This window comes from Rattus norvegicus, assembly GCF_036323735.1.
Source record: "Rattus norvegicus strain BN/NHsdMcwi chromosome Y unlocalized genomic scaffold, GRCr8 chrY_unlocalized_16, whole genome shotgun sequence".
NCBI classification, from domain to species: Eukaryota; Metazoa; Chordata; class Mammalia; order Rodentia; family Muridae; genus Rattus; species Rattus norvegicus.
Genome location: NW_026947374.1, coordinates 611,222 through 683,310, shown reverse-complemented (window position 1 = coordinate 683,310; position 72,089 = coordinate 611,222).

Sequence of the window (72,089 nt, the reverse complement as noted above, 5' to 3'; positions counted from 1 at the left end):
GCGGGCTGGGAGCACAAGCACAGGTAAAACACTATGCTGCAAAAATTAACTTTGGCTATCAACCAAGACACTGCCATTAGAGCAGGGTCCATAAAATTAAGTTTCCTACTCACTACATTTATCTGGAGAACTTTTATTTAAGAGCGGTTTCTTCCTCAAGGTTGTCTCTTTTCCTTTTGATTTTAAGCTTATGCTGACCAAGAAGCTCCTGAAGAGCTGGCAGGAGCGGGGTCGAGTGTGAGTTTCCCGTGCTTTTACGACCTTATTTACGATTGATTTACGAACAGGGCGAGCTGGCGTGATTATTTCCACATGATCTTGTGGCTCATCATTAGTCGGCTCTTCCCAGCAAATGCATTTGGGCCCTGGATGGTGGCACTTGAAACAGTAGCAACTCCACAACACAAAAGAGTATAAGGCAAAAGTGCTAGTCCAACCCATGAAGGATCAAATGGGAAAGACAACATTGCCGTGTTCCACAAACCTCTTTGCCTCTAAACCAAGGCTTTCATCATCTCTGCTTACTCCAGAGAATATTATTGTCCCATTAGGGAAATTTTGTAATCCCTATTATACAGGAGCCTTATCCACCCAATTCCGGGAGCCTTATCATCCCAATTCCGGGAACCTTATCGTCCCTTCTCCGGGAAACTTATTGTCCCTTATCCAGGAACTTACTGACATCATTGCAGTCCTAAGGCTGGAAAGTCCTGAATCCAAGTCAGAACAGAGAATTTTCTCGGGTCTCCATACACGTCCACAAATTGAAGCGCCCACCTTGAACAGCAAGGAAGACACAACACCGTTGGACTCCTTCTCAACGGCCTTTATTGCAGGAACACCTCATTCTTGATACGGGAGGACCCGGGGAACAAAGGAACTTGCCTTAAATACAAGACAGACAGTGGCTGTAAACTTATCCTCCAGGGATTGGTGGAATATGAGATACCTTATTAGCATGCATATCACTCTGGATTTGTAAATGCCAAAGAAGACTGAAGACATGGCTATAATGGTTCTAATACCACAAATGACCACTAGCGCCATCTTTAGCCGCTCCCAACACTGAAGCTCAAAGAACATATTGAACAGAAAATAATAATAGAGGAGATTTCAACACCCTACTCTCATCACTAGACAGATCACAGAAACAGAAATTAAACAGAGACATAGACAGAATAACAGAAGTTATAAACCAAATGGACTTAGTAGATATTTTAGAACATTCTATAATAAAACAAAAGGATATAACTTCTTCTCACCACTTCATGGGACTTACTCCAAAATTGATCATATAATCAGTCAAAAACCAGGCCTCAAAGGATACAGAAAGATAGAAATAATCAAATAGAACCTATCAGACCACCATGGGATAAGGCTGTTCTTCAATAAAAATTAAGAAAAAACACTCACATATACATGGAAGTTGAACAATAATCTACTCAATGATAAATTGGTCAAGGAACAAATGAAGAAAGAAATTAAAGACTTCTTAGAATTTAATGAAAATTAAGGTACAATATACCCAAACTTTTGGGACACAATGAAAGCTAAGAGGAAAACTCATATCTCTGAGTGCCTGCAGAAAGAAATAGGAGAGAGCATAAATCAGCAACTTGACAGCATACCTAAAAGCTCTAGAACAAAAAGAAGCAAATATGCGCAAGAGTAGTAGAAGGCAGGAAATAATCAAACTCAGAGCTGAAAACAACAAAGTAGAAAAAAAGGGACTATACAAAGAATCAACACAACCAATACCTTTTTCTCTAAGAAAATCAACAGGATACATTGACCCATAGCCAGACTAACCAGATGATGCAGAGAGAGTGTTCAAATTAATAAAATCAAATATTAAAAAGACATAACAGTAGAATCAGAAGAAATTATAAAAAATTGTACTACAAAAGCCTATGTTCAAAAAACTTGAAAATCTGGAGAAAAGGGACAATTTTCTAGACAAATACAAGGTACCAAAAATAAATCTGGAAAAGATAAACCATTTAAACAAAACATAACTCCCAAAGAAATAAAAGCAATCATCAAAACTCTCCCAACCAAAAAGAGTCCAGGAACAGATAGGTTTAGCGCAGATATCCATCCAAAATTCATTGAAAATTTCATAACAATACTGTCCAAACTAATCCATAAATTTGAAACAGATGGAGTACTACCAAATTGCTTTCATGAAGGCACAATTACTCTTATCACTAAAACACAGAAAGACCAAACAAAGTAAGAGAACTTCAGACCAATTTCTCTTATCAATATCGACTCAAAAATACTCAATGAAATTCTTTCAAACCTAATCCTACAACACATTAAACAGTCATCCATTATGATTAAGTAGGATTCATCCCAGGCTTGCAGGGATGCTTTAATATACAGAAAACCAACAATGTGATCTACTATACAAACAAACTCAAAGATAAAAAAACACATGATCCTTTCATTTGATGCTGAGAAAGCTTTTGACAAAATTCAACATCACTTCATGATAAAAGTCACGGAAAGTACAGGAATTTAAGGCCCACACCTAAACATATACAGCAAATTCATTGCTAACATGAAACTAACTGGAGAAAACCTTAAAGCAATCACACTGAAATCAGGGACTAGTCAAGGCTGCTCACTCTCTCACAACTTATTCAATTTAGTTCTAGACATCTTACCAGAGGAAGCAGACACAGAAGGAGGTCAAAGGAATATAGATTGGAAAGGAAGAAGTCAAAATAGCACTGTTTGTAGAGGATATGAGAGTATACTTAGTGATCTCAAAAGTACCACAAGATAATTACTAAGGCTGAAAAACAATTTCAGCAAAGTGGATGTGTATAAAAATAACCCTGCACAAAAACTAAACAAGCAGAGAAAGAAACTAGGAATATGAGACCCTTCAAAATAGCCCCAAATAATATAAAATATCTCAGAGTGACTTTATCCAAGCAAGTAAAAGATATAAGCATATGAACAGAACATCAAGTCTCTGAAGAAACTGAAGGAGATTTCAGAAGATGGATAGATCTCCCATTTCCATGGACTGGCAAGATTAATATAGTAAAAATGACCATTATACCAAAAGCAATCTACAAATTCATCCCAATCCCCATCAAAATTCCAATCCAATTCTTCATAGAGTTAGACAGAACAATTCACAAATTCGTGTGGTATAACAAAAAACACAGAATAGCTAAAACTGTCCTCAACAATAAAAGGACTTCCTTTGGAATCACTATCCCTGAACTCAAGCAGTATTACAGAGCAACAGTGATAAAAACTGTATGGCATTGAGACAGATCCAGCCAAATAGACACATGGAATAGAATTGAAGACTCAAAAATGAACGCACACACCCATGGTCACTTAATTTTTGAGAAAGGAGCCAAAACCATCCAATGGAGAAAAAGATAGCATTTTCAGCAAATGTGCTGGTTCAATTGGAGGTCAGCATGTAGAAGAAGGCAAATGGATCCATTCTTACTGCCCTGTAGAAACCTTAAGTCCAACTGGATCAAGGACCTCCACATCAAACGAGATACAACTAATAGAAAAAAAGTGGAGAAGCATCATAAACACACGGGCACTGGAGAAAATTTCCTTAACAAAACACCAATGGCTCATGCTCTAAGATCAAGAATCAACAAATGTGATATCAAAAACTACAAATCTTCTGTACAGCAGAGGACACTGTTGTTAGGACAAAATGACAACCACCAGATTGGAAAAAGATCTTTACCAATCCTACAGCAGATAGAGGGCTAATATCCAAAATATACAAAGAAATCATGAAGTTAGACTAAAGGGGGGCAAATAACCCTATTGAAATATGGGGTTCAGAGCAAAATAAAGAATTCACAGCTGAAGAATATCAAATGGCAGAGATACACCTAAAGAAATGTTCAACATCTTTAGTCTTAAGGGAAATGCAAATCAAAACAACACTGTGATTCCACCGCACACCAGTCAGAATGTCTTAGATGTAAACTCAGATGATAAAAGATGCTGGCAAGGATGTGGAGAAAGAGGAACAGGCCTCCATTGTTGGTGGGATTGCAGACTGGTACAACCACTCTGGAAATCAGTGTGGAGCTTCCTCAGAAAATTGGACATTTAACTACCTGAGGAACCAGCTATACCTCTCTTGGGCATATTCCCCAAATATGCCCCAACATGTAACAAAGACACATGCTCCACTATGTTCATAGCAGCCTGAATTATAATAGCCAGGAACTGGAAAGAACACAGATGCCTTCAACAGAGGAATGGATACAGATAATGTGGTACATCTACACAATGGAATATTACTCAGCTATCAAAAACAATGACTTTATGAAATTCATAGGCAAATGGATGGAAGTAGAAAATATCGTCCTGAGTGAGTAACCCAATCACAGAAAATCACACATGGTATGCCCTTATTGTTAAGTGGGTATTAGACCAATTACCCTAGATGCACAGAACATGTGAAACTTAAGTAGGTTGACCAAAATGTGAATGCTTCGCTCCTTCTTTAAATGGGGAACAATAATACACTTAGGAGAGGATGGGGAGGTAAAGTTTATAACAGAGACAGAAGGAACACCCATTCACAGTCTCCCACACATCTGGCCCATACATATATAGAAACCTAACGAGATAAGATGGATGATGCAAAAAAGTGAAGGCTGACAGGATCCAGATGTAGATCTCTCCTGAGAGACACAGCCAGAATACAGCAAATACACAGGCAAATGTCAGCAACAAACCACTGAACTGAGAACGGGACACTTGTTGAAGGAATCAGGAATCAGTTGAGCTTGAAGGGGTTCGAGACCCCATCTGAACAACAATGTCAACCAAGCAGAGCTTCCATAGACTAAGCCACTACCAAAAAACTCTACATGGACTGACCCTGGGCTCGAACTTCATAGGTAGCAATGAATATCCTAGTAAGAGCACGAGTGGAAGGGGAAGACCTTGGTCCTGCCAAGACTGAATTCCCCATTAAATGGGATCGTTTTGGGGAGGCACTAATGAAGGAGGAAGGGGTGCTAGCACCCATATAGAAGGGGATGTGTATGGGATACGGGGATGTTGGTCCAGAAACTGGGAAAGGGAGTAACAATTGAAATGTTAAAAAACAAAATAACCAAGTTAATAAATATGGAGAAAAAAAGTAATTTTCAACATGTTTAATCATAAGGAAAATGAAAATCAAAACAACCCTGACATTCCACGTCACACCAGTCTGAATGGCTACAAAAAAAAAAAAATCAGGTGACAGCATATTCTGGCAAGGATGTAGAGAAAAAAAAGAGCACTCCTCCATTTTTGGTGGGATTGCAGACTGGTAAAAATCATTCTGGGAGCTTCTTTAGAAAACTGGGCATTGCACTATCTATGTACCCAAGTATATCTCCCCTGAGCATATACCCAAAACATTCTCCAACATACAACAAAGACTCATGCTCCATTATAATCACAGAAGAAGATGGAAATTACCCAGATGCCCTTCAAGAGAGGAATGGATACAGAAAATGTGATAAATCTACACAAAGGAATACTACTCAACTCTCAAAAAATGACATCATATAATTCATAGGCAAGTGGATGGAACTAGAAAATATCACCCTGAGTGAGGTAACCCAATCACAGAAAAAACACTCATGGTATGTAGTCAATGATAAGCGGATATTAACCCAAATGCTCTAATTTCCCAAGATGCACAGACCACAGGAATTTCAAGAAGGATGACTGAAATGTGGATGCTTCATTCCTTCTTTAATAGGGCAACAAGAATACCCATAGTAGGGCACGGGGTGTCAATGTTTAGAGAAGAGAATGAAGGAACAGTCATTGGGGCCCATACATATACAGCCACCAAACTAAATAAATGGATGAAGCAGCAATGAGGGGCAGGCTGACAGGAACTGGATGTAGATGTCTCCTGAGACACAAAGCCAGATAATGGTAAATACTTAGGCAAATGCCAGCAGCAAACCTCTGAACTGAGAAACGGATCCCCGTTGAAGGAATCAGAGAAAGGCCTAAAAGAACTGAAGGGGCATGAGACCCCATGTGAAATAAAATGCCCACCAACCAGAGCTTCCAGGGACTAAGCTACTTCTCAAAGACTTTACATGAACTGACCCTGGTCTCCAAAATCATAGGAATCACTGAATGCCTAGTAGGGGCACCAGTGGAAGGGGAAGTCTTTGGTCCTCCCAAGACTGAACCCCCAGTGAATGGCATTGTTGGGAGAAGGGCAGTAATTTGGGGGAGAATCGGACAGTAACACCCCTGTAGAAGGGGAGTGGGAGGGGCTAGGAAAATGTTAACATGGAAACCTGGAAAGCAAATAACATTTGAAATGTCAATAAGAAATTCCCAAGTTAATAAAGATTGAAGAAAAAAAAAACACTCCTTCTGGAAGAGGAGAATGTATCATTTTCCGTTCAGTATCTGTGGGAAGAATTTTGGACACTTGGGCAAATGTGGAATAACCCTATAGAACATTGGAAACATTTGGTTATTTCCGCAAAGTCTTGGGTGGGTAGTAACATCTTGGGGTAAAATGGGAGATCGAAGTTCTCCATGTCTAGATAGGGAAGGATGTTGGGAACCTGGAAAGTGTGGGGAAATTACCTGTCCAAGTTTGTCAGTAGAAGAGTCAGCAGAAGGTGGCCCAGGCACGGTGTGATCTACTTTGAATCTTTCAGTGTTTTCTCCAGTACTGTGTTTTGTAGATGTTGCAGGCACTCTGGCTACCAACTCGTCAAAGTCCATATTTTCTTCAAACCCAGTAGAAATAACCCACTTTTTTTTTTTTCATCTTCCCAAGAATGAGCACTAAAGATGCGGCCACTCTCTTTCTGGTAGCAGGATGTAAGCACATGTTCTGGTATCCCTGGTCAGTGGGTTACTCAGTGATCTGCTATCCTTGGTCAGTGAATTACTCATGCCCTCAGGAACCCTCAGAGGAAGTGGAACTGTCCATTTCTTCTTCTCTGTCAGTTCCGGTCTGTGGTCTAGGACCCCCTTACTGACTGAAGCCTTCATATGATCTTCGAGTTTCCGTAGCTTTTCTGTAGCACGAATATCAGGTTTTTTTGAATCTCTGGTCTTCATAGGGTTTTGTGCATCTGAACTTGTACCGAGTGCGTCTAAGTAGTCCGGGAGGTACAAAGTCGCTCGGGTCTCTGCTGTTCAATTGCTTCCCACACTGGTGTAGGAAGTTATAATCCGGTTGGGGGACACTGAAGGCGGTCTCAGGTGGCGAACACTGGGAACCCTTAAAGTGCTTCCCCCATTGGAGTCCGGTGTTATAATCATCTTGGGGGACTCTAAAGACGTTCCAAGGCCGAGGAGGCTGGGAAATCGGCGGTGCATGGTCAGAGGGTAAAGTCCGGGATGAAGCTCACTGGCCTCTCTCCACACATCTGGCCTTTTAGTCGTTAGGAAATTGAACAAGAAATGGCAAATGGGCTACTACTCGTGAAGTGGCAGTGAATGTACTTCCCAGTGGTGAGGAACATCAGTTGAGCTGTATCATTTGAGTATTGCTCTCTCTCCCGAGAACTTTGGACAAGTCCGGAAGGCAAAGCAGGGAAATCTCGAGTGACCATTGATCTCAGGAAACAACCAAAGCTCGAGAGGGCCTGTCCTCGAGTTAGCACGGGGCAGTAGCGAGGACTGCATGGTGCAGTCGCGAGGTCTGCACGGGGGACGTGAGGTCTGCACCGGGAAGTCGCGAGGTCTGCAGGAGGCAGTCGCGAGGTCTTCATGGCCCAGTCAGGAGCTGCCTCACTTGTCAATTCTGCTTGTAGTAGCGGGCGATCATCCAAGCTTCCTGAATGGGGAGGATCCCTGTCGACTCTCCTCCTTTGAATCCAGAGTGCTATCTGATCTTGTGCACACTGTCAGGGGCCAAGACAAGGGATTCTGGAAGGATCAACATGAACGGAAAGGGCAAGGAGTGCTTAAGACACTGTGCAGTCAAGCGACTCTTAAAACAGGGTAGTTTCCTGTAAACTGAAGGCCATCAGTGGTGCAGTCATGTGTCTTGGAGCCTCAAAACCGAATGTGAAAAGCTGATCCAGACCCTTGCTCCTCAGAGACTGCAGGGACTAGAAAATCACTGGTGGACTGTGTTAGGGAATGAACATGTAATAGGATATGAATAGAGCATAGAATGCATGTGATTGATATTAGAATTCCATGTGACTTCCAGGTGTTTCTGTGATGCTTGTGACTTGGTGTTCATTATTTTTTCTTGTCCTAAAGCTCTTAATATTATTTCCATGATGATATTTTTGAAATATTGAGTATGCTACTCAATGGAATGTATTTTCTCTAGTCACATATATTGAAATTCTAAATGTCTCTTGTTATCGTACACAGTTGCCTGGCTAGAAATCCTGGGATGCATTCAATACTAGTAAGTTTATTGAACACATAATGTTCGTGTTACAAATTTTGCTTGTAATTAATTCTTTTGGTGACCCCCAATTAGATTGTAGAAATGGCTACTGCCTTTTACAGACATATCTACAATCACCTTTGCTTGGAGAATGGAGTTAAGTGTTATGTCTTCTTTGAATGAAGAGAAAGACCTAAGGCTACACTCCTCAGGAAACAAGAAATCAGAAACTGTAGGAAGAAATATGCATCTAGGCAACAATAAATGTTCCAAGCTAATCTGTGCAGTAAAATAATGTATGGAAAATGCAACTCCTTTATTATTAGTATTATTAATCATTGTTTTTCTTTTCATTGCAAATATTAACCACTTTCCAGTCCCCATTAATAAACCACCCCACAGTATACTCCTCCACTTTGTCTCTAAGAGGGTGCCTCCCCAAATCTCCCACTCATTCTTGCCTCACCCCTCTAGAATCACTCTTCTCTGGGACATCAAGCATCTAAAGGCCAAGTGCTTCCCCTTCCACTGATGTGAGATGAGGCAGTCCTCAGCTACATATGTAGGGTACCAGACCATATACATTCTATGGTTGGTTGTTAGGGCCATGGGAGCTCTGAGGTGTCTGCTTAATTGATATCGTTATTCTACCTCTAATTACAATCCCCTTCAGCTCCTTCAGCCCTTCCCCTACATCTTCCATTGGGATCTCTAGGCTAGTTCAATGGTTGGCTGTGCTGGCAGAGCCTCTCAGAGGATAGGCATATCAGACTCCAGTTTGCAAGCAGATCTCAAGATCAGCAACAGTGTCCAGTTTGGTGTCTGCAGATCTCTGGATGGCCTTTCCTTCAGCCTCTGCTGCATTTTTGCCCTGCATTTCCACTAGACAGGGATAACTGTGATTTAATAAGAGATGGGTGATTTGTCCCATTCTTGCACTGTGGACCGTGTCTATCTACTGCAGGTGGTGTCTTCAGGTTCAGTATCACTGTTGTTGTGTATGTTGTCTAATGTCATCAATGTTGTGTCCAGGGAACCTGTCGCATGCTTAGTATCTGGGACATTCGAGAGATTACCCCCTTACCAGTGAGTGCATGCCATGTGCCTTTATTTGTGTTAGGGTTACTTCACTCAGGATGATATTTTCTAGTTTCATCCATTTGCCTATGAATTGCCTGAAGTCATTCTATTTAATACCTCAGTACCACACCACTGTGTAAATGTACCACCTTATCTGTTTCTCTTTTGAGGGACATGTGGGCTCTTTCCAGCTTCTGTCATTTATAAATAAGGCTGTTATAAACATAGTGGTGTATGTGAACTTTTTGTAGGTTGGAGCAAGTTTTGGATATATGCCATTGAATGGTACAGCTGGGTCCTCAAGTAGTAAATACTATGTTCAATTTTCTGAGGAACCTCCAGCCTGGTTTCCAGAGTGGTTTTAAGAGCTTGCAATTTCAACAGTGACAGAGTGTTCCTTTCTCTCCACATCCTTGTCAGACTCTTTTGTCACCTGACTTTTTTATCTTAGCCATTCTGAGTGGTATGAGGTAGAATCTCAGGATTGTTTTGATTTGCTTTTCCCCAAGGACTAAGGATGTTGAACATATCTTTAGGTGCTTCTCAGCCATTCAATATTCATCAGTTGAGAATTTTTGTGTTTAGAACTGTAGTCCACTATTAAATAGTGTTATTTGGTTCTCTGAAGGATAGCTTATTGAATTTTTTGTATATATTGTAGATTAGTGCTCCATCGGATATAGGATTTTTAAATATCTTTTCCCAAGATGTTAGTTGCTGTATGGAAGTAATGACAGTGTCCTTTGCCTTACAGAAACTTTGAAATTTTATGAAGTTTCATTTTTTAATTTTTGATCTTAGAACAAAAGACGTTGGTGTTGTATTCAGGAAATTTTCCCCAATTCTATAGTGTTCAAGGCTTTTCCCTGCTTTTTCATCAGTTAGTTTCAGTGTATCTGGTTTTATTTGGAGGTCTTATTTTTAAATTTTTTTATTAACTTGAGTATTTCTTATTTACATTACCAGTGTTATTCCCTTTCCAGTTTTCCAGGCAAACATCCCACTAATCCCTCCCCCTCCCCTTTATGGGTGTTCCCATCCCCACCCTCCCTCCATTGACACCCTCCCCCAACAATCACATTCACTGGGGTTTCAGTCTTACCAGGACCAAGTGCTTCCTGTTCCACTGGTGATCTTTATGTGGAGGACTTTAATCCACATTTACTTAAACTTTGTACAAGGAGATAAGAATGGATTGATTTGCATTCTTCTACATTCTGCCCTTCAGGTGAAACAGCACATTTTTTTAAAAAAAATGCTATCGTTTTTTTCCACTGAATGGTTTTAGATCTTTTATCAATTTCCAAGTGGCCATAGCTGTGTGGGTTCATTTCTCCATCTTCAGTTCTATTCCATTTATTTACCTGCCTGTCTCAATACCAATACAATAGAGTTTTTCATCACCATTGCTCTGTAACACAACTTGAGCTCAGGGATGGTGATTTCCCCAAAATGCTTTTATTTTTGAAAATAGTTTTCTCTATCCTGGGATTTATTTTATTCCAAATAAATTGGCAAACTGTCATTTTTATGTCTGTGAAGAATTCACTTGTAATATTGATGGGGATTGAATTGAATCTGTAAATTGGTTTTGACAAAATGGACATTTTTACAACATTTGTCCTGTCAATACACAAGCATGGGAGATCTTTCTAATTTCTGAGACCTTTAATTTAATTCTTCAGAGACATGTGTTCTTGTCATATATATCTTTCACTTGCTTGGTTAGAGTCACACTGAAGTATTTCATATGCTTTTTGACTATTGTCAAGTGTGTCATTTCTGTAATTTCTTTCTCAGTCTATTTCTCTTTTGAGTAGAGTACTGATTTGTTTGAATCAATTTTTTACCCTGCCACTTTGCTAAAGTTGTTTATTAGGCTTATAAATTCACTGGTGGAAATTTTGGGGCCAATTAAATATACTACCACATCATCTGCACATAGTGACATTTTGAATACTTCATTTGCAATATTAGTCTGTTTACCTACATTTGTTGTCTAATTACTCTGGCTAGGACTTCGAATACTATATTGAAAAGGTAGGGAAAGAGTGGGTGTCCTTGTCTAGTTCCTGATTTTAGTGGGATTGCATTAAATTTCTCTCCATTTAGTTTGATGCTGGCTACTGGTTTGCTGTATATTGCTTTTACTGTGCTTCAGTATGGTCCTTGAATTTAAGATATTTCCAAGACTTTTAACTGTAAAATGCTTTCTCAGCATCTAATGAGATAATTAATTGTTTTCTTTTCTTTGAATTTGTTTTTATAGTGGGATTAGTTTGATTAGTGATCAGGTTCTGTATATTAAACAATCCCAGTATCTCCAGGATGAAGCCTACTTGATCATGATGGATGATTGTTTTGATGTGTTCTTGGATTTGGTTTGAAAGAAATTTACTGAGAATATTTGCAGGGATATTCATGAATAAATTGGTCTGAAATTCTCTTTTTTTGATGGGTCTTTGTTTGCTTTAGTTATAAGCATAACTATGGCATCAGAGAAATAATTGTATAGTGTTTCTTCTATTTCTAGTTTGTTGAATAGTTTGGAGAATATTGGTATTAGGTATTCTGTGAAGGTCTGAGAGAATTCTGTACTAAACCTTTCCAGTCCTGGGATCTTTGGTTGGGAGATATTTAATGACTGCTTCTACTACTTTATGAGTTATGGGAGTATTTAGATGGTTTATCTGATCCTGATTCAACTTTGGTAACTTGTATCTGAATAGAAAATTATCCATTTATTCCTTACTTTCCCGTTTTTTTAAGCATAGGCTTTTATAGTAGGATCTGATAATTTTTCGAGTTTTCTCATTTTCTATGGTTATATCTCTATTTCAATTCTGATTTTGTTATTTTTAATTTGAATACTAAGGATTTACCTATTTCTGGATTTTTCAAAGAACCAGCTCCTGGTTTTGTTGATTCTTTATATAATTCCTTTTGTTTCTACTTGGTTGATTTCAGTCTGGAGTTTGATTATTTCCTGCTGTATAGTCCTCTTGGTGTATTTGGATTTGTATTGGTTCTGAGATTTCAGGTGTTCTGTCAAACTACTAGTGGATCATAGCAATTGTTTCTTTGTGGAGGCTCTCAGAGCTATGAGTTTTCCTCTTAGAATTTCTTTTTTGTGTTCCCAAGTTATGCCTTCATTTTCATTAAATTCAAAAGTGTCTTTAATTTTTTCTTTATTTCTTCCTTGAACAAGTTCTCCTCGAGTAAATCATTCCTGAGCTACCATGTATATGTGGGTCTTTAGTTGTTCTTGTTGTTATTGAAGACCATTCTTAGTGTTTAGTGATCTCATAGGATGCAAGGGATTAATTCAGTCTTCTTGTATTTGTTGAGGCCTGTTTTGTGATGGATCATATTGTCAGTTTTGGAGAAGGTACTATGTGGGACTGAGAAGAAAGTGTCAGGAGCCATGACTGGACAAGCTAATAACTGGCAGGTGATCATCCTCAGATGAACAGCATCGGATTACTTTATAATCCACAACTGGTACACCCTTATTAAGCAAGGCTGTAATGGATTCATTTTGGGAAAGTTTCCTGCTATTAAAATGCTATTCCTGTTGTTATTATTAGACATATATAACAATAATTGAGTTATAGCACCTTTGGAGCACATCTCTGCAGGCCTATGAAGTTGTACTGTCCCGTAGTGTTAGTATACAGACAAGTAGATGAATTCTTTAGTCTTAATAACGATCCTACAATAATTCTTAAAATTATATCAATGGTTATTAAGCTCTTTTATAGTGGGACTGCTATAAGTCTCTTTCTATTAGTCAAAATTCCAGTGACAACTCTGCCAGTCTCCCAGGTGTCACGATTTAATTGTTCTGAGAGAGTAAACAGACTTAATCCTACTCAGAACACATTCCAAGAGGTTCCAAAACAGTTATCAAGAGTCAAACAAAGAGATCAAACGATTTGGTACAGGTGAAAGGACACAAGATAAGATATTGACTGGGTTTTTCAATATATAACTTCACTAACAACTATGGTTTAGGATCTTCAGTGAGCCTGTGGAGCTGACACTCGTGATGAATGTTTAGCCAGATAATTACTTCTGATGGATAATCGTGATGTCATGCCCCACCACCATGATGTCATGTCCCACACCCATGATGTCCCGCCCCCTTCCCAGTGATGTCATGCCTGAGTCCCTTGCTAGAATGGTTGCATCTATTCACCAGGTAGCATTCTGAATGCTGCCCTGGAACCACACTCCTCCAGGCTCCTACCATTTATACTCCCTCCTTCTATCCTCTCCCCTTCTTATCTGAGAGAGTGGAGGACCCCTCTGGGTTCACCCTCTCCCCTGGCACATCAAGTCTCTACTCAACTAGATTCATCGTCTCCCACCAGGTCCTGAAAACGCAGCCCGGGTAGGAGAACAGGATCCACAGACAAGCGACTGGTTTAGTGACCCCACCTGAAGATCATTTTGCTCCTCTGTCTCTGTCTGCCCTTCCCTCAGCCCTTCAGTGAGACTCACTGAGCTCCATTCGATATTTGGCCGTATGTCTGTGCACCTGTGTCAGTCGGCTGCTCCGTTGAGTCTTGCAGAGGACAATAATGCTACCCTCCTGTCTGCAAACATATGAAAGGACCATTAATAATGTCAGGGTTTGCCGTTTGCCCATAGGATAAGTCTCACATCCGGCCACTTACCTTGTCGCCATTCCCTCATTTCCTCTTCCATCTCTGTACTTGTGTTTCTTATAGAGAGGACAAATTCTGGGTCAAAATTTTGGGAGTGTGTTTGGGTTATTATCCTTCCACCTTGGGTCCTCTGTGGCTATGGAAAGTGACCATTTCAGTACCCGTATCCCCACTGCTACGAATCTCAGCTAAAGTCACCCTCATGGATGCTGGGGTAGCCTCACACATCCCAGATTGCAGGCAAATAATACAGATATCACCCACCCTGGACAGTCACTGATTTCAGTTTATTCTCTTGGCCCTCTGTCCCTCTTGCCCGTCTCTCCCAAGAAATGATTCTCAAACCCCATATCCCTTCCCATCCTCTCACCACCCAATCCTTTCCTTCCATCTGCCTACTCTCATTATTTTATTCATCTTTCTGAGTGAAATTTAAGCATTTTCTTAGGCCTTTCTTCTTGTTTAGCTTCTTTGGTTCCGTAGATCGTAGCTTGTGAATTCTGTACTTTATGGCTAATACCTTCTTTTAAGTGAATATGTACATGTTATTTTGTGTCTCAATTACCTCATTCAGAACAATACTTTCTCATTCCATCTACTTGACTACATCCTCACAATGTACTTATTTTCATAGCTGCATAGTATTCCATACTATAAATGAACCACATTTTATGTAGCCATTCTTTGGTTGAGGGGCATCTGGGTTATTTCTATTTCCTTCTTATTATGAAGAAAGCAGTAAGGAAACTTATGGAGCACATGTCCTTGAGGTATGGCAGAGGTCTTTTCAGTTATAAGGCCAGGAGTAGTATAGCTAGGTATATATATATATATATATATATATATATATATATATATATATATATTGGTTTATATGCAACTTAAACAAAGTTTAACTCCATGTGTAGCTCACAAGTTAATGTGAAATGCTGAGGGCAGAATTTTTTACACTTCAGTTTGCTTATATGGTGAATCACTTTGATCGATTTTCATAGACTGAACCACTCCTGCAGCTACAGGAGGAAGCCTACTAGACGGCACTGGATGGAATATTCATGTGTCCTTGGATTTTGTTTTCTATAATTTTACCTAGTATTTTTTCCACCTATGTTCTTAAGGGAAGTTCGTCTGAAATTCTTGCTGTGTTAAGTCCTTTTGTGATTTAGGTGTCAGGGTGACTGTGCTGTCAAGGAATAAGTTTGGCAATTTTCCTCCTGTTTCTGTTTTTTGGAGTATGTTGAGAATTCTTTGAAAATCTGGTAGGACTCTGTGCTCAAACAATCTGGCCTTGTGGCTCTTTCAGTGGGGAAACTTTTAATTACTCTTTTGTCTCTTTAGGTGTTGTAGAGCTATTTACATAGTTTATCTTACCTCAGTTTACATGTGGTCAGTGTTATCCATCTACAAAATCATCCATTTCATTCAGAGCTTCAAATTGTGTAACCACCAGGTTTCTGAAGTGAGACCTAAGGATTTTGTGACTTTAATCAGTGTCCATCGATGTGGCTCCCTGATCATTTCTGATTTGGATGCTATTTCTCCTCCTAGTACATTATCTGTCTTAGGGTTTGTCTGTCTTGTTGATGTTCCCAAGGAACCAGCTATTTTTTTTTGTTGATCTTTGTATTCTTTGTTTCTGATGTACCACTTTCACCCCGAGTCTGATTATTTCTTGCTGTCTCCTCCTTTAATATGTATTTGCTTCTTTTTATTTTAGAGACTTAGGGTGTGCTGGGAAGTTGCTAGTGTTGGTTCTCTCTGGTTTCTTTATGAAAGCGCCTTGTGCTGCATATGCATGTTCCTCTTAGCAATGCTTTCCTTATTTCCCTTAAGTTTGGAGAAGCTGTGCCTTCATTTTCTTTGAATTCTAGGAATGCTTTTTTTTATGTCTTCTCTGAACTGATGGTTCTTCAGTTGCGAGTTATTGAATTTCAATGAGTTTATACACTTTTTCTTATTGTTGAAGTCCAGTTTTAATCCATTGTCATCTGAGAAAATACAATGGTTAGCACAGTCTTTCTGTATCCCTTGTGGCTTTTTTAGAGTGTGAGAACATGGTCAGTTTAGGATAAGGTTCCATGAGGTACTGAAAGGAGAGTGTTTACTTTTGTATTCAGGTGAATTATTATGTAGATATCAGTGAGGTCAACTTAATTGAACCCCGTGTTAGTTACATCATTTTTTTTTTAATTTCTGTCTCAATGGCCTGCCCTTGGTAAGAGTAGGACATTGATATTCCCTACTACTCATTTGTGAGGTTCGATTTGATATTTAAGCTTCAGCAATATTGCTGCCTTTGTCTTTGGCATATAGACATCTAGAATCGAGATGGCATTTTGGTGGATTTTTCTTCTGATGCATATGAATTGTCCTTCCCCAACTCTATTGATTACTTTTGGTTGCATGTCTGATTTGCTGGATGTTAGAATATCTACGCCATTTGTTTCTTGTGTCTATTTGCTTGGAAAAGCTTTTCAAACACCTTTGTATGAGGTTGTGTCTATCTCAGTTGCTGGATTGTGTTTCTTGAGTGCAACAGAAGGATAGATCCTGTTTTTAAATCCATTGTGATAGCCTGTGTTCTTTTACTATTGAGTAGAGGCCATTAATGCTTAAAGGCATTAATGATAAGTGATATTTAGTTCATTCTATTTTGATGTTGTCGAAGCATGGTTTTTTTTTTTTTTTTTTTGATTGCATGTTTTTTGTTTTTCGTTTTTTCGATTGGGATGTTTGAGTGTGTATGTGAGTATTAGATATGTTCTGTAGGGTGCATGGCTTTTTTTGTTAACATGTTTCGTTTTTGTTTTTTGGAGGAGCTGTTAGAGTATGTGTGTGAATATGAGAACACTTCTGTAGGTTATGCTGTGCAATTATTAATTTCTAGTGGGAGGCAGGGATGGTTCAATTTCTGAAAATCCATCAATATAATGCACTACCTAATGAAAATAAAAGAAAAAAATCACATGATAATCTGATTAGATGCTGAAAAGGCTTGCAAAAATATTCGAAACCCTTTTCATGTTAAAAGGATAAGAGCGAGCAGGGATACCAGTCCTATGCAGAAACATAATAGAAGCAATGAGCTGCAAGTCGGTACCCAACATCAACCTAAATGGAGAGAAACATAAAGCAATTCCATTAAAGTCAAGGACAATGTAAGGATGCCCACTATCAGTAGAGTATTTGAAATTCTATCCATGGTAAAAGAATGGTTCAAATTTGGTTTTGACATGGAGTATGGCCAAGGCCTGAGAAGGAGAAATGGCATAGAGATTTAGAACTCCTGGGTTATGGCCCACTCTTCAGCACAGTCTCATTGGGCATTGGTGAGTCATGAACCCAACGAGGACTTCATGCAGAGTGTTGCTCGGTTATACCACTCATATCTCTCTTAATCTAAGAAGTGCATGAAAATCCTCATGGAGATTCCCACCACTCAAAAGGCAGCACCATTGGTATTGGCAATAACAGTGGTCAAGGTCATTCAGGGATTGCCTCTGGGGCAGATCAGTGCTTCCATCATTGCCTGAAGAAATGTACAATGGTCAGAGACGACCACAACCCTTAAAAAGCTTTTGGGAAAATAAAAGTGTTCGTGAAGCTGGCTAAGATGTTTTGACTACTGTCTCTGATGTAAAATATATATATATATATATATATATATATATATATATATATATATATATATATGGAACAATTTGAAGTTCGGAAAGGCTGGGACCTTTTAAGGTCAGGGATCAAGAACAATGGTGGTACAGGTAATGGTGTGACTGTCACAGAAGCTGGACTGTTGATGACTGATTTCTGACCCAGTTTTACCCTCAGCTTCCTGATAAGATTTAATAAGGATTTCCAATCACAGACGTATATTCTGATCATTTAAAGCAGATATGACGTTTTTATACAGATGTTTAGATTTCTTTTTTTTTTTTTTTAAGATTCTTATGAGGGTACTTTTAAAGATAAATAATACAATACTTAACCATTGCTCTAGAAATTCAAATTGCTGCCTACAGTGAAGGGAAACCAACTGAAAAAAGTACTTTGTTTGTTCTTTGATACTTTATAACAAATTGCTTACTTATGAAGTTACGTTGGCCTTGGGAGTAATTTGTTTTCTCTACGTGTATTATGTAATACTAGGTCTCATACAGTGTTGGGTACCACTTTTTTCACCATCAAGCAGGAGAAGAAAATTAGTACATGTTCACATTTGCAATTTTTAATGGCTTGAAAGATTTCACTAGGATATCAAAGCTACTTGTTGTGGTTTGCCCTGAAGTTATCTGTATTTTGATGCTAAATCCACTGGCCCAAGGATAGTTGCCTAGTCTTGTACTCAGAACTCAGGTGACTTCACAAGAACCACCTCCCATTGAATTTGTAAAGTACATGTGAGGGGCAGGAACAGGATAGAAGGAATCCTGTCATTGGAGGAGAAGGAAGGATGGGCGGGAGAGATGTTTGAAAGGAGAGGAGGAGACTAGAGGAAAAGGGAGAGACAGCAAGAGGAGAGGGTGAGAAGCCATTGAAGGTGAAGTCAAGATTCTGCTCTCTGTATTTACAGGTTGGTATTAATGTTCCTAAGGGATAGATGGTAAAGTGCTTTGTTTGTTTAAGTGGGCAATTATATCTTATTAATTGGGTCAAAATTATTGTGTTGTGTGTTCTTTTACATGAGGATTTGAGGATAGGAAAGTGTGTGGCAGCAAGAGACACTGGGCAGCCAAGGAGTGGGTATGTGTTTTCCCAAAGATATCTACCAGATATCATGGGACAATATGGTGCCAGTGCTAGCGGTGTAAAAGGCAACATTACTTTTTTCTTTTCTCTTTTTACAACAGATCATGAACCAAGGTGATGATCAAGAATCCAATAGCAATCCTTAGAGTTTACTGAAAAGTTTTATTTTCTAAGTAAGAGGATACAGGCTCTATGTTAAGGCATGTGATAACTTAAGGCCAGGAATTCAAACAATGAAAAAGCGAAGCAGCCTGTACTGACAGGCTGTAGGTCCGCTGCTCTGTGATAAGTAAGGGCAGCTCAGAGAGTTAAGAGATTAAAGCTGCTTTTTAAAGAAAGTTGTTTAGAAAGTTTTTCAGGATACTCATATTCTTTTTAAGGTGGGCTCCAAGTGAATTTTGGGATTAAATCCTAGCTACACAAGGTACTTCATTATTAAAGGTATTATTAAAAAGTGATAAAATTTGGTTTTAGAAAGAAGAGTGTAGGGACATTTCCTGAAACAGGGGGGATTTTCATAAAAGCTTCAGAACTTAGATAAGGAAAAATTAGTCACTACCACCAAGTTGAGAGTTGTGATAAATGTCTGTAACAGCAGGCAGAGTGAATGCAGACATATATTGTAGAAGTTATTAAGGTTAAAGAAAAATCTGTGGCTCCGGGTAGAGAGCTTAAGTGATGGATATATTTTGGGCTAAAGCCCTGAGTTTTAAGTTGCATATTGATTTTAGAATTGATAGAATGTTGTGGTTTGCCTTGAAATTTTCTCTGAATTTGTTAAATAAAGGCAAGAGCGTGAGATTTGGACAGAGGGAAATGTCAGGAGCAAGAGGGGGATTAGATTCAGAGAATAGGGTTAGAGAGAACAGTTGCTGACAGTTGAGCCAGTGGAACCTGAGCAGGAGGGGGAGAGGATGGCACAGTTGGGAGTGTGAAGGGAGGAGAAGGAAGCAAGGAGGAGAAGGGAATGGTTTAGAGATAGGATGGGGAACTGAGAAGTGTTAGAAGAGACAGGAGATGGAGATAGGGGAGGAGAAGGAAGCTAGGAGGAGAAGGGAACGGTTTAGAGACAGGATGGGGAACTGAGAAGAGTTAGAATTGACAGGAGATGGAGAGAGGGGAGAAGCTAGGAGTCTTTGTAAGAGAAAGAGAAACTAAAGCATGAAAGGGTTGATATATTTGGGAGAGTGAGTAAAGAAAGAGAGAGAGAGAGGAGAAGCAAGGAGTCGTTGTGGGAGAAGCTGGAGACTTGGTAAATATAAGGTGCAAGGGATAGATGGTACCGGGCTTTGTATGTTTAAGTGGGCAATTATATCTTACCAATTGGAAATAAGATTATTGTGTGGTGTGTTTTTATATGTAAGAGTCTCACTGTAAGAAAGTGTGTGGCTGGGCTGTGTTTCTGCCAAGATATCCAGCAGATATCTGGGGCACTGAGGTGTGGAACCCAAGCAGGGTAAACCAACCAGAGAAAAACATTTACTGTTTCATTTTTATTTTTTATTTTTTATTTTTATTAATTTTTACAACAACAATAGAAGGTGCTTAAGTTTGTTTTAAGGAGAGTAAAGAGACTACCTGAATCACGTGGTGATTTTCATCTGTGGTTTGAAACTTAGGGAAAAATTGGTCTTATTTTGCAGTTTGTGTCTGACACTGATATCTGGGAGATAGAATTGTTTCTAGTTGAGACTTCATCATCTCAGTCTTTTCACTAGTAATAATCTGAGTTCCATTCCTTGACAGTGACCTTTTAGATTTCTGAATCAGTAGGTGTGATTAGGTGGCAGATTTCTTTACTTTAATTTCTTTTATTTTTTTTAGCAAATTTTATTCCTTTTTTCAATTGGATAATTCTATATTTACAATTCAAATGTTATTTCCTCCCCAATTTCCGGCCCATAAGATCCCTAAACTGTCCCTCTCCCCATTTCTACAATGTCCCTTACTGCTCCTTGACATTCCCTTGAACTGGGAGTCAAACCCAGGGAGGATGAAGGGCTTCTCCTGTTGAAGCACAAAAAAGCCATCCTTTGCTACATATCCAGTTGGAGCCATAGGTCTGTCCATTTAGTCTTTGAATATTGGTTTAGACCCAGAAAGCTCTGGTTCATTGGCATTGTTGTTCTTATGGGGTTGAAAACCACTTCAGCTCCTTTAATTCTTTCTCAAAATATACCAACAAGAGGTCTGTTTTCAGTTCACTGGTTTGCCACTTGCATTCACTTCTCTGCTTGACAGTTTCTTCCTGTGTCTCTCAGGGAAGATCTAAATCAGCTTCCTTGCAGAATGCATTGCTTAGCTTTATCAACATTATCTAGTTTTCGTGGCTAGTAAATATACATTTGTTGGCTCGTACAGCTGGTTAGGTGCAATTTTAAAATGGATTCTGCACAACTAGGTCAAGATTTTATAATCCACAAATGAATATGACCAATAGACTCCCTCCTTTTCATATGAACATATTGGTATTGAGGTTTTAGTGGACCTAAAGCCATTCCTCTCACTGCCGATCCTTCTGAATATTGTTTGGCCTGTAGAAATAATCATGGTAGAACATCCATAACCCTCAAGTCTGGGACTGGGAACACAGGAAGGTAGATATGTGAGAACTGATATCTAATGGGACTAGAGAACTGCATTCTATACTCCATGGTGTTTTTTGCATTACTGATTTCTGGTAATTTTTGGATAAATTAAGGTTTAGGGAGTTTATTCTTTGAAGTAGGTACATAATATTTAAATTATTATACTGTATAGCTGAGTCCCCTTTGTTGAAAAAATCATTTAAAAAATTGGAATTGGAAAACAGAAGTTTTGAGTACACATTCAGGAATATATTTATAAAGTCCCCTATCAAGGAATGTAAAATAAGAAAATGTAATGTGAAATTCATTCAATTAAGGTCTGTAGAAAAAATACTGGCTTGTGGAAAACATAGAAAACCTAGGAAATTGAATTGTATGTCAGAGGAATGGAATTGGGAATAAAATGATTGTCCAGAAGAATCTACTTCACCCCATGTTCCTAGATCTTTTCTCTGTATGCCCAGTGCCTGACCTTCTACATTTACAGCATGTATACACTAATGAAGCAAGAAGTAGTTTCTAACTTTAGGGAGATGTAGTATGTAAAGGTGTCCATTGTATAACCAATTCTATATGGGTGATCCCCTTCCCATCCTCCCCCCATTACCTCCAGCCCCCCAAAAATCACGTTCACTGGGGATTCAGTCTTAGAAGGACAAAGGGCTTCCCCTTCCACTGGTGCTCTTACTAGGATATTCATAGATGCCTATGAGGTCAGAGTCCAGGGTCAGTCAATGTATAGTCTTTGGGTAGTGGCTTACTCCCTGGAAGCTCTGGTTGGTTGGTATTGTTGTTCATATGGCGTCTCGAGCCCCTTCAAGGTCATCCAGTCCTTTTTTTGATTCTTACAACGCAGTTCCCTTTCTCAGATCATTGGTTTGCTGCTGGCATTCACCTATGTATTTGCTGTATTCTGACTGTGACTCTCAGGAGAGATTTACATGTGGTAACTGTCAGTCTGCATTTCTTTGCTTCATCGATCTTTTCTAATTGGGTGACTGTATATGTATAGGCCCCATGTGGGGCAGTCTCTGAATGGGTGTTCCTTCTGCCACTCATTTGATCTTTGCCTTCCTATTCCATGCCAAGTGTATTCTGGTTCCACTTTTAAAGAAGGAGTGAAGCATTCGCATTTTGATCATCCGTCTTGAGTATCACGTGTTCTGTGCATCTAGGATATTTCATGCATTTGGGTTAATAGACACTTATCAATGAGTGCATACCATGTGTGTTTTTCTGTGATTGGGTTACGTCACTCAGGATATTTTGCAGTTCGATCAATTTGCCTATGAATTTCATGAAGGCATTGTTTTTGATAGCTGTGTAATATTCCATTGTGTAGATGTACCACATTTTCTGTATCCATTCCTCTGTTAAAGGGCATCTGGGTTCTTTCCAGCTTCTGGAAAGTATAAATAAGGCTGCTATGAAAATAGTAGAACACGTGTCTTTTTATATGTTTGGGCATCTTTTGAGTATATCCCCAAGAGAGGTATAGCTGGATCCTCAGGTAGTTCAATGTCCAATTTTCTGAGGAACCTCCAGACTGATTTCCAGAAGGGTTGTACAAGTCTGCAATCCCACCAACAATGGAGGAGTGTTCTTCTTTCTCCACATCCTTGCCAGCACTTGCTGTCCCCTGAGATTTTGATCTTAGCCATTCACACTGGTGTGAGGTGAAATCTCAGGGTTGCTTTGATTTTTATTTCCCTTATGACTAAAGATGTTGAACATTTCTTTCGGTGTTTCTCTGCCATTCCGTGTTCATCAGCTGTGAATTCTTTGTTTAGATCTGAACCCCATTTTTTAACAGGATATTTGACTCCCTGCGACGGTCTAACTTCTTGAGTTCTTTGTATAATTTGGATATATATATATATATATATATATATATATATATATATATATATATATATATATACCGTCTATCTGTTGTAGGATCGGTCAAAATCTTTTCCCAATATGTTGGTTGCTGTTTTTTCCTAACCACAGTATCCTTTGCCTTCAAAAGCTTTTCAGTTTTATGAGATCCCATTTGTTGATTCTTGATCTTAGATCATAGGCCATGGTTTCTTCAGGAAGTTTTCTCCAGTGCCCTTGTTTTCCAGACAGCATGCACTTCTTAGCATCATCAATCTTATCTAATTTTGGTGTCTGAAATATATATATATATATATATATATATATATATATATATATATATATATATAAAATATATAGAAAATGTATGCACACACACACACACATATTTTGGTGGCTCCTACAGCTAGGATGTTAGGTGGAATTTTAACATGGTTTCTGGGAAACTAGGTCATGAATGTAGAATCCCCAAATGACAATGTCAAATAGACTCCCTCCTGTTCTTAAGAAACTATTGAAGTTGAGGTTTATCTTGACCTCAAGTGATTTTTCTCCCTGCCCATCCTCCTGAATCTCATGTTTTACCAGAAGAAAGAATCGGGGTAATTTATTTAAAACCCTCAAGTCTGTCCCTGAGAACTCAGGAATTCAGATATTAGAGTACTGATATCTAATGGGACTACAAGAAACATAATCTGTAGTTCATTTTGTCCTTTGCTTTACTGATGTCTGGTAATATTGGGATAAAATAAGGATTTGGGAGTTTATCATTTGAATTAGGTACACTATATTTAAAGTCTTAGATTTACTCTATAGCTCGACCCTCTTTGTTGCCAAAATCAGTGCAAAAAATGAATTGGAAAATACAGTTTTTTAGTACACAAATATATATACAAAGGAATATATACAAAGTCTCCAATAAATGAAGTACAATAAGAAAATGTAATACAATATTCAGTCAAAATACTGTAGGGCAAATTCTGTCCTTTAGGAAACAGAAAACCTAGGAAATTGCACTGTATGTCACAGGAATTGATCTGGGATTAAAATTATTATCCAGAAGTATCTCCTCTACTCTGTGTGTCTAGATCATTTCTACCCCTGCCAAGACTAACTTTGTCCATTCAGTACATGTAAACAGTAATGAAGCAAAGAGAAGTCTCTAGCTTTAGAGAGACGGAGTACATAAAGGATTCCCCTGTGTTACAGGGCACATACCTGGAAACGGCACTCTCGAAACTGCTCAATGTAAAGAAAGCTGTTTAGAGGTAGGCCATGGAAATTCTCAGTTACATCATCATTAGGCCCTCCATGAAAAAATCTCTTGTATCCTGGAGATCCCTAGTTTCTCCTGTGATATCATGTTGTCATGTCTGCAATGCCTCTCGTATATTCCTTCAGTACCTATAGGTTTTACTAATTGGCCTCTATTTCAGAGGAAACATCAATTTGGGAGTAAGAATAAAGAGGATGAAAAGCTCAGAGATGGGGAGAATGAAGATGGACTTCTGTCTTGGTATAAAAAAAAAGGAAGAAATATGTCCACCCAGAGAAATCTCACTGAGTCCTTGGTAGGAGTTGAGTAGTTACCTTGAAGAGATAGAATTGATCTGAGCCTTCCACACATGGGATCAGGAGCTCGGAGCTTGGAGCGTGTCAGAAGCATCTGGACTTCCCTGCTTCTAGTGGTTCCTGTTAGTCAGAGAGTTTATATCATTAATATCTTTATCCCAAAAACCAGGCGTTGTGAAGGGCACTGTTCTTTTCCTTAGAGCTGATGGCTTTTATTTTTTTTTTTTTTGCTCAGAAGAAAAAGGTCCTAAGGAAGAAGTGAAAGACAAGTATTGTGTATTCAGCTCAGAGTAAACTCCTCGATTATTTGGATACCTATAGTGCAGTTTGACTCTGATACTGGTATTCGGGAGAGAGACATGTTTATAGTTCATCCTATCATTTTTCCACTAATATTACTCTGTCTCCCATTGCCTGGTTGTGACCCTTCAGATTTCTCAGTCAATATGTCTGATTAGATGGCAGTTTTCTTATCTTTAACATATTTAATTCTTTTTATTTTTAGCAATTTTTTTGCTTTTTTATTTGATTTTTCCATATTTACATTTCAAATATTTTTGCCTTTCCCAGTTTCCTGTCCATACGATCCCTCCCCGTCCCCCCACACTTCTTATATAATTCCCCTTACTGCCCTTTGAAATTCCCTTGAATTGGTAATAAAACCTAGGTTAGACCCAGGGCATCTCTTTCTATTGGTGCCCAGCAAGGACATTCTCTGCTACATATGAAGTTGGAGCCATAGGTCTATCCATGTACTATATTTGAATATTCATATAGTACAAGAAAACTCCGGTTCGTTGGCATTGTCTTTTTTATTGGACTGAAAGCTCCTTCAGCTCGTGTAATCCTTCCTCAAAAATCTACCAACAAGAGATGTGCTTTCAGTTCACTTTTTTGTTACTACCATTCACTTTTGTATTTGACATGTTCTAGCTGTGTCTCTCAGGAAAGACCTATATCCATATCTTCTGATCATGCAATTCTAAGTTTCATCAATCTTATTTAGTTTTGGTGGCTGATATACACACACACACACACACACACACACACACACACACACACACATATATATATATATATATATATATATATGTATATGTATATCTATATCTATATCTACATCTACACCTGCATCTCCGTCTACAGAGATGGAATTTTAACATGGATTCTGGGGAACAATGTCAAGAAAGTAGAATCTAAAAAGGACAGTGCAAAATAGATTCTCTCTTGTTCTTATGAACCTAATGAAACTGAGGACCTCAAGCCATTCCTCATCCTGCCAAACCTCGTGAATCTTATGTTTGGCCTGAAGAAAGAATCATAGTCAAGCATCCACAACACTCTAGTCTTGCCACGGGAACACAGTAAGGTAGATAATGCAGAACTGGTATCAAATGGGACTAGAGAACCGAATTCTACAGTCCATGTTGTTTTTTGCTGTACTGATGTCTGGTAATTTTGGGATAAAATTAGGATTTGTGAGTTTATCATTTCAAGTAGGTACACAATATGTACACTGTTATACTCATTTTAGAGCTGGGCCACATTTGTTTACAAAATCATTGCAGAAAAAGGAATTGGAATACGGAATTTTTGAGTACACATTCAGAATTATTTATAAAGTCCCATATCGAGGAATGAACAGTAAGAAAGTGAAACACAATATTAATTCAATTGAAGGTCCGTAGTGAAAATACTGGCCTTTGGGAAGCAGAGAAGAGAAACAAAATTGAACTGTATTTCACGAAATGTACCTGGGAATAACATTAATATCCAAAAGAATCCCATCCATTCTATGTTAAAAGACCTTTTCTACCCATTCCAAGCCCTTGACTAACTTTTTCTGTTCAGAGCATGTAATCTCATATAAAGCAAAGCGAAATCTATAGTTTTACAGAGATGGAGGATATAAAGGTTTCCACTGTGTCACAGGAGACATATCAGGAAAGGACACCCTCAAATATGGTCAATGTAAGGAAAGCTGTTCAGCAGGTAGGCCATGGCAGTTCTCAGTGATATCATCATTAGGCCCTGCCTGAAAAATCTCTTGTAACCTGGAGAGATTTTTCTTCTGTGATGTCACAATCTTTGTCATGACTTCATCTGCATCTCAGGTATTCCTTCAGTACCTCTAGGGTTCAGTAATAGGCATCTAATTCAGAATAAACATCCATTTGGGAGTAAGAACAAAGAGGATGAAAAGATCAGAAATGGGTAGAAGGAAACTGCCATTCTGTCTTTGTCTAAAAAAGGGAAGTAATATGTGTGCTTGGGAAAACTCAGTGCCTCCTTGGTAGGGGTTGACTGGTATTGCTGAACAGATAGCCTTGATCTGAGCCTTCCACATATGCAAATCAGGAGCTGGGACCCTCTCAAAAGCATCTGGACTTCTCTGTTCTTATGGTTCCTGTAAATCAGAGAGTTTATATAATCAATTTCTTCATTCCAAAACTAGCTGTTGGGAAGGGCACAGTTGTTCTCCTCAGAGCTCATGGCTTTTACTCTTTCTGCCCTGAAGAAAAAGGTCCAAAGAAACAAAGAAAAGACAAGTATTGTGTCCTCAACTCAGTGTAAATGCCTCCAAGCTTTGTATACCTGTAGTGCAATTTGTGTCTGACACTGATATCTGGAAGGGATCTAGTTGAGACTTCATCATCTCAGTCTTTCCATTAGTATTACACTGAATACCATTTCTAGACAGTGACTGTTTAGATTTCTCTGTCAATAGGTTTGATTATCTGGCAGGTTTCTTTTCTTTCTTTCAATTTTTTTATTTTTTAATACAATTTTATTGCTTTTTTATTTGGATATTTCTACATTTGCATTTCAAATGTTATTTCCTTTCCCAGTTTCTTTTCCACAATTGCCCTATCTAAATCCGCTAACCTTCTTATATAACCCACCTTACTGCCCGCTGACTTTGCCTTGAACTTGGAGTCAAACCCAGGCAGTACCAAGGACTTCTCCTTCCATTGGACTTCTCCTTCCATTGGTGACCAACAACGCTATCCTTTGCCACAGATGCCGTTGGAGCCATAGTTCTATCCATGTATAGTCTTTGAATATTGGTTTAGTACCAGAAATCTCTGGTTCATTATCATTGTTGTTCTTATAGGGTTGAAAGCACCTTTAGCTCTTTTAATCCTTTCTCAAACTCTACCAAAAAGATGTCCGTTTTCAGTTCACTGGCAGCATAGACTCCTTAGCTTCATCAATCTTATCTACATTTGGTTGCTGAGTGTGTGTGTGTGTGTCTGTGTGTGTGTGTGTGTGTGTGTGTGTGTGTGTGTGTGTGTAGAGCTGAACAATGAATTCTCAACTGAGGAATATCAACATCCTTAGCCATTAGGTAAATGGAAATAAAAAAAAAAATCCTGAGGTTCCACAGCACACCAATCAGAATGGCTAAGATTTATTTGGTGCCTCATACAGCTAGGGTGTTTTGTTGATTTTTAACAAGGATTCTGTGAAACTAGGTCAAGAATTTAGAATCCACAAATGACTAAGCCAAAGAGACTCCATCCTCTTCTTATGAACCTATTGAAGTAGAAGATTCACTGGACCTCAAGCCCCTCATCCCTCAGCCCATGACATGAACCTTCTGTTTGGACTTCAGAAAGAATCATGGTAAAACATCCAAAACCCTCAAGTCTGGCCCTTGAAACACAGGAAGATAGATATTAGAGAACTGCTATCTAATGCGACTACAAAAATGTATCATATAGTCTATGCTGTCCTTTGTTTTACTAATATCTGGTAATTTTTGGATAAAATAAGGATTTGGGAGTTTATCATTTAAGTAAATACAAGATATTTAGAACTATAGAGCTGGGCCCCCTTTGTTTCAAAATCATAGCAAAAAATGGAATAGGATAATAGAACATTTGTGTACACATTCAGCAATATATATATGTGTATATATATATATATATATATATATATACATACATATATATATTCCACTATCAAGAAATGTACAAAAAAAATTTAATAAAATATTCACTAAACAAAAGGTCTGTAGGGAAAATACTGGCCTTTAGAAATGAGAGATATCTGAGGAAATTGTACTATAAGCCAGAGGAATGGAACTAGGGATAAAATTATTATCCAGTAGAATCTCCTGCACTCCATATTCTTAGATCTTTGGGACACATGCCAAGGCCCTGACTAACTTTCTCCATCAGAGCATGTAACCACTAGTGATGCACAGAGAATTCTGTAGCTTTAGAGAGATGGAGTACATAAAGGTTTCCACTGTGCCAAAGGAGACAGACCTAGAAAGGACACCCTTGAATCTGGTCAATGTAAGGAAAGCTGTTCAGTAGGTAGGCCCTGCCAGTTATCAGTGACATAATAAATAGGCACCACCTGAAAAATCTGTTTTAACTGGAGAGCCCTAACTTCTTCTGTGATGTAACAAGTATTGTCCTGACAGGAACTGCCTCTCAGATATTCCTTCAGTACCTCTCCAGTTTACTAATAGGCCACTTATTCAGAGTAAACAGCCATTTGGGCGGGAGTACAAACAGGATGAAGAGATCAGAGAAGAGAGGAAGGAAGCTTGCCTTCTGTCTTAGTATTAAAAAAATGAAGAAATAAGTGGTACTGGGAAAGTTCAGAGAGCCCTTGGTAGGGGTTGAGTGGTATCACTGAAGAGATAGACTTGATCTGAGCCTTACTCATATGGGAATCAAGAGCTGGAAGCTTCACTGAAGCATCTGGACTTCCCTGTTCTAATGGTTCCTGGATGTCAGAGGATTTATCTCATTCATTTCTTTATTGCAAAGCCAAGAGTTTGAGAGGGCACAGTTGTTTCTCTGAGAGCTATGGCCTTTATTATTTTTGTCCTAAGAAAAAGGTCCTAAAGAAGAAGGATGGACATGTATTATGTCCACAGCTCAGAGGAAACTCCTCCAAGATTTGGATACCTATAGTGCAGTTTGTGTCTGACATTGATATCTGGGAGAAAGAAGTTCTTCTAATTGAGACTTCCATCATCTTTGTCTTTCCACTAGTATTACTCTGAATACCACTATAGATTTCTGAGTGAATAACTGTGATTAGTTGGCAGTTTTCTTTATTTTTATATCTTTCTTTCTCATTTTTTATAAAATTTTAGTGTTTTTAAAGTGGATGAGTCTATATTACATTTAAAATATTATTTCCTTTCTTAGTTTCCTGCCCATAAGATCACTACCTGTTCACAATCCTTTCTTATCTAACCATACTTCTACCCCTTGACATTTCCTTGAACTGGGTGACAAACCAACATAAGACCAAGGACTTCTCCTTCCATTGGTGCCAGCAAAGCCATCCTCTGCCAAATATACATTTGGAGCCATAGGTCTGTCCGTGTTCATTCTTTGAATATTGGTCTATTACCAGAAAGCTCTGTTTCATTGACATTGTTTTTCTTTTGGGGTTAACAGCACCTTCAACTCTTGTAATCCTTTCTCAAAACCTACCAACAAGAGGTCTCTTTTCAGTGCACTGGTTTGCCACTAACATTCACTCCTGTATTTGATATGCTCCAGCTCTCTCTCAGGCAAGACCTATATCCAGTTCCTGGTAGAATGCACTTAGCTTCCTAAATATTATCTAGTTTTGGTGGCTGATATATATATATATATATATATATATATATATATACATATATATATATATATATACATATATATTACTTTTGGTGGCTCCTACTGTATGAAGTTAGGGGGAATTTTATCATGGATTCAGTGCAACTGGGTCAAGAATGTAGAATCCACAAATAGAATTGGCAAATAGATTCCCTCCTGTTCTTATGAAACTATTGAAGTTGAGGTTTCCCTGGTCCTGAAGCCATTCTTATCACTTCCCATCCTTCTCTATCTTATGTTTGGCCTCAAGAAAGAATCATGGTAAAACATCCAAAAACCTCAAATCTAACCCTGAGACACTGGAAAAGAGATATTGAAGAACCGAGATCAAACGGGACCTGAGATCCAAATTCTATACTCCATGTGGTCCTATGGTTTACTGATATCTGGAAATTTTTGGATGAAATAGGAATTTGGAGATTGCCATTTGAAGTAGGTACACCCTATTTACACTGTTATAATCACTCTATAGCTGGGCGCCTTTGTTGCTAAAGTCATTGCAGAAAATGGAAGTGGAAAAGCAAATTTTTGAGTACAAATTCAGGAATATATATAAAGTCACCTATCAAGGAATATTCAATAAAAATTGAAATACACATGCATTCAATTAAAGGTCTGTAGGGAAAATACTGGCCTTTGGGAAACAGAGAAAATGAAGAAAACTGAACTGTGTGTCACAGGAATGAACCTGAAAAAGAAAATATTATCTAGAAGAATCTTCTAAACTCAAATTCCTAAATCTTATCGACTCGTGCCAAGACCCTGACTACCTTTGTCCATTCAGAGCATTTAACCACTAATGAAGCAAAGAGAAGTCACTAGCTTTAGAGAGATGGAGTACGCAAACATTTCCACTGTGTAATAGGAGATATATGTGGAAAGGGCACCCTCAAATCTGGTCAATTTAAGGAAAGCTCTTTAGCAGATAGGCCATGGCAGGTCTTAGAGACATCATAGTTAGTTCATTCATGAAAAATCTCTTGTATCCTGGAGAGCATTAGCTTCTTCTGTGATGTCACATGAGTTGTCGTGACTGCAACTGTCTCTCAGATATTCCTTCAGTAACTCTAGGTTTTACTAATTGGCCTCTAAATTAAGAGCAAATTGGGGAGTGATAACAAAGAGGATGAAGAGATCAGAAATAGGGAGAAAGAAGCTGGTCCTCTGTCTTGGTACAAAATACAAGGAACAAACATATGGTCCTACGGAAAGCTCAGTGAGACATATATAGGGGTTGAATGCTATGGGTGAAGAGATAGCCTTGATCTGAGCCTCCCACATAAGGGAATCAGGAGCTGGGAGACCCTCAGAAGAATCTGGACTTCCCTGTTCTTACTGTTCCTGGAGAGTTTATATCCTTCATTTCTTACTTCCAAAAGCCAAGTGTTGTGAAGGGCACAGTTGTTTTCCTAAGAGCTCATGGCCTTTACTCAATATGTCAAGAAGAGAAGGTCATAAGGAAGAAGTGAAAAACAAGTATTGTGTCCCTAGGTCTGAGTAAACTCCTCCATGCTTTGGATATCTATAGTGCAGTTTCTGTCTGACACTGATATTTGGAAGAAAGAAGTGCTACTAGTTGAGATTTCATCATCCCAGATTTTCCACGAGTATTACTCTGACTTCTTTACTATTTAATTACTTCACTATTTCACTTTACTATTACACTTTGGATTTCTGAGTTAATATGTGTGATTACTTGGCAGGTTTCTTTTCCTTTATATCATTCATTTTTTTTTATTTTTTAGCGAAATTTATTGATTTTTTAATTGGATGTCTCTATATTTACATTTAAAATATTCTTTCCTATCCCAGTTTTCTGTCCACAAAATCCCTAACCATTCCATTTCTTTCTTCTCTAACCAGCCTTTCTGCTGCATGCCATTCCCTTAAACTGGGAGACAAACTAGGGAAGACAAGTGCTTCCTTTCCAATGTTGCTCAATATCTCATCTTCTGCCACATATTCATTTGGAGCCATAGGTTCAATGTACGTTCTTTGTATATTGGTCTAGTATGAGAAAGTGGTGGTTCATTGGCATTGTTGTTCCTATGGGGTTGAAAGCACCTTCAGCTCTTCTAATCTTTTTTTTTTCAAAAATTACTTACAAGTGGTCCGTTTTCAGTTCACTAGTTTGCTACTAGCATTCACTTCTGTACTTGACTTGTTGTATCTCTGTCTCTCAGGAAATATCTATATCCAGTTCATGGAAGAATGCACTTCTTACCTTCATCAATCTTATCTAGTTTTGTTGGCTGATGTAAACATATATACTTTTGGTGGATCCTACACCTATGTAGTTAAGAGGAATGTTAACATGGATTCTGCACAACTATTTCAAGAATGGAGGATTCACAAATGACAATTTTTAAAAGAATCCCTCCTGTTTTTATAATCTATTGAAGTAGACCTTTAAAAGGTACTCAAACCATTCTTCTCCCTGCCCATCATCCGGTATCTTACTTTTGGCCTTCACAACACAGGAAGCTAGTGAGTGTAGTACTGATATCAAATGGGACAAGAAACTTAACTCAATAGTCCATATTGTCCTTTGCTTTCCTGATGTCTGGTAATTTTTCAAGAAAATAAAAATTTGGGAGTTTACCATTTGTAGTAGGTACACAGTATTTACACTTTTATATTCACCCTTTAGTTGGGCCCCTTTTGTGACCAAAATCATTGCAGAAAATGGAATTGGAAAACAGAATTTTTGAGTACACATTGAGGAATATTTACAAAGTCCCCTATCAATGAATTTTCAATAAGAAATTGAAATACAATATTCATTCAATTAAATGTCTGTAGGGAAAATACTGGCCTTTGGGAAACAGAGAATACCTAGAATATTGAAGTGAGTCACAGGAATGAACCTGGGAATATAAGTATTATCTAGAAGAATCTCCTAAACTCCATGTTCCTAAATCTTTTCTACCCATGCCAAGACCCTGACTAACTTTCTCCACACAGAACATGTAACCTTTATTGAAGTAGACAGAAATCTCTAGCTTTAGAGAGATGGTGTACGTAAAGGTTTCCTCCGCATCAATGGAGATGGACCTGGAAAGGGCACCCTCAAACCTGTCAATGTAAGGAAAGCTGTTCAGGATGTAGGCCATGGCAGTTCTCAGTGACATCACCATTAGGCCTTCCCTTAAAACACTCTTGTAACCTGGAGAGTCATACCTTCTTCTCTGATTTCACAACTGTTCTCATAACTGCAACTGCTTCTCAGATATCCTTCAGGAACTCTAGGATTTAATAATTGGCCCCTATTTCAGAGAAAATTGGAGAGTGATAACAAAGTGGATGATGAGATTGGAAATATGGGAAAGGAAACTGGCCTTCTGTCTTGGTATAAAAACAAGGTCGTTTGGAAAGCTCAGTGAGTTCTGGGTTGTGGTTGAGTGGTATCGCTGAAGAGATAGCCTTGATCTGAGCCTTCCACATGAGGAAATCAAGAGCTGGGAGACTCTCAGAAACATCTTGACTTCCCTGTTTTTATGGTTCGTGGATGACAGAGGGATTATATCATTCATTTTTTTATTCCAAAACCAAGTTTTATGAAGTGCACAGTAGATTTCCTGAGAGCTCATGACCTTTACTATTTTTGTCAAGAAGAAAAGGACCTACGGAAGAAGAAAAAAACAAGTATTGTGTCCCTAACTCAAGTTAAACTCCTCAATGCTTTGGAAACTTATAGTGCACCTTGTGTCTGACACTGATATATGGGAGAGAGAAGTGCTTCTAGTTGAGACCTCAACATCTCAGTCTTTATACTAGTATTAACCTGACTTCCACTTCTGAGTCAATATGTTAGAATATTTGGCAGCTTTCTTCTCTTTTATATCATTCATGTTTTTTTATTTTTTAGCAATTTTTTTCTATTTTACTAGATGTTTTATATATACATTTAAAATATTATTTCCTTTCCCAGTTTCCTGACCATAAGTTCCCTACCAGTTCCATTTCCTTCTTTTCTAACCAGCCTTTCTGCCGCATGACATTCCCTTGAACTGGGAGACAAACTAGGGAAGACAAGGGCTTCTCTTTCCAATGTTGCCCAAAAAGGCTATCCTCAGCAACATATGCATTTGGAGCCATAGGTCAGTCCATGTACTTTCGTTTTATATTGGTCTAGTATAAAAAGTCTCTGGTTCATTGGCAACGTTGTTCTTATGGGTTTGTTAGCACCTACAGCTCTTCTAATTCTTTTTTCAAAATTTACCAACAAGAGGTCCATTTTAAGTTCACTGGTTTGTTACCAGCACTCACTTCTGTATTAGACATGCTATATCTGTGTCTCTCAGTAAATATTTATATCTGGTTCCTGGCAGAATGCAGCTCTTACCTTCATCAATTTTATCTAGTTTTTTTGACAGATGTATACATATATACATTTGGTGTCTCCTACACCTAAGTGGTTAAGTGGAATGTTATCATGGATTCTGCCTAAATATGTCAATAATGTAGAATTCACAAATGACTATTTCAAATAGACTCTCCTGTTTTTATGAACCTATTGAAGTAGATGTTTAACTGGTCCTCAAGACCTTTTTTGCCCTACCGATCATCGGGTATTTTATGTTTGGCCTTAAGAATAATCATGGTAAATTATCCTATACTCAAGTCTGGGCATGCAAACACTGGATGTTAGATAGAGTGTATTGTTATCAAATGGGACTAGTGAACTTAATTCAATAGTCCGTGTTGTTTTTTGCTTTCCTGATGTCTCATAATTTTTTGTTAAATAAGGATTTGGGAGTTTATCATTTGAAGTAGGATTACAGTATTCACACTGTTATACTCACTCTGCAGCTGGGCACGGTTTGTGACCAAAATCATTGCAGAAAATGGAATTGGAAAACCGAATTATTGAGTACACATTGAGGAATATTTACAAAATCCGCTATCAAGGAATTTACAATAAGAAATTGAAATACAGTATTCATTCAATTAAATGTGTGTAGTGAAAATACTGGTCTTTGGGAAACATAGAAAACCTAAAAAATTGAACTGTATGTCACAGGAATGACCTGTCAATAAAAATATTATCTAGAAGTATCCCCTACACTCCATGCTCATAAATATTTTCCACCCATGCCAATACCCTGACTAACTTTCTCCATTCAGAGCATGTAACCACTAGTCAAGCAGAGAGAAGTCTCGAGCTTCAGAGAGATGGAGTACCTAAAGGATACCACTGTGTTACAGGAGATGGACCTGGAAAGGGCACCCTCGAATTTGGTCAGTGTAAGGAAAATTGTTTAGCAGGTAGGCCATGGCATTTCTCACTAACATCACCATTAGGCCCTCCCTGAAAATTCTCTTGTAACCTGGAGAGCCATAACTTCTTCTGTGATGTCACAACTGTTGTCCTGACTGCAACTGCCTCTCAGAAATACTTCAGTATTTCTAGGGTTTACTAATTGGCCTCTAATTTAGAGCAAATAGGGGAGTGAAAACAAAGAGGATGAAGAGATTGGAAATGGAGAGAAGGAAGCTGGTCTTCTGTCTTGGTATAAAAAACAAGGAAGAAATATGTGGTTTTTAGGAAAGCTCAGTGAGTCTTTGGTAGGTGTTGAGTGATATCACTGAAGAGATAGCCTTATCTGAGCCTTTCAGATATGGGAATCAGAAGCTGGGAGCCTGTCAGATACATCTGTGCTTCCCTGTTCTTATGGTTTCTGGAAATCAGTAGGATTATATCATTCATTTCTCTATTCCAAAAGGCAAGTGTTGTGAAGGGCATATTTGTTTTCCTGAGAGGTTATGACCTTTACTCTTTTTGTCAGAAGAAAAGGTCCTAAGGAAGTAGTGAAAAACAAGTATTGAGTACTGAGCTCCGAGTAAACTCCTCCATGTTTTGCATATCTATACTGCAGTTTGTGTCTGACACTGATATCTCGGAGAGAGAAGTACTTGTAGTTGAGACTTCATCATCTCAGTCTCTCCAATAATATTACTCTGAATACCACTTCAGATTTCTGAGTCAATATGTGCGATTACTTGGCAACTTTCTTCTCTTTGATATGTTTCTCATTTTAGCAAATTTTATTGCTTTTAATAACTGGATGTTTCTATATTTACATTTAAAATATAATTTTCTTTCCAAGTTTCTTGCCCTTCAGATCCCACTTGTTCTCTTTTCCTACTTCTCTAACCAGTCTTTCTGTTTGTTGACATTCCCTTGAACTGGGAGACAAACTAGGGAGGACCAAGGGCTTCATGTCCATTGTTGCCCAAAAAGGCCGTCCTCAGCAATGTATGCATTTGGAACCATAGGTCAGTCCATGTACTTTCTTTGTATATTGGTCTTGTAAGCAAAAGCTCTGGTTCACTGGCTTAGTTGTTCTTATGGGGTTGAAAGCACCCTCAGATCTTCTAATCCTTTTTCTAAATTTACCAAAAAGAGGTATGTTTTCAGTTCAATGGTTTGCTACCAGCATTCACTTCTGTATTCGACATGCTGTATCTGTGTCTCTCACTAAATATCTATATCCAATTCCTGGCAGGATGTATTTCTTACCTTCATCAATTTTATCGAGTTTTGTTGGCTGATGTATACATATATACATTTGGTGGCTCCTACACCTAAATGGTTCAATGGAAAGTTAACGTGGATTCTGCCCAACTATGTCAAGAATGTAGAATTCACAAATGACAATGCAAATAGACTCCTTCCTGTTTTTTGAACCTATTGAAGAAGATGTTTCATTGGTCCTCAAGACATTCTTCTCCCCGCCCATCATCTGGTAGATTACATTTGTCCTTAAGAAAGAATTATGGTAAAAAGTCCTGAATAATCAAGTCTGGCCATGGGAACACTGGAAGGTACAAAGGGTTGTACTGATATCAAATGGGACTAGAGGACTGAATTCAAACTTCATATTGTCCTTTGCTTTCCTGATGACTGGTAATTTTTTGATAAAATAAGGATTTGGGAATTCATCATTTGAAGTAGGTACACAGTATTCACACTCTTATACTCACTCTATAGTTGGGCCCCCTCTCTGACCAAAATCATTTCAGAAAATGTAATTGGCAAATGGAATTTTTGATTCCACATTGAGGAACATTTACAAAATCCCCTGTCAAGGAATTACAGTAAGAAATTGAAATACAATATTCATTCAATTAAAGGTTTTAGAGAAAATATGGCCTTTGGGAAAGAGAGAAAACCCAGAAAATTGAACTGTATGTCACAGGAATTACCTGTCAATAAAACTAATATCTGCAAGAATCTCCTACACTCCATGTTCCTAAACCGTTTTTACCCATGCTATGCCCCTTAATAACTTTCTGCATTATGAGCATGTAACCACTGGTGAAGCATAGAGAAGTCTCTACTTTAGAGTGATGTAGTACATACAGGTGTCCTGTGCCACATGAGACATACCTGGTAAGGGCACTCTCGAATCTGGTCAATGTAAGGAAAAGTGTTCAGCAAGTAGACCACGGTAGTTCTCAGTGACAGCATCATTAGGACCTCCATGAAAACTCTCTTATAACCTGGTGAGCCCTACCTCCTTCTGTTTTCATGACTGCAACTGCCTCTCAGATTTTCCTTCAATAACTCTAGGGTATACTAATTGGCCTCTAATTCAGAGACAATTTGGGAGTTAGAACAAAGAGGATGAAGAGATATGATATGGGGAGAAGGAAGCTGGACTTATGTCTTGGTATAAAAAACAAGGAAGAAATATGAGGTGCTTGGGAAAGCTTAGTGTGTCCTTGTTAGGGGTTGAGTGGGATCACTGAAGAGATAGCCTTTTTCTGTGCCTTCCACATAAGGGAAACAGGAACTGGGAGACTCTCAGATGCATCTGCACTTCCCTGATCTTTTGCTTCCTGGTAGTCAGAGACTTTATATCATTCATTTCTATATTCCAAAAGTCATGTGTTGTAAAGGACACAGTTGTATTCCTGACAGATCATGGACTTTATACATTTTGTCAAAAAGAGAAAGTTACTAAGGAAGATGGGATGGACAATTATTGTGTCCTCAGCTCAGAGTAAACTCTACAGTGTTTTGGATACCTATTGTCCAGTTTCTCTCTGTCTGAGACTTCTATCTTGGAGAGAGAAGTGCTCTATTTCAGACTTCATCATCTCAGTCTTTCCACTAGTATTACTCTGTCTATCATTTTAGATTTCCAAGTCAATACTTATGATTAGTTGGCAGGTTTTTTTTTCTTTTATATCTCTCAATTTTTAGCAAATTTTATTGGTTTTTTGAACTGGATGTTCCTTTATTTACATTTAAATTGTTATGTCCTTTCCCATTTTCAGGCCCATAACATCCCTATCTGGTCCCCCTGCCCGTTCTATAACCCTTCTTACTACCCCTTAACATTCCCTGGAACTTGGAGTTAAACCTAGGGAGGACCAAGGACTTCTCCTTCCATTAGTACTCACCAAGTCCATCCTCTTCCACATATGCAGTTGGAGCCATAACTCTGTCCATGTACATTCTTGAACATAGGTCTAGTATCAGAAAGCTCTGGTTCATTAGCATTGTCGTTCTTATGGTGTTAAAGCCCCTTCAGCTCTTGTAATCTTTCCTGAAAATCTACAAACAAGAAGTCCATTTTCAGTTCACTGGTTTGCCACTAGCATTCACTTCTGTATTTGGCATAATCTAGTTGTGTCTCTCAGGAAATATCTATATCTGATTCCTGGAAGAATGCACTTACCTTCATCAATCTTGTCTAGTTTTGGTGGCTGATGTATATGTATGTACTTTTGGGGGCTCCTACAGCTCTGAGTTTAGCTGGAATTTTGACATGGGTTCTGTATATCTAGGTCAAGACTGTAGAATCCACAAATGGCAACACCAAATAGACTCCATCCTGTTTTTTGAAACTTCTGAAATTGAGGCGTCACTGGTCCTCAAGTCATTCCTCTAGATGCCCAGCCTCCTATATCTTATGTTTGGCCTTAATAACTAATCATGGTAAAATACTCAAAACCCTCAAGTATGGGAATGAAACTCAGGAAGGTAGATATTGTAGAACTGATATCAAATGGGACTAGAGAACCGAATTCAATAGTCCATGTTGTGCTTTGCTTTTCTGATATCTGGTAATTTTTTGTTAAAATAAGGATTTGGGAATTTATAATTTGAATTAGGTATACAGTATTTACACTGTTATGCTTACTCTATAGTTGGGCCTCCTTTGTTGCCAAAACCTTTGCAGAAAATGGAATTGGAAAACAGAATTTTTGAGTACACATTGAGGAATATTTTCAAAGTCCCCTATCAACGAATTTTCAATAAGAAATTGAAATACAATATTAATTCAATTAAACGTCTGTAGGGAAAATACTGGCCTTTGGGAAACAGAATACTTAGAATGTTGAACTGAGTCACAGGTATGAACCTGGGGATATAAGTATTATCTAGAAGATCTCCTATATTCCATGTTCCTAAATATTTCTACCCATGCCAAGACCCTGACTAACTTTCTCCATTCAGAGCTTTCAACTACTAGTGAAGCAGAGAGAAGTCTCTAGGTTTAGAGAGATGGAGTATGTAAAGGTTTCAACTGTGCAATAGGAGACTCTCCTGGAAAGGACACCCTCGAATCTGGTCAATGAAAGGAACGCTGCTCAGCAGCTAAGGACATGGCAGTTCTCAGTGACATCATCATTAGGCCTCCCTGAAAAATCTTTTGTATCCTGGAGATCCCTAGCTTCTTCTGTGATGTAACAAGTATTGTCCTGACAGGATCTGCCTCTCCGATATTTCTTCAGTACCTCTCTGGTTTACTAATTGGCCACTAATTCAGAGTAAACAGCCATGTGGGAGTGAGAACAAACAGGATGAAGAGATCAGAAATGGGCAGAAGTAAGCTGGCCTTCTGTCTTAGTATTAAAAAAAAGAAAAAAAATAAGTGGTATTTGGAAAAGCTCAGAGAGCCCTTGGTAGGGGTTGAGTGGTATTGATGAAGAAATAGACTTGATCTGAGCCTTCCACATATGGGAATCAAGAGCTGGAGCATCTGGACTTCCCTGTTCTTCTGGTTCCTGGATGTCAGAGGGTTTATATCATTTATTTCTTTATTCCAATACCAAGTGTTATGAACGGCACAGTTGATTTCCTGAGAGCTCATGACCTTTACTCTTTTTGTCAAGAAGAAAAGGTCCTAAGGAAGAAGGGAAAAACAAGTATTGTGTCCCTAACTCAAGTTAAACTCCTCAAGGCTTTGAATCCCTATAGTGCAGTTTGTGTCTGACACTGATATCTAGGAGAGAGAAGTGCTTCTAGTTGAGACTTCATCATCTCAGTCTTTATACTAATATTAACCTGACTACCACTTCAGATTTCTGAGTCAATATGTTAGATTACTTGGCAGCTTTCTTCTCTTTTATATCATATTTTTTTTTTATTTTTTAGCAATTTGTTTTCTTTTCAAACTACATGTTTCTATATATACATTGAAAATATGATTTCCTTTCCCAGTTTCCTGCCCATAAGATCCCTACCAGTTTCATTTCCTTCTTCTCTAACCAGCCTTTCTGCTGCATGACATTCCCTTGAACTGAGAGACAAACTGTGGAGGACAAGGCCTCTCTTTCCAATGTTGCCTAAAAAAGGCCATCCTCTGCCACATATGCATTTGGAGCCATAGGTCTGTCCATGTACTATTTTGTATGTTGGTATAGTATGAGAAAGTTCTGCTTCATTGGCATTGTTGTTTGTATGGGTTTGAAAACACCCTCAGCTCCTCTATTCTTTTTCAAAATTTACGAACAATAGGTCCGTTTTCAGTTCAATGGTTTACTACTAGCAATTACTTCTGTATTTGACATGCTGTATCTGAGTATCTCAGGTAATATTGATATCCGGTTCCTGGCAAAATGCATTTCTTACCTTCATCAATCTTATATAGTTTTGATGGCTGATGTATACATATATACTTTTGGTGGCTCCTACACTTATGTGGTGAAGTGGAATGATAACATGGATTTTACCCAACTATGTCAAGAATGTAGAACTCACAAATGACCATTTCAAAAATACTCCTTCCTATTTTTATAAACCTAATGAAGTAGATGTTTAACTGGTCCTCAAGCCATTCTTCTCCTTTCCCATCATCCAGTATCTTATGTTTGGCCTTAAGATAGAATCATGTTAAAACATCCTAAAACCTCACGTCTGGCCATTGGAATACTGGAAGCTCAATAGTGTAGTTATGATATCAAATTGTACAAGAAACCGAAATCAATAGTCCATGTTGTCCTTTGCTTTCCTGATGTCTGGTAATTTTTCAATAAAATAAGAATTTAGGAATTTATCACTTGAAGTAGGTACACAGTTTTACACTTTTTATACTCACTCTATACCTGGGCCCATTTTGTGACCAAAATCATTGCAGAGAATGGAATTGGAAAACAAAATTTTTGAGTACACATTGAGGAATATTTACCAAGTCCCTTGTCATGCCCAACCTCGACCAGCAAAAAAGATATGACCAATGAAGATCTTCTTCAAGCAGTTTTACTCAGAAACCTTGAAACAATCTTCTGACCCCGGGGAACCCCCGGAGAACACTTAAATAGCTAGTGCTGGCTAATCGCAGCAAGCTATCTGGGTCATGCAGACAGGCTATCACTATGCGGAAGCTAGCAAGCCAGGCAGGTATAGCCAAATAAGGAGTCCTTACTACAAGGAGCGCACACTGTTCGGAGGGTGGAAAGTGGAACCAGCACGATCTTTGACGCGCGTCACGTCACAGCCGCCTATAGTTCCACCTTTTTGTTTAATTAACCAAGCAGGCAAAGGCACCACTGAGTGTAGTGACCCCCACTGTCTTAGGATCATCCCTTCATTAAACCAGTCTTATGACACCTCTTTGCCCACCAAGTTCCTTAGCTAGAAGAGAGGTTGCCCATAACTGGGGAGGGTCACTCACACATACTCATGCCTGAGGTACAACAAGGTCTTCTGAATAACCTTAAGCCAGGCTTGAGGGGACTGTCCTGCTTCAATTGCTGCAAATACCTGTACCACCATAACAGCGTGCCGCCTCTGAACAAACCTCATTCTACAGAGACAACACAGGCACACTAGGCAGACCAGCAGCAAGAATCCAACTAGGGTTCCCATACCCTCCCACTCCCTCAGATGATTCATAGCAGCCTCAATCCAAAATGACAATCCCGTAGCCAGTCTAGCATATGCACGTGTGGAGTTCACCGTCACGATGGCTGCACATAGCTGAACCATTAAGAAATCGAATTCTCCTGTCCAATTTCCTAGAAGATAACTTGACAACTTTTTAGAAAAATTAGATGAGTGGATTTAAAAGTCATGACGTATCGGCATGAGTCTCCGGAACACCAATAGTATCCCCCACAGTGGTTCCATTTGGACCACCATTTGGGTCACACCAAGAAGTGTCAGCAGCAGCAGGATCTTCATTCTTGTTGTACCTCCTGGTCAATCTTTCAGCGACCCACAACGGATCTTGCCGGTCCTGAGGAAACACACAAAGAGACCCTCTTGCCCATGACAACATGGGATCTGGCAAATGTCATAAGCCAGTGATCACGTCTTTCCATTTCACGTAACCTTTCAACATGCCCACCCGACACTGATGTCTGTCAGTGGCAGATAGGCCATCATAATCCAATATTAAAAAATTAAGAGTAAAAGGGGCTAAGGATATCTGTTCCCTGGTGGTTCTACCATGGCCTATTCCCCCTATTTGTTTAATCACGCATTCCTTCAAGGTACGATATGCTTGCTCAACAATACCTTGACATTGGAGATTATAAGGCAGGCCATGGGTCAACTGCATATCCATATGTTTACAAAAGGATTTGAAAGATATAGCAGTTTAAGCTGGGTCATTATCAGTTTTTAAGTGTTAAGGCTTTTTCCAAACAACCCAGGCTTATAGGAAGTGTCCAATAACATTGCGTGGCTTTTCTCTACTCATAGGGGTAGCATGAATGACACCTGAACAAGTATCCACAGAAACATGAATGCATTTTAGAGTCCCAAATCCAGATATGTGAGTTACATCCATTTGCCAAATCTTTAGGGGCAAAAGGCCTCTAGGATTAACCCCTACACCTGGGGAATCGTGAAAAGTGATACACTGTTGACATCCTAAAACTATCTGTCGAGCATCTGCTCAAGACAGATGAAACTTCTGTTCTAAGGTCTTAGTAGGCACATGAAATTGTTGATGAAACTGTCCAGCTTGATCCAATGATGAGCTTAAGAAAATGAACTCCATTTGGGTCCATCTATCCACAAGATCATTTCATTGTTAGACAAAAATCTTGACCTCTTTTCAGATCAATTCCTGAAGTTCCCTCAGCAGCTGGCATACCGTGCTGCTAATTTTAATAGGGCTAACCACTTCTAAAATCTTAACTGCATTAACAAATATGATGAATCAGAGAGCAAATTAAAGGCAAAGGAACAATTTTTATACACTTCATGCACAATCTTGAGTTCAATTATTTGTGGAGAGCTGGGATGATATTGACACAAAATTGGCTCTTGATGGTTAATCACATAAGCTCCACAGCCATTTTTGGATCCATCTGTAAAAATGTTTGGCGCCCCCTATATAGAAGTACTGGAAGTAACCTTAGAAAGAATATGGGATGTTCTTTAAAGAAGGATAGCAAAGAATGTTTTGGATAATGATTATCTATCTCTCCATGGAATCCACAGCATAATATAGCCCAATCACCCACAGTGCCACACAAGATCTTCATCTGCTGACCTGTATAGGGCACTATGATCAAGATTGGGGAAACACCAAAAAATTGTATGCACATTTGGATCCCATACAGGCCTAATTCTGTAACTGCTGTAGGATAATAATCTACTGATCTAGCTGGAGAAGCCTTGGGATAAAAACAAAGCAGAGGGCCATCTTCGCACAACAATTCTGTGGGCTGCATGTAGGTGGCTAGAATTCATAGCACAATGTCTGCACCCTCCTTCCATCGATGTAAAATTGCGCCTTGTAATCCTTTTTCAACCTTCTTTAAAGCTCTCCTTGCTTCATTTGTCAATTGTCTATGAGAATCCAAGGCCGAATCCCAAACTAAAGTATTATAAAATGGTTTTAATTCATAATTTGGTAAATTTAAATAACATCTGACCCAATTAATATCTCCTAATAATTTTTTAAAATCATTAAGTCTTAAAATTATCTTTCCTCCATTCATCCTCCTGGGGAATAATGATAAATGACTTAATTTTGCTCTTAAATAATTTACAAGATTGCCCTTTTGTACCTTTTCTGGGGCAATAATCCCCTACCTTCTAGCAATTTAACTAAATTTCCACATGATAAATCTAAAATCTCTTCATTCTTTGCAGTTAAAAGGATATCATCCATAATATGAGGTGCATGAAACTTCTGTCTTATTGGGGTGATGGTGTTGCCAACAAAAAGATGACATATAGAAGGGCTATTTGGCATACCCTGTAGAATAACTACCCACTCATATTTTTGATCAGGTACTTCATGTTTGCATGATGGAACAGTAAAAGCAAATCTTTCACTATCCCTTGGACAAAGAGGTATGAAGAAAAAGCAATCTTTTATATCAATCAGTACAGCAGGTCAACAGGCTGGCAGAGAGGATAAAAGAGGAAGCCCACGTTGCACTGGGCTCATGATTTGCAACTGTTGATTATTAAATTGTAAATTATGCATCATCATTCCCTGACTTCTTATATCACATATATTGGGGTATTCCAATATGATACTGATGGTTTTATATGCTTCATAGTCAGCTTTAGCTGTGGCAAGCTTCTCAGAAGAAAGCAGTCACTGAAGAACCCTCAATGGCTCCTCTGTTTTCCAGGTAATGGGAACCCTTACTCAGCAGCCCCAAGGAAAAACCCAAGTCCTGATCCTTTTCTCTCTTTTGGGCAGTTATAGGGTTAGTCCTACCCTGCAGGTATTTCCCTATTCCCTTACTGGGAATATACCCCATATGTTTCATAATTTTTTGTGAAGTTTCAGAATACTCAGTGTTCAATTTGAAACCCATATATTTCAGCAAATCTCTCCCTCAAAGGGAAATGGGCAAATCCAACATACAGGGTTGCATAACTCCCGAATGCCCTTCCTGATCTCTCCAACTCAATTGTCTTGCACTCATATCAGGAGCTCATGCTTAATGGAGACATTTTGATATGAGGCCTGTACTGGCCATCCAGAGGGCCAATCTTTTTAGCTATTATACTTTTATTGGGCACTGTATCCAACAGTCCTAGGATCCTTTTTCCTTCTACCCTTAGCTCCATTACTGGGTGTTGGTTTAAACCCAAGGCTAGAAATGTAAGGTTGGAGCTGAAACCATTCTCTCCTCTCCCTCTAGACTGGGCTGCAAATCTTCCATGAAGCCTAGGCAAAGTAATAGTTGGGCTATTCTGTCCCCAAGGGAAATGGCAGTAATCCCTTTCAGTGATTCTACCATGTTCTTGACACCCCAGTATAATCTGGGTCAATAACTCCTGGATGGACATGTAGTCCTGTTAAAGCCGTAGATGATTTCCCTATAAGTAACCATACTGTGCCAAGTTCAAGGGGACGTTTAAATCAGTTTCTATCAACTGTACACCCATCCAAGGAGTTAGTACGAGTCTGGCAGGGGACCAGATGTCTAGTCCTGCAGAGCCTTTAGTGGCTCTCCTTGGCCCCTCAGATGGCGAAGGGATGGCCATCTCTCGTGACTCTGTTCTACATCCTAATTCTCGACTGGCACATATATTTGTGGGCCTTAGGGTCGTGGACGTGGCTGTCCATTTTTTGGACCTGCTCCACCAAAACCCGAGCTAAGAGGCTGCCCATTGATGTCTTTTACCGAGTGGCACTCAAGAGTGCAATGGTTCCCCTTTTTGCACTTGGGGCACAACCTTTTTGCCTTGGTCATTGGCCACTTCTTGTACTGAAAAGACTTCTCCTTTCTGGACATTGCCTTTTGAGGTGCCCCTGTTGATCACACTTAACACACATTCCTGAGCTTCCTCCTTTTCTCTGCATCATCTGCATAACAGCAGCTCCAAGTCCAGCATTAGTCAAAGATCCCCCTATATCTCTACAGACCTTGATCCAAGCTTCAAGTCCCTTATTCTTGTAAGGAGTGATAGCGGCTCGACATTCCTTTGTGCAAAGCTCATAGGCCAAGTGTGTAATTAAGGGCATAATCATAATGGGGTCGCCAAAGTCTCTGCCTGCTGCTACCACTAATTGGGCTACAAAGTCAGAGAATGGCTCCATAGGTCCTTGAAGGATCTTGATGAGGTTTCTACTCACTTCTCCCTTTCTAGGTAAGGATTTCCATGCATTTGTTGAAACCTCATTAATCTGCTGGTAAACCTGTCCTGGATACCCTGTCTAAGCATTGGCAGAGTGTCCCTGACCTAGCAGCATATCTCTATCCCAGGCAGCCTCCCCCCCCCCCTCGATACCAAGTTAGCGGCAGCCTGTTCATTGGCAAACTCAATAAGAAAAGCTCTCCAGTCCAAATACTGTCCCAGACTAAGACAGGCCAGAGGAAGTTTACTCCAATCACTAGGAGTCATGCAAAATCTGTGTAAGGCCTCAACCTGAGTTATGGTAAATGAGGCCATAATGCGATATGTCCTGACTGATTTTACAGGGACTTGATCACCTTAAAGTCTAAAGGCTCATGATACCTTTGTTGATTATCATCCACATAAACTGGATAGACCAGATGCAGTTCTGTGTGGATTGGCTTCCACACTTCTGGGCAGAATTTACTACCCATTTGTCACGCGCCCAATTTCTCACCAGCAAGAACGACGTGTGGCAACAGGATTCTTCTGCGAACAAGCCTTTACTGTACAGCTCTCTTGAACAGGGACAGGGAGACCTCAAGCAGCAAGAATGCTCGCCTTATATAGACAGCAGCTGAGACTTTGCTAATTGTACTTCGGGGATTGGCGGAGCATGAATACCTCATTAGCATGGTGCTGCTCCCTCATTAGCATATTACTGGCCAACTGATGCCAGGTGCAAAGCCTGCACATGCACAGTACTGTTGTTCACCACAGGAGGGCTCCCTGCACGCAAAACTCTACTTCCTCCCTCTACAACATTGCAGGGAGGAGCACCTGAGGGGAACCACACAGGAAGTTCCTCCACCATTTTAGGCTTTTTCCTTTTCTTGTTCTGTCTATTCCTTAGAGACTGTTTCCGCATTTGATCTCTCAACTCTTGTAACTCTTTTTCTGAATCTGTTTCGTTTGTTTCTTCCTCTGTATCTGTCTTTTCTGAGTCGGTCTCCTTTACGCTTCCCTGCTTTTCTGTCCTCTCATTTTGATGCATTTCTTGGGCAGCTTGCCCCTTCTCCATAGTTGCCTGACAACATTTTTGATCCTCAAGACAACTACGCACTAAGGGCCACACTGGATGGACCCCAGGTCTTTGCGTCCCCTGTTCCCATGCAAAATCAAGGTCTTTCCCTAATTTTTCCCAACTTCCATAGTAAGATTACCAGAGACTGCGAACCAGGGGGCGATGACATCCCATTCACGCAAAAATCTCTCTACTAATGCTCCTTTTTATTTTTAGTTTCTTATGCTCAAACAGCTCTTAAAGAGCCAGAAAAATTGGATGAGACTGTGAGGTCCTCATGACAAAATCTTTCTACCCTGCTATGGATAAATTCACCAAGCGTCTTCCTAATTTCGGTTCACTGCTACCGAGTACTTTCTTGGTAACTACACTGAATATTTATAGCCACTTATATCCCAGGGTCGTTATGGTCCCATCTTACCTTGGGAACTTTCCAGCGCTGCCCTGACTGCATGAAGTTCTGATATCAGGAGGTCCCATACAGGCCACCACTTGCCATGTCCAACCTTGACCAGCAAGGAAGACACAAATAGTGAAGATCTTCTTCATGCAGTTTTACTTAGGAACTTTGATACAATCTTCTGACCCCAGGGAACCCACACACCACACTTAAATAGCTAGCACTGCCCAATCCTAATAAGCCACGTGGGTCATGCAGATATGCTGTCACTATGCAGAAGCCAGCAGGCCAGGCAGGCATATAGCCAAAGGAATAGTTTAGTGAAAGGAGAGCTCACCATTGGGAGGGTGGAATGCAGAAACAACTGCCAACTTTGAGGCTGGGCACGTCGCAGCTGCCTACAGTCGCTTTTCAAGGAATTTACAATAAGAAATGGAAATACAATATTCATTAAATTAAAGGTCTGTAGGGAAAATACTAGAGTTTGGGAAACAGAGAAAACCTAGAAAATTGAACTGTATGTCACAGGAAAAAAACTGTGACATAGAGAATAAAAATATTCTCTAGAGGAATCTACTACACTCCATGTTCCTAAATCTTTACTACCCATGCCAAGCCCCTGTCTAAATTTCTCCATTCAGAACATGTAACCACAAGTGAAGCAGAGAGAAGTCTCTAGATTTAGAGAAATGGAGTACATAAATTTTTCCACTGTATCACAGGAGACACTCCTGGAAAAGGCACTCTCGAATCTGGTCAATGTAAGGAAAGGTGCTCAGAAGTTAGGCCATGGTTGCTCTCAGTTACATCATCATTGGCCCATGCCTGAAAAATCTCTTGTAACCTGGAGAGCCCTAGCCTCATCTGTGATGTCACAAGTTTTGTCCTGACAGCAACTGCCTCTCAGATATTCCTTCAGTAACTCTATGGTTTACTAATTGGCTTCTAATACAGAGTAAATAGCCATTTGGGAGTGAGAAGAAAGAGGGTAAAAAGAACAGTGATGGGGAGAAAGAAGTTGGTCTTCTGTATTTGTATAAAAAAGATAGAAATACTTGGTCCATTGGAAAACTGAGTGAGCCCTGATTAGGGTTGAGTGGGTTTACTGAAAAGATAGCCTTTATCTGAGCTCTCTACACATGGGAATCAGGAACTGAGAGCCTCCCAGAAGCATCTGGACATCCCTGCTTGCTATGGTTCCTTGAATTCAGAGAGTTTAAATCATTAATTTCTTTATTCCAAAAGCCAGGTATTGGAAAACGCCCAGTTGTTTCCTGAGAGCTCATGGGTTTTATAATTTTTCTGAGAAGAGCAAGGTCCTAAGGAAGAAGGGAAAGACAAGTATGGTGTCCTCAGCTCAGAGTACACACCTCCTTTTTTTGATTCCTGTAGTGCAGTTTGGGTCCGTCACTGATATCTGGGAGAGAGAAGTGTTTCTAGTTGAGTCTTCATCATCTCAGTCTTTCCACTAGTATTATTCAGACAATATTCCCTGACAATTACACCTATAGATTTCTGAGTCAATAGGTGTGATTAGCAGGCAGTTAACTTTTCTTTTTTTCTCTCATTTTTTTTAGCAATGTTTATTGCTTTTTCTAATTGGATATTTTTATATTTACATTTCAAATATTATTTCCCTGGTTCCTGTCCATGAGATCCCTAAACAGTCCCACTAACCTTCTTCCATAACCCCTCTTACTGCCCTTTGACATTCCCGTGAAATGGGAGGCAAACCTAAGGAGGAGCAAGGGTTTCTCCTTCCATTGGGGCCCAAAAAGGCCATCCTCTTCTACCTATGCATTTGGAGCCATAGGCCTGTTCATACACAGTCTTTGAATATTGGTTTAGTACCAGAAAGCTCTGCTTAGTTGAATTGTTGTTCGTATGGGGGTTGAAAGTCCTTTCAGCTCTTGTAATCTTTTCTAAACATCTACAAACATGAGGTTCATTTTCAGTTCCCTGGTTTGCCACTAGCAATCACTTCTGTATTTGACATGCTCTGGCTGTGGCTCTCATGAAAGATCTATGTCCAGTTCCTGGCAGCATGAGCTTCTTAGCTTCAACAATCCTATCTAGTTTTGGTGCTTGATTATATATATATATATATATATATATATATATATATATATATATATATATATATATATGCTTTGGAAGCTCCTACTACTAAGAATTTTGATGGAATATTTACTTGGATTCTGTGTAACAAGGTCAAGAATATAGGATCCACAAATGACAAGGCCAAATAGACTCCTTCCTGTTCTTATAACCTATGGAAGTTGAGGTTTCACTGGACCTCAAGCCATTCTTCTAGCTGACCATCACCCAGAAACTGATGTTTATCCTGGTAAAGATTCATGGTAAAACATCCAAAAACCACAAGTCTTTCCCTGGGAACACAGGAAGGTTGATATTAGAGAACTGATATCTAATAGAACTACAAAACCGCATTATATAGTCCATGTTGTCCTTTGCTTAACTAATGTCTGGTTATTTATGGATAAAATAAGGATTTGGGAGTTCATCATTTGAAGGACATACACAATATTTACACTATTATATTCACTCTATAGCTGGTCCCCTTGTGTATCCAAATTTATTGCATAAAATGGAATTGGAATAATTAAAATTTTTAGCACACATGCAGGATCATATGTAATGTCCCCTATCAATGAATGTACAATCAGGAAATGTAGTACAATATTCACTCAATTAAAGGTCTGTAGGGAAAATACTGGAACTTGGAAAACGAGGACACTTAGGGAATTGAACTTTATGTCAGAGGATTGTACCTGGGAATAAAATTAATCTCCAAAAGGATCTCCTTCTCTCCATGTTCCTAGATCTTTTCTACCCATGCCCAGCCCCTGACTGACTTTGTTCATTCCGAGCATGTAATCACTAATGAAGCAGAGAGAAGTCTGTAGCTTTAGAGTGATGTAGGATAAAAAGGTTTCTACTGTATCACAGGAGACACTCCTGGACACGGCACCCCTGAATCTTGTCATTGTAAGGAGATCTGTTCAGCAGGTAGGCCATGACAGTTCTCAGTGACATCATCATTAGGCCCTCTCTGAAAAATCTCTTGTATCCTGGAGAGGCGTAGCTTCTTCTGTGATGTCATAAGTGTTGTCTTGACAGCCACTGCCTCTCAGATATTCCTTCCTTATATCTATGGTTTACTAATTGGCCTCTTTTCAGAGTAAAGATCCATTTGGGAGGGAGAACGAATAGGATGAAGACATCAGAGATGGGGAGAAGGAACCTGGCCCTCTTTCTTGGTATAACATAAAAGAAGAAATATGTGGTTCTTGGGAAAATTCCCTGGGAAGATGACTTTAGTTCTTTTGTTTTCTAGGTGCACCGAGCTCTTGGAGAAGTTGCTTAAAATCCTAAAGAAATTTGGGCAGATGGTAAAGTTTCTAGGTACCCCTTTTTAGATTCAATTGTCCTGGGGATTGTATGGCTTATGGTACATGTTTCCCAGGAAGAGTGCTAGAGCCAGATTGATTTTTAGATGTTTTAGAAGACATGGAATTTTTCTGATATACTTGGCCTAATGATTGCATAAGGTCCGAATGATTTTTTTTCGATGTGGACTTTCCCTCAGACCTTTGGAAATATAAAAAAAAATAGTTTTGCATTTTTAAGTCTAATTTGCACAATGAAAAATCACTTTGAGCATCTTTGGACGACATGGGATGTCCAGCATTCCCTTGAAAGCATTGTTAACTTTACACATTTCCTTCGTCATTTTTTGAATATTCCAGGGCCCTTTGGACAGATAGAGAAGGTGTGGGACTCACCTAAGGAGTAGTTGTAGCTTTTGGTGTCTCTTTTGCAGAAGAAGTCACAAGATCCCTTTTGGCAGAAGGGGGAAGGTTGAAACTGTCTTCCTTAGAGGAGAAATTTCTCAAGACTCCATCAGAAGGATCAAATCTTAACCCTTTGTTTCTAGAAACTGGATGCCTGTGGCACATTTTTGTAGAGGGAGAATGTCGACTATTTCTCTCCAGAGAGGACATGTGAAAGAAATCTACTTGGGTACATGGGATAGTTGTAAAGCATGCTGTTCAGATGTAGTAGATCCTAAGATATCCTTCTCAGGTGAGGAAGGTCTTAATGTACCATGTATATGTTTAGAAATCCTGACTGACGTCAGAATGGGGCTTAGGTATTAGAGATACCTCTGAAGATGTGACCTCTCCTAGAGCATCATGGACATATGTGAGGTGGCTGAGAGCCTCATGAACGGATAAGGATGTTTCTAGATATAGTTGTGTAATTGAGGAAGTTCCAAGAAAAATTTCTTCTGCTGGAGAAGAAGAAACAGACTTTCATATAGAAGTGTGAGGTTCCCTAGCCTCCTTGATAGGCAAAACAGGTTCGAAGGCCCCTTCAGAAGTTTAGATAAAATCCAGAGCCTTTGAGGTATTAGGTAAAATCAGAGCCTGGGACTGATTGTGGGTATAAAGTAGGACTGGAAACCCTTTGTGCATACTTGTAAGAGTGTACCATCTTCTGTAGTTGGGGAAGATGGCTGATCTTGAGGCGATAAAAAAGTTCCCATAGCCTCCTGTGAAATTTGCGGAGGTCGTATGCATTCTTTTACACAAATGGAATCCAAGGAATCACTTTCCTCAGATGCCGAGGATGGTACAGACACTGGTGTTTGCATATCATGTTCCCCTACTTCACGTTCACATATGCTTGATCCATAACCTTCTCTACAGAAGGAATATGTCCTAGAACATCTTTTGTACATGTGTCACATCCACAAGACATTTCTCTAGATGTGGCTGTGGGTAGAACTCCTTTAGTAGATATTTCTCGTTCCACAGACTCTTTATGAGATAGAGTACTACTCAGAGAATCCTGCTCAGTTTTGGGAAATTCTAGCATCTCTGATGTATATCTGGAAAATTTTGGAGCCTCTCCTTTTTTGAAAGAATGACCTAGAATCCCTTGAGTAGGTAGGAGATGATTTATCTCCTCTGCACATTGTATTAATACGGAGTTTGCATGGCTCATTGACTGTGTGTTGTGATAAACTTGGCTCTTTTGTGCCTGATGAAAACCAACATTTGTGCTCCAACTGTACTGCCTGATGGACTCAGGACACAAAAAGACCGTATTTCCATTGGGACCAGGCAGTTCCAGTTTCCAGTTTGTTGATCCTAACCCAGAACTCCCTGCTCCTAGATGCTGTGGGAGAGAGAGCTGATCACCCAGGACTGTAGGCTATACTGAGACTACAGGGCAGGAGAGACTGAAATTTTTGCCCAACATTGCCCTCATCTCTGGCCCAAGAGGATCCTTCATAGTGCCTCTGGACACCTGGACACCGGAATATAGGAGGAGTAAAGCTGCAGGACCACCATGTTACAGACTGTGCCTGGATCTGAACTGAACTGTTCAAACAGCTCTTTCATCCAAATCCTGAGGGTGGGGGAACTAGAATTTCAGAGGAGCAGACACTCCTGGGAAACCAGAGGAGACTATTCTCTGCCCAGATTCCTGACTCAACAGGAAAACCCCTTGGGCCATCTGTGCAACACCCCCACAGAGGAATCTAAGAGAAATAGGTGAAGGTCCTGCTTGTTCCTAACCACAGGGATGACTGAAAGCCAGTGGACAGGAGAAACTACTCGACTGAGAGCAGAATACTCTGTTCCTGTAACTGGCTAAAAGAAAACAGGAAGCAAGTCTACAGCAGTCCTGACAAATGAGACTACAGGATGGTCAAGCCACTGTCAGAAAGAATTAGGCAAGCTAACTCCAGAGACAACCTGATGGTGAGAGGAGAGCACAGGAAAGCAAGCAACAGAAATGAAGAATGCTTTGGCTCATCAGAGACCAATTCTCCCACCAAAGCAAACACTGGATATTCAAACACACCAGAAAATGAAGATCTAGATTTAAAATCTCATTTTATCATGACAATTTAGGATGATAAGAAGGTCATAAATAAATCCTTTAATAAAATACAGGACAACAGAAGTAAACAACTAGAATCTCTTAAAGAGGAAACACAAAAATACCTTAAAGAACTACTGGAAAAACAACAAAACAGGAGAAGGAAATAAACAAAACCATCCAGGAGTAAAAATGGAAATAGAAACAATAAAGAAAGCAGGAAGGGAGACAACCCTGAGAATGAAAACCAAGGGTAGAGACCAGTAGTCATAGATGCATGAATCACAAACAGGATACAAGAGATAGAAGACAGAATCTCAGGAGCAGAAGATTACATAGAAAACATACACACAACTGTCAAAGAAAATATAAAACAGAAAAAGCTCCTAGCCCAAAACATACAGGAAATCTAAGAAACAATAAGAAGCTCAAACCTAAGGATCACAGGTATAGAAGAGAGTGAAGACTGCCAGCATCTAGGGACAGTAATATCTTCAACAAAATCATAGTAGAAAACTCCCTAACCTAAAGAAAGAGATGCCCATGAACAGATAAGAAGCCTAAAGAACTCTAAATAGATTGGACCAGAAAATAAAATCCTCGCCTCACATAATAGAGAAAAAAATCAAATGCAAAAAACAAACAAAAATATTAAAAGCAGTAAAGGAAAAGGTCAAATAACATATAAAGGCAAACCTATCAGAATTACACCAGACTTCTCATCAGAGTCTATGAAAGCTAGAACAGCCTTGACAGATGTCACACAGATCCTAAAAGAAACAAATGCCAGCCCATGTTACTGTGTCCTGAAAAACTGTCAATTAAAATAGATAGAGAAACCAAGATATTCCATGACAAAACCAAATGTACACAATATCGTTCTATGTATCCAGTCCTACAAAGGATAATAAATGGCAAAGTCCAACACATGATGGCAAGTAAAACCATAGATAAGGAAAGAAATTAAACTTTTCACAACAAATCAGAGAAGAGAAGCACACAAACACAAACTAACCTCAAATTACGAAAATAACAGAAAGCAACCATCACTATTCCTAAATAACTCTAAATATCAAGGAACTCTATTCCCCACTAAAAAGACACAGATTAACAAACTGGATATTGAATGAGGACCCAGCATTTTGCGCTACAGGGAACACTACTCAGAGAAAAAGACCGACATTACCTCAGAGTGAAAAGCTGGAAAACAACTTTCCAAGCAAATGGTCTGAAGAAGCAAACTGGAGTAGTCTTTCTAATATCAAATAAAATCGACTTTCAGCCAAAAGTGATCTAAAAAGATAAGGAAGGAGACCTCATATTCATCAAAGCAATAATTCACCAAGATGAACTCTAAATCATAAATATCTATGCTCCAAATAAAAGGGAATCAGCATAAATAAAAGAAACCTTACTAAATCTCAAAGCGTACATTGCACCTCACACAATAAGAGTAGGTGATTTCTACAGCCCACTCTCATCAATGGACAGATCATGGAAACAGAAATTCAACAGAGACATAGACAAACTAAGAGAAGTCATGAATCAAATGGACTTAACAGATAATTACAGAAAATTTTATCCTAAAGCAAAAGGTACTCACCACCTCATTGCACTTTCTCCAAAATTGACCATAATTGGTCATAAAAAAGGCCTCAGCAGATACAGAAAGGTAGAAATAATCCCATGCATCATATCAGTCCACCACGGGCTAAAGCTTGTCTTTAATGACAATAAGGAAAGAATGCCCACATATACGTGGAAGTTAAACAATGCTTTACTCAATGATAACCGGGTCAAGGAAGAAATAAGGAAAGAAATGAAAGACTTCTTAGAATTTAATGAAAATGAAGTTACAACATACCCAAACTTATGGGACACAATGAAAGCTGTGCTTATAGGAAAACACATAGCTCTGAGTGCCTGCAGAAAGAAACGGGAGAGAGCATAAATCAGGAGCTTGACAGCACACTTAAAAGTTCTACAACAAAAAGGAAGGTAATACACCCAGGAAGAGTAGAAGGCAAGAAATAATCAAACTCAGAGCTGAAATCAACCAAGTAGAATCAAAGAGGACCATAGAAAGAATCAAAAGAACCAAAAGGTGGTTCTTTGAAAAATCAACAAGATAGATAAACCCTTGGGCAGGATAACGAGAGGACACAGGGAGTGTGTCCAAATTAACAAACTCAGAAATGAAAAGGGAGACATAACTACAAAATCAGAGGAAATTCAAAAAACCCTCAGATCCTACTACAAAAGTCTATATTCAACAATACTTAAAAATCTGCAGGAAATGACAATTTCTAGACAGATACCAGTTGACAAAGTTAAATCAGGAACAGGTAAACTATTTAAACAACCCCATAACTCCTAAGGAAATACAAGCAGTCATTAAAGGTCTCCCAACCGAAAAGAGTCTGGGTAGAGATGTGTTTAGTGAAGAATTCCTTATTTATAATAGCCAGAAGCTTGAAAGAACCAAATGCCCTTCAACTGAGGAATGGATGCAGAAAATGTGGTACATCTACACAATGGAATATTACTCAGCTACCAAAAGCAATGACTTTATGAAGTTCTTAAGCAAATGGATGGACTGGAAAATATCATCCTGAGTGAGGTAAACCAATCACAGAAATACACATAAGGTATGCACTCATAGATAAGTGGCTATTAGCCCAAATGCTTGAATTACCCTAGATGCACAGAACACATGAAAGTCAAGAAGGATGACCAAAATGCGAATGTTTCACTCCTTCTTTAATTGGGTACAAGAATACCCTTGGCAGGGAATAGAGGCTAAGATTAAAACAGAGACAGATGGAACACCCAATCAGAGCCTACCCCACATGTGGCCCATACATATACAGCCACCTCTTTAGACAAGATGGATGAAGCAAAGAAGTGCAGGCTGACAGGAGCTGGATGTAGATCTCTCCAGATTGACAGAGCCAGAATACAGCAAATAGAGAGGTGAATGCCAGCAGCAAACCACTGACCTGAGATCAGGACCCACGATGAAGGAATCAGAGAAAGAACTGGAAGAGCTTGAAGGGGCTCGAGACCCCAAAAGTACAACAATGTCAAGCAACCAGAGCTTCCAGGGACTAAGCCACTACCTAAAGACTATACATGGACTGACCCTGGACTCTAACCTCATAGGGAGCAATGAATATCCTAGTAAGAGCACCAGTGGAAGGGGAAGCGCTTGGTCCTGTCAAGGTTGAACCCCCAGTGAACATGATTGTTGGGGCGGGGGCTGAAATTGGGGGGGATGGGGCGGGGAACACCCATATAGAAGAGGGGGGTTAGGGGGATGTTGGCCTGGAAACCGGGTAGGGGAATAACATTCAAAATGTAAATAAGAAATACTCAAGTTAATAAAGATAAAAAAAATTAATGTGAACAGATAAACAGATACCGGTTTTCAGTTCTTCATAATTTCAAGAAGAACCTTAAAGAGAATATATAATGTTCCAGAGATAAAATACGGGAATTTAAATTAGCCGGCATAAATATGTTGTTAAAATTTTCTCCCTTCTGTTATCTAATAATTCTGACTATTCGTGCTATGAATGAAAATATGGTTGTATAATGTCTATCAATCCCCAAAGCCTGATACGTTGTGAAAAAGTTTCGTATTTCTCCCTACCGTGGGTCTTTGGTCACCATCCTTTTCATTGCCCATCTAAATTCTCTGTAGATCAAGTAAATCAGAGGACTACGTGAGGATGTCACTCTCATGTAGAAGACCAAGAAACTGTCTGTACTTGCATGTATTTGCTCTTGGGCGCATGCAAATAAAACTTTCAGTTCCAAGAAGAAAACATGGCCATCCAATGGGACCCCCGTTAACCAAAATCTTTCTTTCTGCCATCAGTGAACTTTAGCAGACTGGTAACAACGCAGACTATAATATAAAGTAATAATCCTGTAATAATAATAATAATAATAATAATAATAATAATAATAATAATAATGGAATAATGCCCTGAGGGATCACGGACTAAGGAAATATCATGTTGAGCCGTGTTTTTCTAGGCATATTGTATCCATGAAAGCAAATTTCCTCACACATGAAAATCACGCACCCTGTCACGGGTTCACAGAGAGAGTTGGGAACCAGAGTGGTCTTTTCTTAGGACAAGAGAATCTTCGCCAACCTTCCAAATGGAAAACCAATCCAGACAGTCTGTGTGAGGATGGTTAGCTTATGCATGACTAACACACACACACACACACACACACACACACAGCACACACACACACACACATGCACACACACATCCCCCCCACACACACATGCACACACACACATGCACACACACACATGCACACAAACACACATGCACACACACACACAAACACACATATACACACACACACATATCTCTGATGTAAGCTTCTTAGAGTGTCCAGGTGCACACCATTTATAAAAGGATGAAGTGGTCCCAGGAACCAGTCGGTCAGCAGAATCTAGGTCTGCCTGCAAGTAAGTTAGGGTTCCTCCAAGGAATTCAGTGTCACAGCTCTTTTAGAAGTTATTCGGGGAAGCGCTGTGTGCATATATTTTACTCAGGGTGAACAAGGGCTACACAAACCTTTGAGAGCATGAAGGGGTATTCGGGTGCATTTACATTGATGGAGGCCTCATTTGGTTGAGCTTTTTAATCTCTGTCCCATCCTCAGTCTGTTGTTCAGGGATCTCCATTTGACCTCCTCAGACACAGACTCCACTGAATGTGCCCCATCCCCACCCCTGAGGTCTTGCTTTCTCGATATCAAAGGATTTCAGGTTCCGACTCTGCATTCTCCATCAGATTAAATCCTCAGGAAGGTGGCCTTCTAGATGCCATGAATTAACCAGTGCATCGAGTTTCTGCATTAACCCGTATGTCCCCTAATTTTGGCAGGTTCTCTCTGCACAGCGCTATCCCTCCATCTTCCCCACCGAACCTCTGCTTCTGTCCTCAGACGCCCTCACTCACCCACAGAATCTGTTCGAGTTTTCCTTTCAGAGAGGTCGATGCTTTCCCCCTCACCGGCCTTCTCCTTTCCTATGTCCTCTCTCCATTTGAGGATTGTAGATAAAATACGATTTAACTCACAGCTGATACTGATACCATCCGTAGGTAAACGCCAGCCATGTTTGTGTCTCTATGTCTCAGCTCCGTCTCGGGCTTTTTTTTTTTTTTTTTTTTTCTAGTTCCATCTATTTTCCCTGAAGCTTGATGATATCATGCCCCATCCCTATGATATCATTCCCCCACCCCCATGATGTCATGCCCCACTCCATGATGTCATGCCCCACCCGTACGATGTCATGCCCCACCTCCATGATGTCATGCCTGCGCCCCTTGCTAGAATGGTTGCATCTATTCACCAGGTAACATTCTGAATGCTGCCCTGTCACCACACTCCTCCCCGCTCCCAGCATTTACAGTCCCTCTTTCTATCCTCTCCCCTTCTTCTCTGAGAGAGTGGAGGACCCCTCTCAGTGCACCCTCTCCCCTGGCACATCAAGTCTCTGCACGACATGGTTCATCATCTCCCACCAGGTCCTGAAAACCCAGCCCGGGTAGGAGGACAGGATCCACAGACAGGCGACGGGTTTAGTGAACCCACGTGAAGACCATTGTGCTCCTCTGCCTCTCTCAGTCCTTCCCTCAGCTCTTCAGTGAGACTCAGTGAGCTCCATCTGATATTTGTCCGTGCGCCTCTGCTTCTGTGTCAGTCGGCTGCTCGGTGGAGCCTTGCAGAGAACAATAATGCTACTTCCCGTCTGCAGACACAAGAAAGGACCATTAATAATGTAAGTGTTTCCCGTTTGCCAGTAGGATAAGTCTCTGATCCGGCCACTTATCCTTTGGCTATTCGCTCATTTCCTCTTACATATCTGTCCCTGTGTCTATAATAGAGAGGGCAATTTTTGGGTCAAAATTTTGGGGGTGGGTTTGTGTCCTTATCCTTCCACCTTGGGTCCTCCGTGGCTACGGAAAGAGACCATTTCAGTATCCGTATCCCCACTGCTACAAGTCTCAGCTAAAGTCAACCTCATGGACCCCAGGGTAGCCTCACCCATCCCAGATTGCAGGCAAATCAAAGACATAGCACCCACCCTGGACAGTCACTGATTTCAGTTTATTCTCTTGGCCCTCTGTCCCTCTTGCCTGTCTCTCCCAAGAAATGATTCTCAAACCCCATTTCCCTTCCCATCCCCACAGCCACCCACTCCTTTCCTTCCATCTGCCTCCTCTCATTATTTTATTCCTCCATCTTAGTGAAATTCAAGCATTTCTCTTGGGTTTTTCTTCATGTTTAGCCTTTTTTGGTTCCATAGATTGTAATGTGTGAATTCTGTACTTCATGGCTAATACCCTCTTTTAAGTGAGCATGTACATGGTATTTTGGGTCTCAGTTACCTCATTCAGAACAATACTTTCTAATTCCATGTATTTGACCACATCTTCACAATGTCCTTATTTTCAAAGATTCATAGTATTCCATAGTGTAATTGAACCACATTTTCCGTAGCCATTCTTTGGTTGAGGTGCTTCTGGGTTATTTCTATTTTCTGCTCATTATGAAGAAAGCAGTTAGAAATCTTATGGAGCACATGACCTTGCGGTATGGCAGATGTCTTTTCAGATATAAGGCCAGGAGTAGTATAGCTGGGTCTTTAGAAAGAATATCACTCATTTTCTCAGAATCCACTGGATAGATTTGCAAAGACATTATTCGGATTTGATCTTCCCACAGCAAATGTTATTTGTATCCTGATTTTTATCTGCTTCCTAAAAGGATGTTGCCCCTGACTAGACCTCTGTCATGGAATAAGGAGATCACATATGAACCTTCTGTACATTTTAATTGTTCCGTAAATGCTAGAGCCTATAACGGGGGCAAGAGGGGAAAGTTGATACTAGAGGGTTGAGGGTGGGGTTGGGTAGAGAGGCAGAAGAGGATAAGAGAGGTATAGTATTATTACCATATAATAATATAATATACTAAACTAATATATTAATGTCATTTATATTTTATCATGATATTTATATATAATAATTTAATATATTAATATAATATATTAATATTTATTTTATATTATCATAATGTTGATACATAACAATTTAATATGTTAATATAGTATATTAATATTAATTATATTATTATAATGTTAGTATATAATAATTTAATATTAACTTATTAGAATATTTTATATATGTACATACACACACATACACACACACACACACACACACACACATATATATATATATATATATATATATTGAATGATCTGTAACTTCCACTAAGTTAACTCCAAGTGGACCTCACACATTAATGGGAAATGCTGAGGGCAGAATAATTTTTTTCAGTTCGGTTTGCTTATATGGTAGATCACTTTGATGGGTTTTCATAGATTGATCCACTCCTGAAGCCTCAGGAGAAAGCCTACATGATCGCAGTAAATGGCGGTTTTGATATGCCCTTGCATATTATTTTCGAGCATTTTCCCTAGTATTTTTTCCACAAATGTTCATAAGGGCAATTCGTCTGAAATTCTATCTTTGTTGAGTCGATTTAGGTGTCAGGGCGACAGTGGTGTCATGGAATCAGTTTGGCATTTTCCTCCTTTTTCTGTTTTTTTGGAGTAGGTTGAGAATTCTTTGAAAATCTTGTAGGAGTCTGCACTCAAGCAATCGGGACCTGGGGCTCTTGCTTGGGGGGGGGGGAACTTAATGTTTGTGTCTCTTTAGGTGTTGTAGGGCTATTTGCATAGTTTATCTTACCTGAATTTACCTGTGGTCAGTGTAATCAGTCTACACAATCATCTACTTCATTCAGAGCTTCTAATTTGGAGACAGAGGGTTTTTGAAGTGAGACCTAATGATTCTGTGACATTCATCAGTGTCCATTGATACAGCTCCCTGTTCATTTCTGATTTTGTTATTTGGATGCTGTCTCTCCACCTATTACATTATCTGTCTGAGGATTTGTCTGCCGGGTCGATGTTCCCAAGGAACCAGCTCTAATTTTTTTTTTTTAATCTTTGTATTCACTTTGTTTCTGATGGATCACTTTTACCCCGAGTCTGATCATTTCTTGCTGTCTTCTTCTTTAATATGTATTTGCTACTTTTATTTTAGAGATTTAGTGTGTGCTGAGAAGTTGCTTGTGTCAAATCTCTGGTTTCTTTATGAAAGTACCCTGTGCTGCATATGCATGTTCCTCTTAGCACTGCTTTTACGTCCCTTAAGTTTGGAGAAGCTGTGCCTTCATTTTCATTAAATTCTAGGAACCCTTTTTCTTTTTCATGTCTTCTCTGAGCTGGGGATTCTTCAGTTGCGAGCTATTGAATTTCAATGAGTTTATACATTTTTTCTTATTGTTGAAGTCCAGTTTTAATACATGGAGATCTGAGAAGATCCAATGGTTAGCACAGTCTTTCTGTATCTGTTATGGCTTGTTTAGCGAGGGAGAACATGGTCAGTTTAGGATAAAGTTCCATGAGGTACTAAAAAGAGAGTGTGTACTTTTGTGTTCGTGTGAACTATTCTGTAGATATCAGTGAGGTCAGTTTAATTGAACCCCGTGTTAGTTATATTATTTATTTTTTTTTAAATTTGTTTCAAAGGCCTACCCTTGGTGAGAGTGGGACATTGATGTTCCCCACTATTAATATGTGAGGTTCGATGTGATATTTAAGTTTCAGCAATATTTCTCTCACCAATATTGCTGCTTTGGCATATAGATGTCCAAAATCGAGATGCCGTTTTGGTGGATTATTCCTCTGATGCACATGAAGTGTCCTTCCACATCTCTTTTGATTACTTTTGGTTGAAAGTCTGATTTGCTGCATGTTAGAATGGTTACATCATCATTTTTCTTATGTCCATTTGCTTGGAAAACTTTTTCCAACTACTTAGTCTGAGGTTGTGTCTATCTCGGTTGTTGGATTGTGTTTCTTGAGTGCAACAGAAGGATGGTCCTGTTTTTAAATCTATTGTGTTAGCCTGTGTCCTTTTACTGTTGAGTAGAGGCCATTAATGCTTAAAGGTATTAATGAGAAGTGATATTTATTTCATGCAATTTTGATGTTGTGGAAGCAGGGTTTTATTGCTTGCATCCTTTTTATTTTTTTGTTTTTTTGATTGGGATGTTTGAGTGTGTATGTGAGTATTTGATATGTTCTGTAGGGTGCATGGTTTTTTTGTTTGCATGTTTTTTGTTTTTTGTTTTTTGTTTTGTTTTTTGGTAGCTGTTAGAATATTCATGTGAATATGAGATCCCTTCTGTAGGTTATGCTGTGTAATTATTAATATCTAGTGGGAGGCAGTGATGGTTCAATTTCTGAAAATGCATCAATATAATCCAGGATATAATGAAACTGAAAGAAAAAAAATCACATAATAATCTCGTTAGACGCTGAAAAAGCTTGCAAAAATATTCCAAACCCCCTTCATGTTAAAAAATGAGAGCGATCAGGGATACCAGTTCTATGCAGAAACATAATAGAGGCAACGGACAGCAAGCCGGTACCCAACATCAACCTTAATGGAAAGAAATGTAAAGCAATTCCATTAAAGTCAAGGACCATGTAAGGATGCCCACACTCCCTACTCTGTATAGTACTTGAAATTCTATCCAGGGTGAAAGCATGGTTCAAATTTGGTTCTGACATGGAGTATGGCCAAGGCCTGTGAAGGAGGAATGACACAGAGCTTTAGAACTCCTGGGGTATGGCACACTCTTCAGCACAGTCTCGTTGGACCTTGGTGAGGCAGGAACCCAAGGAGGACTTCATGCAGAGTGTCGGTCGGTTATTGCACTAATATCTCTCTTAATCTAAGAAGTGAATGAAAATCCTCATGGAGTTTCCCACCACTCAGAGGGCAGCGCCATTGGAATTTGCAATAACAGTGGTCAAGGTCTTTTAGGAATTGCCTCTGGGGCAGATCAGTGCTTCCATCATTGCCCGAGGAAATGTAGAATGGTCAGCGACGACCACCAACCTTAAAACGCATTTGGATAAGTAAATAGTTTGTGAAGCTGGTTAAGATGTTGTCCCTACTGACTCTGATGTAAAACACAATTTATGTAACAATTTGATGTTTGGAAAGACTGGGACCTTTTAAGGTCAGGGATCAAGAACAATGGCGGGATAGGCTAATGGTGTGACTGTCACAAAGGCTGGACTGTTGATAACTGATTTCTGATTGAGTTTTACCCTCAGCTTCCTGATTGATTTAATAGATTGCCACAGATGTGCATTCTGATCATTAAAAGCAGATATGACATTTTTATGCAGATGTTTAGATTTCTATTTTTTAAGACTATTATAAGAGTACTCTTAAAGATAAATAATACAATACTTAGCCATTTCTCTGTAAATTCAAATTGCTTACTTTTGAAGTTACGTTGGCCTTGAGAATAATTTCTTTTCTTTAGGTGTACTATAAAATATTTGTTCTAATACATTATTGGGTATCACCTTATTTCAGCACTAAGCTAGAGAAGAAAACAAGAACATGACCACATTTGTGTAATACAATATTCAATAAATTAATGGTCTAGAAGGAAAATATTGCCTTTTGGGAAACAGAGAAAACCTCGAAAATTGAACTATATGTCACAGCAATGAACCTGGGAAGAAAAATATTATCTAGAAAAATCTCATATACTCCATGTTTCTAAATCTTTTCTACCCATGCCGAGCCCCTGACCATCTTTGTCCATTCAGAGCATGTAACCACTAAGGAAGCAAAGAGAAGTCTCTAGATTTAGAGAGATGGAGTATGTGAAGGTTACCACTGTGTCACAAGAGACACTCCTGGAAAAGGCCCTCTCGAATCTGGTCAATGTAAGGAAGGCTGTTCAGCAGGTAGGCTATGGCATTTCTCAGTCATCATCATTAGGCCCTGCCTGTAAAATCTCTTGTATCCTGGAGAGCCCTAGCTCCTTCTGTGAGGTCACAAGTGTTGTTGTAACTGCATCTGCCTCTCAGATATTCCTTCAGTACCTCTAAGGCTTACTAATTGGCCTTTAATTCAGAGTGAACAGCCATTTTTGAGGGAGAAAAGGAGGATGAAGAGGTCAGAGATGGAGAGAAGGAAGATGCCCTTCTATCTTGGTGTAAAAAAAGGAAGAAATAAGTGGTCCATTGGAGAGCTAAATTAGTCCTGGGTAGGTTTTTAGTGGGTTCCTTGAAGAGACAGCCTTGATCTGAGTCTTCCACATATGGGAATCAGGAGCTGGGAGCCTCTCAGAAGCATCTGGACTTCCCTGTTCTTATGGCTACTGGAAATCAGAGAGTTTATATCATTCATTTCTTTATTCCAAGAGCAAAGTGTTGGAAAGGGCACAGTTGTTTCCTGAGAGCCCATGGCCTTTATTCTTTTTGTCAAGAAGAAAAATGTCCTAAGGAAGAAGGGATGGGCAAGTATCTTGTCTTCAGCTCAGAGTAAACTCCTCCAGGATTATGATCCCTATAGGGCAGTTTGAGTCTGACACTGACATCTGGGAGAGAGAAGTACTTCTAGTTGAGATTTCATCATCTCAGTCTTTCACTAGTATTACTCTAACTACCATTCCCTGACTGTGACCCTTGAGATTTCTGAGTAAATAGTTGAGATTAGCTAGCAGTTTCTTTTCTTTTATTTCTTCCATTTTTTTTTATTTTTTACCAAATTTTATTGCTTTCTTAACTGGATATTTCTATGTTTACATTTCAAATGTTATCTTCTTTCAAAGTTTCCTGTCAATAAGAACCCTAACTGATCCCCCTACTCTACTTCTATAACCTCCCTTACTTCACCTTGACATTCCATTAAACTGGGAGTCAGACCTGGGAAGGACCAAGGGCTTCTCCTTCCATTAGTGCCCAACAGGGCCATCCTATGTTACATATGCAGTTGGAGCCATAGTTCTTTCGATGCACAGAATATTGGCTTAGTACCAGAAATCTCTGGTTCTTTGGCATTGCTTTTCTTGTGAAGATGAAAGCCCCTTCAGTTCTTTTGGAGCAATGCCCTTAATGCCCTCCATTGTTGATGTTATTATTATGGTTAAAATTAAGTAGGATTATTTTCATGGAAAATCCCCAGCCAGCTTTATAATACTAATACAAATCTGGTGGTCAAGAAAAATAATAACATTTTAAAGTTGTCCTGCTGACTAATAATATGACAAACCTTTTACATTTCTGATATTATGTCAACATCAGCTGATTCCATGACGACACCAATATTGTATCTTTGGACTGAGTAAATGTTTCTTACTTCTCCCCACCCTATGTTACCACTGTTATGGTATAAATTCAGCCTTGGAGGAAAATAAAATTTTCACCTTGATCAGAGTCTTATCTTAACAACCTACGTTGTTACCCTGGTACCCAGTTCTATTCCAGGCACCCTCAGACCTCTCACTTACAAATGGCACCCAAGGAGAGGCTCTTTGAAGGTGTCCTAGAGGAGAAAGTCATTCCCTGTAAATAGGCTGGTCTGTCTTCTTTGTTTTTGAAAGCCTTTGCTCCCCCTTGGAGTTTTTGCTCCCACCCACCACCACCTCCCAGAGCTTCTGCTGAGAGATGGCACAAGCATTCTACAGTAATCTTTTGTGACATGACTCAGGGAGTCACTCAGGACACAATGAATATGGTTATAAATTTTAAAAAAAATCTTAGATTTTGTAAAAATATTGTCCATAGTTCCCCCAGGAAGGAGCAATTGATTCAAAAGATAGTATAGAGTTTGTGATAGTTTAATGAATGAGCTAACACTTTTACTGAAGTCTACAATCTGTAGGGAATAAAATTTATGTGCATTTTGTGTACAAGGTTGCCTCTCCTTGTGTGGATGAGCAACCCCACATATGTGGATTAGAAACCTTATACACTCATGCTACTGCTCCGGTCACTTTGTCAATCTATGCTCCGTGGTTGCACTCCAGAAGTGGTTCACTATGGGGTTCTGGTGCATCACAGGGAACTGTACTCCCTCCAAACCACAATTGGTGAAGAGATCACAGCTAATCTCAAACAAGTCAGTCTTTTCTGTTCTGTGTTACTTTCTGTTTTATCTCCATGTCATGTCTCGTCTTTGTTTCATGTTGACTTGTGTTGTCTGCCTCTGCTGTCTGAAGGGTTTGAGTCCCCACTGGAAAAGGTTTAGAGTCCACTCGGTTGTCACTATTGGTCCTGTAAGGGGCTTATGGTTGTGACAGGGTGACTTGCTAGTTTTCACAAGCCATAGGGCCTAGAGGATGCTCTAGGAGGAAAAAGGAATCTAGGGGACACTCTAGAATCCCATTGGGAGGTGGGATCAGATGGTCTTCCTCTTCCCAGAAGCAGCTAAGGTTAAGCTTCATTTTGGGCCAGGTACTGAAGGTAACAGACATCTGTGGAATTCACTTATAGAATGATTTTTCTTGGTCCTGTTTTTCTATTTTGTTTTCTTTGGTATTGTTGAGTGTCCTTTTTTGGCTTTTGTTTAATTTTTGGGCTTGGGCTGATGATAGTGTTTGAAATCATGGAACTGTTTGCTGTGTTTCTCAAGAAGTTTTACTTGGTCCTCTTGGTGCTTAACTTGGAAATAATTTGCTTGAGAGAAATTGCTTTCTGCCAGGGAGCCTGCCTTATCTGCTGGCCCTATTGCAAGTGAGGAGTTGATCTTCATCATTAAGTCCCTTCCTTGTTAGTCATCATTAACAAAAACACTGCCTCTGATCCTATCACTGCAGCAGTCAGTTCTTGTCCCATGGTCAAAATGCCCCAGGTTAGGAGTCAGGGTAGTCCCTAAAATAGTTTAAGAAAGACTCTGCACCAGACTGCGCGGAACTTTGTTTTGCCAGACAAAACAGGCTTTACTCTAGGATGACATGAGGAGAAAGTGTTGGCACCGGCTCTTCATCTTACACTAATTGGAGGCTGTGGCCAAGGTCATGGTCAATGTTTTTTTTTCCCATGGCCCTCTAACTAAGTGAGATGGCTTAGTGAAGGGCTACTCCTGCAGTACTGGGAGGGCTATACTTCTATTAAAGATCAGTACTCCACTGTTAGTCATATATTTATTGGTTGTAAGAGGCAGGAAACCCAATGCAATTGTGACCCTGCCTCAGGAATGGCAGCAGAAAGTGTCCTTAAAACCAATTGCCTCTAACTATAGCTTACTCTCTGATACCTGAGGCTTCAGTCGGATAACAACACCTTGGGCAAACCCCCTTCAATACTCAAATGCTACTTTCTCCTGGTCTTTTGGGGGAAGGTCATCAGGCATGTCTGACATGCTGGAAGAAACTTCCCCCCTAAAGCAGATGAACCATAAAATGATTTTGTCAACCACTTGGCATTTGCTACTCACATCCTAACCATCTCCCCATCCTTTTGTTATTAATTCTTACTGGAAGCCTAGTGTCCTTCAGAGGCTGGGTCTCTTGAGAGGCAGAGCCACTGAGCTGACTCTAAGGAGCTGAGCTGAGCTGAGTCCAGAAGGACAGCCAGTAACAGACCAGCTGCCCCTCTGCTCTCATTTTTGTTTCACAGGCACAAGGCTTCTGCTCAATTATGGGCTGGCCTTTTCGCCCCAAGAAAGTTGGCTCATTTAGCTGTGTGACTGAATGCTATTTGTCACCTAATAAGGTTGTTACACCTGCTCTCATCAGGCCACTCCATAGCATTCTTTCCAGGCCCCTTACAGCTCTTCTTAAGAATTTTATGACCTAAGACACTGTGTACTTTGACTTAAAGTATATCCCAACCTGCTTAATGCATGTCCGAGATTCACATTCTGAAGGTCCTAATTCTAAAGCAAGGGGATGGTGATCCCCCCTAAATATTAACTTTAACTCCACGGTCTGAACCAGGATTGGACAGATGGATATAGTTGGGGTCTTACAATGCTTCAATCAGGTGCTGATATGGAGATTATATTTACTATAAAATTGTTAAAAGTGACAGTGCATTCTTACTGCTTCGCTTTTGGGCACTGATCCAAAGAAGGAGCCCAGGGAGGCACTGAACATGCCGCAAGGTACACATGACTTCATCTTCAGCCTGCACTCCACTGAGAGGACCTGCTTCCTCAAAGATCTGCACTGATTCAAGTCCACTGCCATCGCCCAAGATGAATCAGTATCCTACCACCCACTCTAGCACAACTAAAATATGTATTCTTCAACAATGCAATAACTTTCATAGGATTTGACTTTTTGGATAATGCAATTATGATTGTTGCAGGAACACAAATTTATGATTTATTCAAAACATGATTTATTTTGAAATATATAAAAATGTCAATCAGAATGTTATTTTTCCTTCTATGTATCAACACATTATTTATTTCTCAGTTATTGATGCTGTACTTTAATGACGTGTGGTTTGCTTATTTCTTATTTGCCATGCATGGGATACCTGTTTATCTCTTTGTCTTTTACTTATATATTTTGGACCTTGGACATTTAATCATTTAACCAGCCTTGTTAAATAACAGGGAGACAATATAGCAACAAAACCTATTCACTTATATCATCATAGGCTAACTCTCGATGATGCTTTGATGAGGGTCAAACTCAAACACAAATCTCCATGTCAGTTCAGGCAAGGACATTTTTGTCCTTCAGTCAATTGGGGCCAACATTCTTTTTTACCTACTGTCCTGATGCGTTTGCTGAAAAACCAAAAAATTGTCACCACTGCATGCTGAGCTGGACAGTCAATGATGGATAATAGAGTGATATGTTCATGAATAAGCGGCCTAAGACAGGAGGGCCGACATTAGCTGCTGCCTTATCCCATGATGGGCCCTGGTTACAAGATTCTCTTGGCCATGTGATAAATAACACCCCAACCTAAGACAGACGCAGTTTCCAAGGGGTTCATTCCAGGACATACATGGCCATTGGTCACTTTTACATTTGAATATAAGTAAGGTCATGGTTGACTAGGTTCATGGAAAATCCCCAGGCAGCCGTAGAAGACTAATACAAATTTGGTGGTCAAGAAAAATAATAATATGATAATGTTGTCCTGATGATTAATAATACGACACACCTGTGAACTCTCTGACATCCTTTCAACATCAGTTCTGTGACCAAACGAATCTTGTGATCTTGCCCTGCGTAAATGTTTCTTAGTTTCCTCCCTCCCTCTGTTACCCCTGTTATGGTATAAATTCAGCCTTGGAGAAAAATAAAATTGACACCTTGTTCAGACTCTTGTCTTGGCATCCTTCTTTGTGTCCTTTGTCCCACATTCTCTTCCATGTACCCTCAGAACACTCACTTACAGAGCATTTGAAATCCCTTCTCAAAAATCTACCAACAACAGATCAGTTTTCAGTAAACTCGTTTGCCACTAGCATTCACTTCTGTATTTGATATGTTCTAGGTGTGTCTCTCAGGAAAGATATATATCCGGTACCTGGCAGCATGCACTACATAGCTTCATTAATCATATCTAGTTTTGGTGATATATATATTCTCCTACACCAATGAGGTTAGGTAGAATTTTAGTATGGATTCTGTGCTACTAGCTCAAGAATGTTGAATCCACAAATGACAATGCCAAATAATCTTACTCCTGTTCTTAGGAACCTATTGAAGTTGAGGTTTAACTGGACCTCAAGTCATTCCTCTCACTGCCATAAGTATTATGTATGGCCTGAAGAAATAATCATGCTAAAACATCCAAAACCCCCAAGACTGACACTGGGAACACAGGTTGGTAGATATGAGAGAACTGATACTTAAGTGGAAAGAGAACCACATTCTATACTCCATGTTGTCCTTTGTTTTATTGATATCTGCTAATTTTTGAATAAAATAAGCATTTTGGAGTTTATAATTTGAAGTAGGTACACAATATTTTCACTGTTATATTCACTATACTACTGGACCCACTTTGTTGCCAAAATCACTGAAAAAAAATAGAAATGAAAACAGATTTTTGATATGATATTCAGGAATATATATAAAGTCCCCTCTCATGGAATGTTCAATTAGAAAATGAAATACAATATTCACTCAATTAAAGATCTGTAGGGTAAATACAGGTCTTTGGGAAACAGAGAAAACCTAGGAAATTGAAATATATGTCACAGGGATGAACCTGGTAATAAAATTATTATCCAGAAGAATCTCCTCCATTTTATGTTCCTAGATGTTTTCTACCCATGCCATGCCCCTGACTAAGTTTCTCCATTCACACCATGTAACCACTAATGAAGCAAATGAAGTCTCTAACTGTTGAGAGATGGAGTAAATAAAGGTTTCCACTGTGCCACAGGAGATAGAACTAGAAAAGGCACCCTGGAATCATGTCAGTGTAAGGATAACTGTTCAGCAGGTAGGCCATGGCATTTCTCACCGACATCACCATTAGACCCTCTTCTGTGATGTCACAACTGCTGTTTTGACTGCAACTGCCTCTCAGAAGTCCTTCAGTACCTGTAGGGTTTACTAATTGGCCTCAAATTCAGAGCAAATTGGGGAGAGATAACAAAGACGATGAAGAGATTGGAAATGAAGAGAAGGAAGCTGTCCTTCTGTCTTGGCATATAAAACAATGAAGAAACATGTGGTTTTTGGGAAAGCTTAGTGAGTCCTTGGTAGGTGTTGAGTGGGATCACTGAAGAGATAGCCTTGATCTGAGCCTTTCACATATGGGAATCAGAACTGGGATCCTATCAGAAACATCTGTACTTCCCTGAGGTTAAGGTTTCCCTAGTCAGTGGGATTATATCATTCATTTTTTTATTCCAAATCCAAGTGTTGTGAAGGGCATATATGTTTCCTTGAGAGGTTATGACCTTTACTCTTTTTGTCAAGAAGAAAAGGTCCTAAGGAAGAAGTGAAAAAGAAGTATTGAGACCCTAGC